The 70,325-nt window shown below is 40.1% G+C and overlaps 5 protein-coding genes across 14 annotated transcripts in view; 2 read left to right on the top strand and 3 right to left on the bottom strand.

The window, feature by feature from the left end:
* Positions 1-14,116: 14,116 nt before the first annotated feature.
* mmel1 (membrane metallo-endopeptidase-like 1) lies at positions 14,117-32,321 on the top strand. Of its 2 annotated transcripts, none has more exons than XM_034219231.1 (24): positions 14,117-14,294; positions 17,770-17,946; positions 18,365-18,406; positions 18,724-18,777; positions 18,927-19,088; positions 19,183-19,263; positions 19,714-19,809; positions 20,287-20,405; positions 20,784-20,849; positions 21,466-21,600; positions 21,852-21,941; positions 22,540-22,676; positions 22,775-22,868; positions 22,952-23,080; positions 23,649-23,747; positions 23,837-23,920; positions 24,000-24,103; positions 24,499-24,557; positions 24,667-24,786; positions 24,964-25,097; positions 25,239-25,304; positions 25,418-25,513; positions 26,045-26,121; positions 28,279-32,321. In XM_034219231.1, exons 2-24 carry the CDS (start codon positions 17,790-17,792, stop codon positions 28,376-28,378), a joined length of 2,301 nt encoding a protein of 766 aa, XP_034075122.1. In that variant the 5' UTR covers positions 14,117-14,294; positions 17,770-17,789; the 3' UTR covers positions 28,379-32,321. The 2 variants fall into 2 exon arrangements, with proteins under 2 accessions (XP_034075122.1, XP_034075123.1); XM_034219232.1 differs by lacking the exon at positions 14,117-14,294 and adding an exon at positions 17,451-17,508.
* A 947-nt stretch (positions 32,322-33,268) lies between these two features.
* Positions 33,269-39,188, bottom strand: prxl2b (peroxiredoxin like 2B). The gene is made up of 7 exons (XM_034218968.1): positions 39,011-39,188; positions 37,639-37,843; positions 36,735-36,786; positions 36,292-36,355; positions 36,105-36,180; positions 35,168-35,286; positions 33,269-33,585 (listed from the first exon to the last, which is right to left on the bottom strand). The coding sequence occupies exons 1-7, from the start codon at positions 39,071-39,073 to the stop codon at positions 33,559-33,561; spliced, it is 606 nt and encodes a 201-aa protein (XP_034074859.1). The 5' UTR covers positions 39,074-39,188; the 3' UTR covers positions 33,269-33,558.
* Positions 39,189-40,640: 1,452 nt separating this feature from the next.
* slc45a1 (solute carrier family 45 member 1) lies at positions 40,641-47,278 on the top strand. Of its 2 annotated transcripts, XM_034219179.1 has the most exons (10): positions 40,641-40,857; positions 41,452-41,892; positions 42,024-42,116; positions 42,669-42,893; positions 43,043-43,905; positions 43,997-44,150; positions 44,248-44,424; positions 44,540-44,745; positions 45,576-45,802; positions 47,001-47,138. In XM_034219179.1, the coding sequence occupies exons 2-9, from the start codon at positions 41,472-41,474 to the stop codon at positions 45,798-45,800; spliced, it is 2,364 nt and encodes a 787-aa protein (XP_034075070.1). In that variant the 5' UTR covers positions 40,641-40,857; positions 41,452-41,471; the 3' UTR covers positions 45,801-45,802; positions 47,001-47,138. The 2 variants fall into 2 exon arrangements, with proteins under 2 accessions (XP_034075070.1, XP_034075069.1); XM_034219178.1 differs by having other exon boundaries at positions 45,576-47,278.
* A 782-nt stretch (positions 47,279-48,060) lies between these two features.
* si:ch211-222l21.1 (prothymosin alpha-A) lies at positions 48,061-51,028 on the bottom strand. Of its 3 annotated transcripts, none has more exons than XM_034219180.1 (5): positions 50,556-51,028; positions 49,869-49,955; positions 49,368-49,455; positions 49,045-49,133; positions 48,061-48,938 (listed from the first exon to the last, which is right to left on the bottom strand). In XM_034219180.1, the coding sequence occupies exons 1-5, from the start codon at positions 50,604-50,606 to the stop codon at positions 48,867-48,869; spliced, it is 387 nt and encodes a 128-aa protein (XP_034075071.1). In that variant the 5' UTR covers positions 50,607-51,028; the 3' UTR covers positions 48,061-48,866. The 3 variants fall into 3 exon arrangements, with proteins under 3 accessions (XP_034075071.1, XP_034075072.1, XP_034075073.1); XM_034219181.1 differs by having other exon boundaries at positions 49,048-49,133; positions 50,556-50,870; XM_034219182.1 differs by having other exon boundaries at positions 49,051-49,133; positions 50,556-50,860.
* An 8,908-nt stretch (positions 51,029-59,936) lies between these two features.
* Positions 59,937-70,325, bottom strand: part of ccdc114 (coiled-coil domain containing 114) — a 14,273-nt gene continuing 3,884 nt past the window's right edge. Inside the window, exons 1-15 of one of the 6 annotated variants that reach the window (XM_034219254.1) lie at positions 68,278-68,348; positions 67,383-67,461; positions 67,166-67,265; positions 66,878-67,067; positions 65,730-65,855; positions 65,507-65,620; positions 65,353-65,420; positions 65,069-65,256; positions 63,071-63,205; positions 62,744-62,826; positions 62,382-62,550; positions 61,193-61,356; positions 60,994-61,097; positions 60,805-60,895; positions 59,937-60,712 (exon numbers count right to left, since the gene is read on the bottom strand). In XM_034219254.1, the coding sequence (XP_034075145.1) occupies positions 60,608-60,712; positions 60,805-60,895; positions 60,994-61,097; positions 61,193-61,356; positions 62,382-62,550; positions 62,744-62,826; positions 63,071-63,205; positions 65,069-65,256; positions 65,353-65,420; positions 65,507-65,620; positions 65,730-65,855; positions 66,878-67,067; positions 67,166-67,265; positions 67,383-67,449 (1,704 nt within the window). In that variant the 5' untranslated portion in view covers positions 67,450-67,461; positions 68,278-68,348 and the 3' untranslated portion in view covers positions 59,937-60,607. Of the gene's footprint in view, positions 60,713-60,804; positions 60,896-60,993; positions 61,098-61,192; positions 61,357-62,381; positions 62,551-62,743; positions 62,827-63,070; positions 63,206-65,068; positions 65,257-65,352; positions 65,421-65,506; positions 65,621-65,729; positions 65,856-66,877; positions 67,068-67,165; positions 67,266-67,382; positions 67,462-68,277; positions 68,349-70,325 lie in introns of those variants that run through there. The other 5 variants (XM_034219257.1, XM_034219259.1, XM_034219260.1 and 2 more) reach the window with 5 other exon arrangements.

Below are 70,325 nucleotides of genomic sequence, written 5' to 3'. Positions count from 1 at the left end.
CTGACAGGGAGGAAGAGCAGGCATTTAAGGCATTTAGCATGTGCAGCGATTGGCTGCTGAGGGGTGACGCCCTCGTATTTAATGAGGGGGGAAGGGAGCCATAGAGTGACGTGTGAGTGACTCGAGTTAGGTCTTCCTTATTGAACTTGCGCTAAAGCTTTCATTTCAAACCGGAGAGACGTGATGTAAGAATTACATATTTATTGTTTACACGTCATATGAATGAAATGATTGCCATGATAATACAACAGGAGAATGTAATGGTGTTTGGCGATTAGGCCCCGGTTTGCAGGATAATCATTCAGGAGGGAAAGCACCACTCCGATGAAATCCCCAAAACCAGTGAAGTATGAATACTGAGATGAACTGAGTTGCTTACCTTGTGGGGTGACTGGTGATCTGGGAAGGAGAGATAATAGATTAACACGTATATGAGCGACACTGTGCCGGAATCACTGCCGGAGCTTACTGGTCATGCTGAGACTCTGACTGCCGAAATCAGTGCCGGTCTTACCTGAAAACGACCTGCGGGTCGCATGCCTGGCCAGCAGGGCTTGACTACGCCGAGGAGCGAGCGGTTTCGTTTTGTAACGGTGGCCCAACGTCCACGACACCGAAGTGTACGGTAGCCTTCCGCTACGACACCGAAGTGTACGGTAGCCTTCCGCCACGCCTGACTTCGCAGGCTATATATATATATCTTTTTCTTTACTCTTCATTTCTTTTTCCCTTTGTTTTGTAACTGGCACCGAAGTGTACGGTGGCCTTCCGCCACGCCTGACTTCGCAGGCTATATATATATATATATATATATATATATATATATTTTTTTCTTTCTCTTTCCTTTGTTTTGTAACTGACACCGAAGTGTACGGTGGCCTTCCGCCACGCCTGACTTCGCAGGCTATATATATATATATATATATATATATATATATATATATATCTTTTTCTTTACTCTTTCTTTATTTCCTTTGTTTTGTAACTGACACCGGAGTGTACGGTGGCCCGAGTCCACGCGGACTGCAGGAAATACATTTTACACTGATACGTTTGAGCAAGGCCTGGGAATGAAATACCTGTGTGCCGGAGATGAAGCCCGTTACATGTGGTTGCAGCGTGAGACGAGACATTTTTCCCTGTGGGCGGGGCACGCGGAATTAGGACAGGAATGCAGTTTTGAATATCGGGAACCTTAGTGAGACATGTATACTTGTGAATGTGTTTGAGCCACCACCAGTTATATTTATAACTACCATAGTTAGGGTCTGAGAGATCTTTGGGAAGCCTGTACGGCGCTGATGTCCGGACGAATGAAGGTTGTGACGGCGGAGGAGGACCACCGTCCTAGTTGTTGTAGGGATGAGGTAGAGAGACCTTGATTAGCAGCAGAGGTGGCTGCACCTATCCTGAAGGAATGCCCCGGCTATGATATGGGTGATAGGCTGGATTTAGTGAGAACTTGCTTGAGGTAGAAATTGACGGGGCCATGACCCTGCGAACCACTCTCCCTGGAAGAAACCCCCCCAAAACCCATGGATGGGCGGCATCCGTGAAGACCTCATTGAGTCAGAGGAACGCACGAGGCCATCGTAAAATAAAGTAATTCCGTTCCAGTGGGCGAGCAGGAGGGACCAGAACCGAAGGTCTGAGCGGCAGCCTTCGTCTAAGAAAACGCAGTCATGGAGGTTGTCGACCGCTGAGGCTGCATCCAGGAGGCGGGAGATGAACGAGCGCCCCTGGGGGATGACGTGCATGGCGAAGTTGAGGTGTACGAGAAGGGAGAGCGACTGTTGTTTTGTGATAACTTGTTGCTCGCAGTATGACTTGGTGATGTCCTGGATGCGCTGCGATTTGTCTGAGGGGAGAGATGCCTTCATGTCTATGGAGTCGAGGATGATGCCTAAGAACTCTAAGCGTGTGACGGGACCTAACGTTTTCTCTTTGGAGAGAGGGACACCTCACTCCTGAAGCAGTGTTTAAGCTTGGCCAGTGAGATCCCTGAGCTGTCCTGTGCGGGTTTATGGGGAGGAAGTCGTCCGGTAGGTGAAGGACGGAGGGGATTCTGACGATGTTCAGCAGGATCCAATAGAGCGCTTCCGAGAAGGAATTGAAGATGCAGGGGCTGCTTCTGCACCCGAAGGTCAGGCGAACGCGAAGATAGAGTTTGGACTCCCACTTAATACCGAACAAGTTCCACTGAGACGGATGAATGGGGATGATTTGAAGGCATCGGTAATGTCCGCTTTGGAGAGCCGAGCTCCGTGCCCTGTGAACTTGATCATCTTTATTGCATTATCCACTGAGGCATGGTGAAGGGAGAACTGATCTGGAGGGATGATGCTATTGACGCTGCAGAATGGGCCGGAGCAGGGAGCGGACAGATCGAAAATCAGCCTTTTATTTACGTGTGGCTATTCCGATGGGATTTGAACGGAACACTGAGAAGGGGGAGGAGCTAAAAGGACCGATTATATATCCTTTGAGAAGTTCTTTGTCGATGAGCTGGGAAACTATGTTGGGTTCTTTAGCGGCTGACTGTAAGTTTCTTGCTACGAAAGTCACTGTGGGAGATGGGAGGACCCCTACCCTGAAGCCTTGGGAGAGCCCTGACGGGAGATAGTCAACAAACACGGAATCTGTAGATAGCGCAGCTGCTAGCTGAGGGATGTTAATGGGAGTGGAGGGGTGATATTCCAGAATGTTTTTTTTTATTTTTATTTTTTTAAGTTATTTGTTGATGTTTCTGGCGCAGAGCCACTGTGACGGCCCGTCCACACGGTGGCGTGCGTTACAGCTTCCAGACGCTTCTGCCCATTCACTTTGAATGGGGTGACGTCACTTTTAGTAGAACTGTATTTTGGGAAGCGACGTGGAGCGTTTGCTGGCGTTGCTCGCTTCAAAAAGTTGAGCAATGTTCAACTTTTGGCACCTCGGCAGAAGCGTCAGCCAATGAAATCCCGTTTATGCAAATCTGCCGGTACAAGCGCTAGCCAATCAGACCGCGTGTATGTTGGGAGAGACTATGCAGGTAATTCCTCATATTCCAAAAATGTGAGGGAAAATTCATTATGGCGGTAGTGAATCACCCGGTGCTGTATGATCAGTCTCTGTTCATCTACCGGGATACAAACCAGAGGAGCGAGGCATGGAGGGAGGAGGCAGAGACAGTGGGTGAAACTGGTAGGTTTTCGCCTGTTGGGGATTTTTTTTTTTTTTTTTTTTTCCCCAGTTTACTTAGTTTTTAACATTGCTATTGCTTTGTGTGTCGGGGGCAAGAGATTCATGTGATTGGTTGTTGCTGCTGTGCGGACCAGTAGCGTAGGCAGAAATTTACTTTAGGGTGGGCCTGTAAAAATATAGGGTGGGCCAGATTTTTCTTCTGCGCATCGGAAACTAACCACGATCCCGCCGGTACCGGTGGCAGATTACTTTTAGAATACTTCCTTTCCTCTTCTTCCTCCCTCCTCTTCTTTTTATCTTTTCTTTTCTCCTTTTCCTCTTCTTTCTATCTTTTCCTCTTCTTTTTTCTTTCTCTTTAGAATACTTTCTTTTCCATAACAGATGGGTATGTTTTGGTGAACGGGAGACACGTATTTTACTGTTTTAATGGCTTATGAAGAGCACGAACACAACATTTTAGTGTCATTCTTGACAGCTCTCTCATCTGCACCGCACATAAAAAGAAAAACTCACCCAGACTACATTCTTTGTACTGTCTTAAAACCTTTCCTTGGAAAAGTTTATGCATTGTAAGGTGTCCTTGGGTGCTTTGAAAGGCGCCCCTAAATAGAATACATTATCATTATTATTTATTATCTGAAACGATGTAATCACTTTTAAAACTTTTCCCAGTTACTTGCCCCATGCATTCGGCAGCAGCAGGCCATTCAGTTAGATTTGATCCCGTTATGAATGTCATCATTTCGACAATAAATGCTACATAAACGTTATCTTCCACGTTGTATCTAAACATCTCCGTTTCTACCTTCCAATATGTTTTGAAAGAGAACTCTCTCTCTCTCTCATCTGCGTGCGGGGCGGGGCCTCACGGGCACGCTGCATCTCTCGCTCGCAGATACGCTGCAGCGCTGTGCACACGGTTCTGCCGGTAATGAATATTACATTGTGAGGAAACTTTCCACCAATAATTCCAATAAGTATTCACTTCAGGTTTACGAAAGTAACTGCACTCAGTTTACTCGTTTTTCAAATGTAACGCCAGCTGAATATACTGATTTTTTTTCTTTTTTTCTTTCTTTTTCTTCCGATTACGTAACACCGTTACATGTATTCCGTTACAACCCGACCCTGTGTAAGGGTCGAGTGCAAACGTTTTCGTTAAAACTAGTACCTGAGTGCAACGGAAGTTGAAGCTCCTGTGGCGGAGTCTTCCAGAGCCTGGAGGCGAGCATCGATAGCTATCATGGAGCTAGCCAGGGATTGCAGGGAGCCGGCCGCGCTACTCTCCATAGGGGTGTGTGACGCTCCCGGACTGGCGAGCCTGAGAAGGGGTGGATTTTTTGGAGGGGGACGGGATCCTGGAGGGCTCGACTTCCTGCCCTTTTTTACCTCCGCGGCTGCGGCCTCGCCCTGCTCTCTGGGAAGCTGGCTGGAGCTGCTGCCCCGGACTGGGGAGCTACGCTGGAGACCTGGTCCGAGAGCTATCGCCGCTGAGAGAGAGTGAGGCCTGGGGCTGTGGGAAAGCCCTGCTGCAGGAGCCGGGCGATGAGGAAGTCTTCCTCTGTTGATAAGCCGCTGTGGGGAGCCGAACCGGGATCCGAGACTTCCAGAGAAGGTTCGTGTTCCGAATTGTCCGAGTTTGACATCTTGAGCTAGTTGTTTCTTACGGTTTTTCTCACGAGAAGCAGTATTGTATTGCAACTACCATTGCGTGTGATCATCTGCAATGACAACTGACAGGGAGGAAGAGCAGGCATTTAAGGCATTTAGCATGTGCAGCGATTGGCTGCTGAGGGGTGACGCCCTCGTATTTAATGAGGGGGGAAGGGAGCCATAGAGTGACGTGTGAGTGACTCGAGTTAGGTCTTCCTTATTGAACTTGCGCTAAAGCTTTCATGACTATGATGGTACGTTTTTAGACTTTAAAGCATAAACAAATGTTTAAGTAGAAAACCCATAATCATCCTTTTTACAACGATAACACCTTTAAGATTTTCCCTAAAGCTGGCACATGCATAAGTAGATTACTCTTTATTTTAAATGCCCTGTTTTTACTTCTTGTTATAAAGATATATGCTCGTCCATGCTCAGGTTTGGCGTGATTGAGAGTAAGGAGTGATATAGACCACATTGACTGCAGCCATCATGCTTTGGTCGCCAGTATTCGAACACACAGCACCTGGAAACGGTGATTTAATGGATGCTGATTTATGAGACAAGGACAGAGACCATGAGGTTTGCTTCAGGTCCGGTTCCTCTGAGTTAGTCAGCAGAGGGAACTCGCATCGGGGGTTTTTATTTCCCGGTTGTGCTTAATGACCTGAGCGTTTCTCTGAGGCCTATTAAACACATGCAGTAAATCAACAGAGGAGGAACAAACCAGTTAATCACCAACTTTGTTTTCAGGGGTGAGGGACGACAATTAATCTAACAGAAGGCAACCGAGCTGCCAGAGAGTGTGTTAGGACGACTCACACCGTCATGTCAGACCGACAGACATCTCAGCAGCCTGGGTCAAACAACAATCAATGCCTCTATTTCATCCAGAAAAACACCATTATATAACCAACTCAAGCATTGTTAGTGTTTTCAAGATAGGAAAAATGTAGGATAGAATCACCTCGTCACAGTAAATAAGCTTTTACCTCGAAAAACGCGATTGATTTAAAGCATTGCAATTAAAAACTCAAATATTCTGGGCTGGTTAATCTCATGCTTACTGCTAATCCGACAGCATTTAACACGAGACATTATTAACAGGGAGAAGAGAATGTAAAGCAGTGATTACTACTATTGTCTGGCCGCAAGCATTTCAAATTGTAATTTCAGGCAAAAACAGTAGAAATAAAAAAAATTAAAATGCTTATTTATTAATCTGGCTATAAATGAGAACATGATGTTTTCATATCTAGGTCTTCTGTGTGAGCCACAGAACAATTTGGTCCATGTTGCGATTTATGAGTTGATATCATTTTTAGTTACGAGATGTTTTTTTGAAAGAAAAGTAATAATAATAATAATAATAATACATTTGATTTATATAGCACACTTATAATCTGTTATCCAACAATAACATCCTTCCCTGCAGTTTCCAAGCAGACATTAAATATTTTTGTCACAGGCTTTTAGCAAAGTTGAGTCGCCTTCTCCATCAAATAAATACAGTAGCATTCACCAACAATAGCCTAATTAAAAAGCTTTCAAGCTTGTTTTTTCCAGATCCACTAATCACTGAGACAGAGCAGTATTTGTTTGCAGCCTGTGTGAGAACAAACATACACTGCCTTACATCAAATAAATCTCAGATAATCAAGTTTGTAGTTCCCTACTTAAACAGGATTAGATTAATTCTTGCAAAAACCAACTGTTTGCACTTGAGTATATAACATGCAATTTACAGACTATAAACTGCAGCTGAGTAAAGACTTTAATGTTTGCCAGCAGCTTGCTTAAAGCAAGGTAATGATCATGAAAAAAATGAGAAAAAAGCAACACATTAGCTGACAAATTCTGCAACACAGAGCAGAAAGCCCAAACACAGCCAGCAGAAAGCAAAAGGTTGTTACTCCTGGAAATGGGAGGAAACCTTACCAGCACAGCATCGTCCTGAAAGGGAAGAGGGATAGAAAGAGCCCCAAAGCGTCCAACCCTTTAAAAGCACTGATGGTCATTTACTTTGAATAAAATCAGTGGAAACGCATTAGTCAGAACACATGCTTTCCTGGGAACTGGAGAAAAGCTGCTTATCTTTCAGAGGTATAATTCTATATTTTCAATTTAAATTCAATGGCACTTTACAGCAGTCACATGGACAGATGTACGAGTCTCCTGTTTACCTGCATTGTGGATGACTTCATAGTTCAGAGGGACAAAAAGTGGACACTGTTATATTCGATTACATGCTCTCTTCTGACCTTTTCAAATTCCTCTGAGTACATCTCTGTATTTCCCTGCAGGATTAACATGTAGACTAGGGCCGTGCTCACATGTGAAACAATATGCACTAAGAGATTACGCTCTTATCTTTCTTACAGTGCAGACGCTTTTCTGCTTGCTCTTGCCTCTGCTTACTTTTTATGCTGATTTTCCTATTCTTATTCTCTGAAAACTTTGAGCAGCGGCTCCTGGACATTAACTTATCACTGGGACAGTTCATCTTCGTAAATAGACGGAGGGTTTCAGCCATATTTCAACATGTTTACGACGACCTCAGTCTTACAGTAGCGTGGCCTAGCAACAGCTAAAGCCTGGTAGGCTACTGCATGCTATTTAGCTTAAGCTAGTTGGTAGCAAAATGCCTCCGTTCTCTACAGATGACTTCCACAAACTTATACAGAAGATGGCTGTGTTGGAAATGAAAATGCAACGGTTGGAAGTTAACGTGGAAGTGAATGGACTATGTCGTGGGAACGACACCACTTTACCAGTGTTGCAAAATAATGGAAAAGGGTATGCTAACTCACAGCTAGTTAGCAGCTACAAGGATTCCAAGGAACAGGAGGGCTGTGTACTGGGTAAGAAATCTACAAGTGGTAGTCCTCTCTGGAACTCTCTGGGTGCAAAGCCTAAGAGTAAATCATTTCCATGGGATTTGGGAGGACGGATAACAGGCAGAGCCCAGCGCTCTGAAATCTGTGATGCGACCGGCTGGCCTCCATTGTTATCACCCAGGAAGAGTGCCTCTTCAACCCCTATTCATACTAGGAAACAGCCGTGGACAGCTGCTAAAGGGAGAATTACAAACAATCCTCCTAAACCACCAAGTGTGCCAATCCAGAACAGATACGCTCCGCTGACCGAGAGCCGGAAATCTCTTTCTGATGACCTGGATAACCTGTCCTCTTCACACAGCAGGGTAAGGACCAATAGCTACTCCAAAAGTAAAAGGCTAGAGGGAAAGCTAACGACTGGGCCTGAAACTCTGATTGTGGGTGACTCTGCTGTAAGAGATGTAAAAGGTCTGTGTAATAAGAACAACACCAAAGTACTCTGTTTTCCCAAGGATGTGGTCTCGACTTGGCTGAGAAGATCCTGCATATTGGGGCTGAACATCCGACTGTGAAGAATGTGGTACTACATATTGGAACAAATGATGTTGTGAAACAACAGTCAGAAGTGCTGAAAGAAGACTTTAAATGTTTGTTGGAAACTGTCAGCTCTCTAAATGCAGAGGTGTTCATCAGTGGCCCTCTACCGCCAGTCAGAAGAGGAGTGGAGAGATTCAGCAGATTGTTTGCACTGAACACCTGGCTTTCAACGGCCTGTACTGACCATTCTGTTCATTTTATTGACAATTTTAACTTTTTCTGGGATTGCAGACATCTTTTCAAGGCAAATGGAGTTTGCCTGAACAAGTCAGGAGTGAAATTGTTTATCTCTAACATATTCAACTGCCTGCGTCATCAATCTGTTCCCTCTGCCAAGGACAAGTGGCAAGAGGAATCAAAACAGGAGAAAGACACAACACATCGCGCAGAAAACCCTGAAGAAGTATCACTGCACCCGCCTGAGGAATGTTCTGAATATGGGAGACCTATGACACAAATGGAGGAGTCTCCACTGCCCGTCACCCTCTCTGTCAACGCCTTTGAGGATACTCTTCATTCATCCCCCAGCTCTCTCTACTCTCCGCTCACCCTTTCACCCTCGCCCACCCCCCTGGAGTTCGATGACCGCATGAAGGCGACACGCAGGGTTGGTAGCATGTCCTTTACCCCCGCCCCTCAACGACGCCCACCAAAATCACCGAAGCAGAGATGCGCAACATCTCACCCGGCTTCATCACCATGCCTACCACAATCATCCAAACCAAAACAATACAAGGAAGATGGAAGCAGATTTCCAAACCCCCCTTTCTACAGTGTAGCCCTCACCCTGCCCTCCTATGATGAGAGGAGCAGGGTGGTGGGTCCTCCCTCCCCTTCAAAGCCTGATAGGGATGTGTGTGTACAAAACGCTGCAAACTGATATCTGTTGGGTCCAGGCTCAAGGGCGTATGGCACTCTCAACTCTTTCCAGGACATGCCGGGGCCCTGCCTGCCTGTAGCTTTGCTGATATCTGTGTTGATAGGTAATAGATTAAGAGCGGTGAATCATCTTAGATACAGGGAGCGCTCAAACGTTTGTGTGAGTTTATCTAATTTAGCAGTGATTCCATGTCAGCCACAGCTTGTTACAAAAAACCTGACTGATAGTGTGTTTAACGAACTTAAACTAGCTTTATTAAATGTCAGGTCTTTGGCAGGAAAAACATTTTTAATCAATGATTTTATCACTGAGCACGATCTCGATTTTATGTTTTTAACAGAAACTTGGATTGAACAAAATAACAGTGCAGCTGTTCTTATCGAATCAACACCTCCCAACTTTAGTTTTATGAGTCAGGAAGAATGCATAAGAAAGGGGGTGGAGTTGCTATTCTGTTCAATGATTCCCTTCAATGCAGGAAGACATCTTATGGAACTTTGATTCTTTTGAATATGTGGCCCTTCAGCTGAAATGCTCCTCTCGAGCTCTGTTCCTAAATATCTATAGACCACCCAAATACTGTGCAAGCTTTTTTGATGATTTTACCGAACTGCTGTCTATAGTGTGTATTGACTTTGACTGTCTAGTCATTGTTGGTGATTTTAACATCCATGTTGACAACCCCCAGGACAGAGGGGCAAAATAACTGTTTTGTATTCTTGATAGCTATACTGACTCAGCATGTGACGGAGCCCACGCACAATAAGGGGCATACTCTGGACTTAATTATCTCAAAGGGTCTGAATATCTCTAAGGTTGTGGTGACTGATGTTGCACTCTGACCATTCCTGTGTTTTCTTTGAGAGCTCTATTTCTGTTCACAAAAATGTTCAAAAAGAGGTAACCACAAAGCGATATTTAACTGAAAATACTAGGGAAATGTTTACTCAGAATTGTTCTTCCACACTTGCCCCTGCTAACATCTCAGTAAATTAGCTAGTAGATCATTTTAATTCAAAAATTAAAAATGTTATAGATGCCATTGCTCCAACTAAGGTAAAGGAAGTGTCTGGCAAGAAAATATCTCCATGGAGAAAGGCCATGACCGTGAAAACAGAAAAAAGAGAATGTCGAAAAGCTGAACGCAGGTGGCGAAAAACAAATCTCCAGGTTCACTTTGAAATCTATAAAGAGAGACTTGGCCTTTATAATTTGGAATTGAAAAATGCACGACAATCGTTCTTCTCTGACATCATTACCAAAAACAAAAACAACGCACGTGCCTTGTTTGCTACCGTCGACAGACTAACAGTGTCAGTAGCCTCTCAATTTCTATCCACCAGGGCGTGCAATGATTTTGCCTCCTTCTTCACTGACAACATTCAGAAAATCAGACAAGCAGTCAGTGCCTCTGCATCAGGAACAGCAAATGTGTTGTCTCTGTGTCCACCTAAAATCAATTCAAACACCATGACACAATTCCATCAGATTAATGATAAAAACCTAGAGGACATTATACAACTTCTTCAATTCAATTCAATTCAAAACCTTTATTTATACAGATAAAACCCATTGAGATCATAGACCTCTTTTACAATGGTGACCTGCTTCAATTAGTTCCAAACATTAATACAAACATGACAGAAAACAAAGGATATTATATGATACTACAGTTTGTATACTAGTAGCATTTACAGACACCAATATGTTCTGATTGTATAGCGTCTATCCTAGCTTTAAAAACATGAAATGGAATCAAACTGCTTAGCTTCCATTCCTTTTGTAGACTGTTCCATGCTAGCGGCGCTGCGCATCTAAAAGCTGTATTTCCTAATACAGTCCTAGCAGTTGGCACATTTAATACAACCACAGCTTTAGATCTCAGGCAGTAGCCATTTACAATACGCTGTGAGATCAGGGAACAGATGTAAGATGGAAGTTTCCCTAACATTGCTTTATAAATAAAAAAGATACCAGTGATTTAGCCGCCTGAAGTCCTCCTCCTGCTGCCTTGATATTATTCCAACAGGATTTTTCAAAGATGTTTTGCCTAGCATGGCCTCAGATCTACTTCATATAGTAAACAAATCTCTTCACTCAGGTATTTTTCCACAGGCCCTGAAAACTGCAGTCATTAATCCGCTCTTAAAAAGAATAATCTAGATGCTTCAGTAATGAACAATTACAGGCCCATATCAAACCTCCCATTTCTAGGTAAAATCATTGAAAAAGTTGTTTTTCAACAGTTGAGTAATTTCTTGCATTTAAATAACTGTTTCGATGTGTTCCAGTCAGGCTTTCGTCCAAACCACAGCACTGAGACTGCTCTTGTAAAGGTATTCAATGACATCCACTTAAACACAGACAGTGGCAGAACTTCAGTGTTAGTATTATTAGATCTCAGTGCTGCGTTTGACACTGTTGACCACAGCATATTACTAGACTAGACTTTCGGAAACAGTTCTAAATTGGTTTGAATCCTACTTAAAGGACAGAAACAACTTTGTTTCTATAGGTAAATACACATCTGAGTTGACAAATATGACATGTGGGGTACCTCAAGGCTCCATCTTGGGGCCTCTTCTCTTTAACGTCTACATGCTACCACTGGCTCAGATAATGAAGAACAACAAAATAAGTTACCATAGCTATGCAGATGACACACACATTTACGTAACAATTTCACCAGGAGACTATGCTCCAATTCAAACACTGAGTAAGTGCATTGAACAAATCAATGACTGGATGTGTCAGAACTTTCTCCAATTAAACAAAGATAAAACTGAGGTAATGGTTTTTGGAGCCAAGGCAGAACGTATAAAAGTTAGCGCTGAGCTTCAGTCTGCAATGTTCAAAACAACAGATAAAGCCAGAAATCTAGGTGTAGTCATGGACTCTGAGCTGAGTTTCAACAGTCACATTAAAACAGTTACTAAATCAGCCTACTATCACCTAAATAATATATCTAGGATAAGACTAATGTCACAGCAGGATTTGGAAAAACTTGTCCATGCTTTTATCTTCAGTAGACTCGACTACTGCAATGGTGTCTTCACAGGTCTCACTAAAAAATCTATTAGAAAGCTGCAGCTGATTCAGAACGCCACTGCTCGAGTCCTCACTAACACTAAGAAAGTGGATCACATCACTCCTGTTCTGAAGTCTTTACACTGGCTTCCTGTGTGTCAAATAATAGATTTCAAAATACTGCTGCTGGTTTATAAAGCACTGAATGGTTTAGACCCAAAATACATTTCTGACCTCCTGCTAAATTATGAACCATCCAGATCTCTCAGGTCTTCAGGGACTGGTCAGCTTTCTGTCCCCAGAGTCAGAACTAAATATATGGAACAAACTCCCAGAAACCTGCAGGTCCGCTGCAACTCTTACTACTTTTAAATCCAGGCTGAAGACTTTTCTTTTTGTCGCTGCTTTTAATTGAACTATTCACATCTTAAACTGCACTGTAACTTTTATCCATGTATTTTTTCTTTTAATGTTTATTTTATTAGCTTTTCTTTTTAATGACTGATTTTAAATGTCATTTTCTTAATGTCTTTCATTTTTTGTAAAGCACTTTGAATTGCCTTGTGTTGAAAAGTGCTATATAAATAAACTTGCCTTGCCTTGCCTTACATCAGATGATGACTTAATCCATCTCATGGGGGATGAGGAATGTCATGTCATGAGTATTTACATTTATTAAAAAGCCTTTTGTTAGAAGATAAAATATTAAATTGTTTATCCTTTTGAGACAACAAAGGGCCATCCAAAGTTTGCCAATGTGTCAAAAGTGTTCTTTTTTTATTGAATTTGTTCTAGGTAAGATATGACTGAAATCCAAAAGCAAACATTTTTGCACATTTTAATTTCAGTATTATACCTTACACCATATGTACTCAAATGATAAATCTTAAAGAAGGACAATGACATTTTTTAATGTCTGTGAGGCCAAATATCATTTTCAATATTAAGGATATCAAATCAATCAATTATATTGCACTTCACACAATGTCTATATGAGAGAAAACATCCTCTGCTAAATAAATCCTATGAATAAATGAGTATCTCAGTTGCGAGACCTCGCCTCCCCTCCATCAGTCATGTTGTTGTTGAATGACTGCAAGGTCCCTCACTTATAGCCATTTCTGTGACATTAATCTTCAACATATTTAAATAATGCACATCAAAAAAGGATCTTTAACTTATCGAATGCATGTTCTTTTTTTGGGTTCGATCCACTCAATTTTGTTTACTCTCAGCCACCTGAGCAACTGCTGTGTGCATGAGCTACACACTCTCCTTTTATTATCAGCTAATTAGTGTGGCTAATCAGGCCGATAATGAGCTGGGCACCATGCCATTTCAATCTGTCACCAGGCCAGGGTTCAGATCCCAACGAGAAACACGTTTGGCATCTGAGATCTCCATGAGGACAAGTCTTCCTGGACATGAGATGAGCGAGGGATGACAAGAACAACAGTGGTGTCTCTTTTTAAAGTGATTACAAGGGGGGCATAAATCAATTTTTTTTATGGCTACGGGGATATAAGAACAGCTTGAAGAGGTTTAGAAACTCAGTTGCAAGATTATCTGTCTGCAGAGAGCTTTACAAACACGTTTGTGTTATCTCCCTGCAAGCTTTCCAGATTTTCCTGCCCTTTCCTTTCCAGCTGGAGACACACCACAGGGAGAACAAGGGGAAATGTATGCTCACTGTAACACATCCTGTTGACCCTTCAGGTACACACATATCGTAACCATCCTCATCCCCTCATAACAAACAGATATCCAACATCTTATCATAGGACCGAAAACAATGCTCTATCACCTCCCATCTGCTCTCTCTCTCTCTCTCTCTCTCTCTCTCTCTCTCTCTCTCTCTCTCTCTCTCTCTCTCTCTCTCTCTCTCTCTCCATCTGTGTCTTGCTCTCCCTCCCTCCATCTGTGTCTTGCTCTCCCTCTCCCTTTGCTGCCTCACTCATTCCCTGAGCAGCACACTGAGCTGGATAACGTCTCCTTCAACCCGCAGCACGGACTCATTTCTCACACCAGCTCTGAGTGGATGCTCAGCAGGGGTGTTTGAGATATTAGCACGCTGTGGGGGGAAACGGCACAGGGATTTCTACCATCCACATACAAAGGTAAGCCTCTGGATCCTCCAGATTTGATTCCTGTTTGCTGAGAAGCACCAAAGCCAAGTTAGCCACCTGAAACGGCAGCCTTTAGGAATCACTCCCGCCAGATCCTCGGCTGTCCCAGGACAGATTTTTGAGAAATGTTTTAAGATTTTGAGTTGTATTTATAGACTTTGAGGTGTACTATACGATAAGTAGCAAAGCAAATTATACTGAACCAGAGAACGTGTGTTGGCAGTCTGACCTGCGAGTTAATCCTTGTTTTGCAGTACGTTTAGAGAAGAACTGTACCAGTCACTGAACGTAATCTTAATTAATGTGCTTAAAACAAGCAGACCTGAAAACATTCAGCACTGATTGGTCTCACCTTCAGAGAAAGGCTTAATTTAAATCTCTGACCTGTAAGTTTACACCATGCCACTGCTTTGTGAACATTTATTTCATGCATATAAAATGCACATCTACCTACTTCATGTTGGTAGAAAATTGTTCTTTAAGGTTAGTCTCAGTAAATGAACGACCACATGTTTACCAATCGGTCCTCAATTAGGGTTGAATCATCAGTGTCTTTATATAAATCTGTCTTAACCTGTGTGCATACATGTGTAGAAAATAAAAGCTTTATATCTATTGTTTTCATGATGTAGAAGGTGTACTGGGAACTTGAAACGGTCAGAGATTTTAGTAAATGTAAAGGATCTGGAAGGTGGTACTATTGGTCAATGTGTTTGCTTTAAATGTGTGTGTTTTTGCTTGACTTTAGATCATTTTGGAAATGCAAACCAGTAATGAATCTTAATATTGTTGCTTAGTCTGTCAAAAAATTTTTTTTATTGTAACTATTCCCTCTTTGACACATAATCTGCAGAAGCCTCACTGTGGTTCACGAGCATGAAGCTGGACGATGTTGTGTAGTGCTGCAGCTGGAGGAAGAGAAGCAGATCTTCTCTGTCAATGCAGACTTTTATTTTGTTCCTGGCTTCTTTCTGTTGTTCTTTTTGTTGCAAATGCACCGCTTATTACCTTGCACTCATTGCAAAAGGCAGCCGTAAAATTGTGGCCCTGGGATTTGTCTGTCAGGCTAAACAAATACTAGGACAGTCTGCAATCACAATAAAAAGTACAATTCCAGCCATAAAAAAAAAAAAATTATATATATAAAATAATGATTTATTTATTTTAAGCTAGGAAGAAAGTAAAAATGTGTCATATTATACTTGATTTTAACAGCATGTTTCAAAAATAATAAAGAATACAGTATATAATCATCAGATAAAACACTACATTTATATATGTCTACATTACATTTTTTCATATTTAAAATTGTTGGCTGACATAATGTTCTTTTGGATTTACCAAAGGCTTGTGAGTCAGATGTATTGCTCCAAGGAGAATTATCTTTTTGTAAAGCCATTTTGCCAATTCCTAAAATAGATATTATTTTAATTTGTTTACATGTCTTTTTTGTCATTTTGCTTTATTGAAATGGAAAGAAGCCACAGACTTATTATGCATTGGGTTATTCATAAATACAATATAAAATGCCTGAATTCCTCCCAAAAACAGGGAGAAATTAAACAGAAATGGAGCGCAGCTCAACATCTGAGGACATTCAAAGATGTAGATCTTGCATTGTGGACTGCACATTATAGCTAAGTGAGGCCTGTCTTGCTTCCTGATGCAGTATGGCTGGATTTTGCCTCAGAGTCGTTTGTGTGCACTGTGATACTGAGGGTGTCAGTGAGTGAAGCTCTAACAAGCCCCTGCCTGCTCTTCATCACTGTAGTGCCAGATATGTGCCCATGAGTATTCATCAGTTAGGGCTAATGGGGCACAGCATGTGTGGACCTCTGATTTACAGCCCGTCCCCTGTCAGGCCTAATGATAGGGCAATGGTGCTGGTTATGGAGAAACAGGTGCTGCAGAGTGAATAGATACAAAGCAATGCTGCTGAAAGCCACGGGTGATTGTGGTTTTGTCCTTTGCACAAATGTTCATTTGCAATATTGTGTTCACACATACATCATTATTGTGCAGAGAAATTAGCTCTCTTGAAGTATGGGCTTAGGCTATGTCTAGAGGCCTAATAGCATGCATGTGTGTGTGTTGGGCAAATATTTCATCTGTTTCTGTTCCCCAAATTGTTTCCAGAATTAATGTCTTATTAATTATACACAATGACTGGCTCTCCTATATTAACAACAGATGGAGCTCAATGATTAAGTGGAAAATAATGTCCCTCATGCACTAAACAAAATGTGGTCAAGTTATTAAAACAGGGGCACTGGTCCCTTGAGAACTATCATTATTAAAGTAAAAATAATCATTTCAACAGGCAAGACACTATGTGGCAGAAGGGCTGGGCTATATGGGGAAAGTAAATAATAATATTACTGAGAGAACTTAGTATGATTTCTGTTTCAAATTCAAAATGGAAAGAGAAGGTGTTGAATGATTGGTTTAACACAAATATTGTTAAGACAAATAACAATGTACATATAAAGACAGCTACCAAACTACCTTTACAAATTGGACAATAATAGCATTTACTCATACTGGCCTGTGGCACAAGTCATTAAAATAAAACTCGTGTTTATAGCTCAAACATTAGCGCTACTGGACCTATCAAGCTCCCATAACACATAAATGCATCACTTATGTTTGAGTTCCTTATTTCTGAGGATTCTTATATTTTTGGCTTGTGAGCAATTAAAACAAAGGTATTTCTACTTTTCACTGTCTTTGGTTGAAGTGTGGACTTTTTTTCTCAGCTCCTGTTTCCTTCCGAGGATTTTTTAAATATTGAGATAGTATCAGCTATTTCACATGACAAAGTCAACTCATTGTTTCCAGGTTGGAAACCAATGATGTCCCTTGCAGCAAACAAAAGCTAATATAGACAAAGCAGTCATTGTGTCAGTTCCTACTTAATCTCCCAGTCCATTATGAGTTGATCTCACATTAAGATAGCATTAATACATGTAAGGAGAATTTCATCCCGTTTAGTTTTTATTAAGACTATTATGAATTTTAAAGGCCATATTTTGTGTATTCAACATGCTCAAAAAATAGTTATGCAAAGGCTGCAGAAATAACCAGAATAGCAAGAATAACTTGTCTAGTGTCAAACTGTGTTTCTGCAACGAGACCAGAACAGTTTCACAACTCCTGTCAGTGAAGTTGTTGTAGGTGTTAAGCAGTTGAAGCTCACTCACTGCAGGTCGGCTGGCACAGTTTACTGATGGATCACTGCCCACACACACACACACACACACACACACACACACACACACACACACACACACACACACACACACACACACACACACACACACACACACACACACACACACACACACACACACACACACACACACACACACACACACACACACACACACACACACACACACACACACACACACACCTCTCTCTCTCTCTGCCTGGACCATCCCACACTCTAACAGTGTCTTTCCCACAGAGCCGGCAGTCAGGAGGAATATGGGCAAATCCGAAAGCCAAATGGATATCATGGAGAAATCAAGTAAACCTGGAAAGCGCCGTTGGACTGTTGCAGAAATCGGTCTGTCTGTGCTGCTGCTGTTGGTCAGCTGTGCCTTGGCTGGGTTGGCAGTCCTCTACACATCGGTTGTGAAAGGTAATGGATCACTGAGGAAAGATCCAGATATTACAGATGGAGGGTCTTCCTGCTTTGTATGTGTGACTGTGAGTTGGCATCGACACAGGAAATAATCCTGACCCTAGACGTGCTTTCAGATGCAATATTGATGCACACTTCATTGGCTAACCTTTTGAGAGATTTTTAAAGGTTAGTGTTACTCCAGCAAAATAAGGCTTTCACTTCAAAATACCATATATCAACTATACACACAGACAGGTTTAATGATAACAATTTTTAACTGCAGGCTCTTTATTTCAGGATTTTGTTGACTTGCAAACACAAATACAACTCTGCCTGGGACATAAATGTTTCCCCATGCTTAAATGATAATTGATCATTATAAGATGCCCTGACTGTGTATAATGTTTGTTCATGTTTCTTCCAACCAATGCAGAGCAATCCAACAGGACAACTTTGTCGAGGAGCACAAGTGAAGGTGAGCGTTGGTCGCTTTAAGCTTATAAACTCAACACAGGTCGCACCGTGGGATAAGTGGGTTTGCATGTGTCATATTGAAGCCTGCACCTCTGATAGTCACTGTAATTCCCTTTACTGCCTGATCAGCATTGCCACACAAAAGTGAAAGAACAAAGTCACTGCTGACACAGACACTGACCGTCACACACAGACCACACATACATCTATTTAGTTTGAGCTTTTTCACACAACAACATCCTCCTTGTCTCAGTCTGGGGGTAGTTTGTCCAATGGTGCTTATGCGTTCTCATGAATGTTGACACTGATTTGTTTCAGGCCAGCTGATTCGCTCCAACAGTGTGTGTACAACTGCAGACTGTGTTACTGCAGGTGAGAGGGACTGTTATCTTATTCGCTCTCTTGCTGTTCCGTTTTGTAAACAAAGTCAGCCCCCTTTCCTTTCAAAGTATGTTATATCCACATTACGATGTTCACTGTCCTGCCTCCCTCCCCTCTATTGTCTCTGTGATGCCTCAAAGCTGCTCGGCTGTTGCAGAACATGGATAAGTCTGTGGAGCCTTGTGATAACTTCTACCAGTACGCCTGCGGGGGTTGGCTGGAGAGACACGTGATCCCGGAGACGAGCTCCCGCCACAGCATCTTTGACATTCTGCGGGACAAGCTAGAGATTGTACTCAAAGGTCAGCTGGGTTTCAGTGGACTGCAGCATCCAGGGCCATGAGGGGGCTTCATTCAGAGATACAATGTCTGCATGCATGTGTTTTGTCGTTTCAGGTGTTCTCGAGACGGACAATGAAGAGGACAGAAATGCCATCAAGAAGGCCAAAGTCCTTTACAACTCCTGCATGAATGAGAGTAAGGCTCTCTTTCTGCTGTCTGAAAATGCGGGTTTTATTCTGAGAAACCATATAAATAACAGTTTCTGAAGTTGTTTATGTAGCAGGCTATCACACAGCCAGGATTCTGCAGAGGATCACCAAGTTAAACGTTTCAAAAATGTAATTTTAAAAATGTTGAATTTTAATAACCTTGAAGAATCTTTAGGACCTGCAGATACTAACCAGATGCAGCCTAGCAGGGTATCTTACAGAATGTATTAACCTTTTATTGATTTCTCATCCATGGTGGTGAAAAAGAAAAAGTATTTGTGAGTTGCAATTGGTTTTTTCACTTGATATTTCAAAGATAAAACTAAAAGTCTCAATTTTAATAATGTGGTTTTCCGACAGAATGAAGGGACTAAAGTGTGGTTGCATGTTTATAATATATATATATATCATTATATTATATATATTTTTGGTGCAGGCCTCATAGAACAGCGTGACTCTAGGCCCCTCCTGAGGCTCATCGAGAGTATCGGGGACTGGCCTGTGGCGACAGATGACTGGAACATCACTACCGGTACAAACACACCCTAATGTCCACAGCTTGTTCTGTACAAACATGCACATGTGCACCTGCAATACGTCCTACTCAGATACATTTGCTCACACATGTAGAATTGCTGTGTACGACTAGGCAATTCTACACAATTGTCAAGAGTCCGACCAAGGCTCTTCATCAGAGCGGTCATGTGTGGAGTTTGGGAGTGTGTTGAGTAGGTAGAAGCAGGTCCTCACTGAGGATTGTAAAGTGGGCTTTAAATAGTCTACACTGCTCTTCCCCAAGCTCCTGGCTCTTGCCTCGTTAATTAAATGTAATCATAGACAGATAAACATAAAACGCATCTGCACACATAGATTTACACAGATTGCCCAGTTAAATGTGCACCGGAAGAAGAGGGAGCCTCATTTTTGCATGATTCTAAATTAAATAGTTATTTACAAAAAGATTACCTTGCATTACATTAAATCCCCCCCCCCCCCCCTGTAATTGCAGAGGAAGCATGGAGCCTTGAGGACACTCTGGCCAAGCTTACCGCTCATTTCCACAAGAAGGTTCTGCTGGACATGTATGTGTGGACGGACGACCGGGACTCTCGGCGCCATATAATTTATGTAAGACCACAAAACAACACTTAACAGTCATGATGTCTTTATAGAGCCATTATGTGTTTGTGTGTCTCTTAAAGGAGTAGTTTCTAATTGTTTTAAGGGGATTGTATGTACTTTATTATTACATAGGTACATAGTCATAGCCATAAAAGCAGAGTGATTGTACTGCTGTGGATGGGAGCATCAGCAACGCATATTTTAGCCACCTTAAAAGGCCAACCAAATCAAATCAGTAATCTATGCCCTCTACTCAATACTCAATTGATAAAAACTGTAATTTAACCTTGAGGAACATGTAAATTGCTAGTCTATTACTGTTGGTTAGAATTCACCAAAGTCCAACAATAACATAAATAATGTTATTTTTGTAAATCTGTTTAGATTGACCAGCCGGGACTTGGAATGCCATCAAGAGACTATTACTTCAACGATGGAAACTACAAAAAAGTAAGTTCTCAAACATATTTTCTGACTACTGTATACTATCACCGATCATGGAGATCATTTTTGTTTTATTCGTAAAATATGGAGAAACCTTTCGCTCAGATTTCTTCCTCCATCATTTAAAATACAATTGGATGAAGGGATTTCCTTTTTTGGTGTTAACATCATTGACAGAATGATAATTAATACTTGTTACAGCTGCAATAAAACCTATTTTTACTAAAGAAACAGTCCACTGTCAGGTCCATATTATCTCTGATCTTAATTCTCGGTTCGGTATCATTGAAGAGAAGCCAGCAAGAGTGAGCTAAATATAAAAAAGTCCAAGTTAAAAACCCAGTGTCAACTCTTTTCTAATGAGAATCAGTACTAGCTCATAAAGTCTTTAAATCTAGCAAGAAAGTCGTCAAGTTGTCAACAGTGACAGCCCGTCCTAAATCACAATTCAAAGTTCTCATAGTCCCTGGATTATATATATATATATTTTTAAAAGTATCATTGTCATTTTCTTCTTATTTGAGTGCTACAAAATATTGTAATACAATTCACCTTCATTAATCTGACACAACTGTGATTTGTTTTGGAAAACAGCATTTTATAGCTTGTGATTGCACCGTAGGTTCGAGAGGCCTATCTACACTTCATGGTTTCTATTGCGAAGATAACTCGAGAGGACAGGAACTTGACTCAGGATGACGACCGAGTGTGGGAGGAAATGATGCAAGTGCTGGAGCTGGAGACAGACATCGCCAATGTGAGTGCCAGCCACAACAGGAAATGGAATTGTGCGGCAAAGGAAAAAGGAATAATGACAAGATGAAAAATGAAAACCTCCTCTCTGTTTCAGTTGAAAGATAGCAGCCAAGCTTTTAACCAGGTCTTTTTGTCAATGTCTGTCTAGAGCAGGACAAATGAGACTTTGCTGATGACAGGAGAGAAAATGTGAATATATATATAACCAAGATCAGTTTATGGAAAGCTTCTTCCTTCCTGTTTGTTGGACAGGCCACATCACCGGCAGAGGAGCGCCAAGATGTCACCGTTCTCTACAACAAGATGACACTTGGAGAGCTACAGAGCACTTTCAACTTTAATGTACGTGTTATTTCATTTGTTTTTTGTACTGAAAGTCACCTATTCAAACACATAAACAATTATGTTACCGCTTTATAAACAAGTACTTTGAGGTGCCTTTGAGCAGAGAAGTTGACAGCTTTTTTACTTGGTAATGATGAACCATCTGGCCATTCTTTAAATAAGGCACATTGTTTATATAGTTGAACTAAGACCTGGGTAAGAATATCTGTATATCACACATCAAATAAATGGCTCAACATTTTTTAAATACACCTTGAATTTGCCTTATTGCCAAGTAAGATAAAAAGAGTGACACCGCTTTAATTTCTGTAAATTAATATGAAGCTTACTCGTTAGCCTAGCACAAAAACAGGAAGCGGGGAAACAACAAACTTCTCTCTTAAGTAGGTTTGCAAAAACAATTATTTTTATATTGATCAATTAACATTTGGTCAAGACAATGTCAGAAAAAAGTGTCCAAGCTGTTGTCTTTAAATCTCTTGACTAGTTTGTCCTTAACCCAAACACATTCGATTAACATAAAACTGAGAACAGAAAGACATCTCTAAAAATGTATTTAATACGCGAAAACATCTCCTACCTCTTTGTTTTGCAGGGTTTTAACTGGACACGTTTTATCCAAGGTGTGCTGGCCAGCGTGTCTGTTGACATCCAGCTGGAGGAGGAGGTGGTGGTGTACAGCTCTCCGTACCTCGAGAAGATGAATGACGTTCTCCCCAAACACAGTGTCAGGTCAGGCCACGAGGGCTACGCAGAGTCCATGAAAAGATTACAGAATATTTACAATTCAGTAACACTTTAACAAGATATTGTATACTTTATAATTGCAGGACTATGCAGAACTACCTCACCTGGCAGCTCATTGTTGACAGGGTTAATAGCTTGAGCCGCCGTTTCAAAGACACCAGAGCCCGTTACAGAAAGGTGCGATGACGATGATAAGGCAGCACATAATAAAATGAGCATATTCAAAAACTGACCTACAATGTGTCTGCTGTCTGTGTCAGACTCTCTACGGGACCACTGTGGAGGATGCTTGGTGGCGGGAATGTGTCCGCTATGTCCAGAACAGCATGGAGAACGCAGTTGGAGCTCTGTATGTGCATGAGACTTTTGCTGGAGAAAGCAAACGAATGGTAAGGGCTTCACTTCTGTAACCCCCAGTTTGATGTTCAAAACACACATTATTGTTCTCATACATCATTATACCTAAAACGCTTAATTTTGAAGCATGCCTGAAATTGTATCAAAAACAAGTTTATTTTGTATCAAGCAGTAAAACCTATTTATTTCTGCTGTAAAGTTGAGCATTTTACCATGGGGGTTTATGGAGATTGACTTGCTTTTAGCGCCAGCCTGAAATGGCCATTCAAGGCTCGCTTTTGGCACTTTTGCGTTTATTTTGCAGCGCCAAAAACTGACTAGGTTGCCTTATTTCATTTAAATGTGTTGGTTGATAGGTATGTGCACAATCACTGAGTATTTCTCTTGGACTTAAAGTGCACTTTAATGCATTTTCTGCTTTTCACACACAATTGTTAGAGTAGTTGTTATTGTCATCGCCCCTTGCATTCTTTGAACATCATTTATTAAATATATGTTAAATGAACACAATGTACAGTATGTTATAGACAAAATATAATGTGTTATACAGGACCCCATAACTATGACAGCTTGTATGAGATTGTGTTACTTTGTTCACAGGTTAGTGACCTTATCGGTAAGATCCAGCAAGCGTATGTGGAAACACTGGAGGAGTTGAGCTGGATGGATACTCCTTCGAAGGAGAAGGCAAGAGAGAAGGTATCAGAGGAAGTCAAGCCAAAAATATAAGGGTTTATCTTCTTTAGATGTTCCATATAATCACACTAATCGTTCTGTATGTCACATAGGCCATGGCAATCAAGGAGCATATTGGCTATCCGGATCATATTCTGCAGAAAAGCAACCAGAAGCTTGACCAGGAGTACGCTCATGTAAGTAAGGACTGGGTCTGTTCCTAAGCCACGCTGGAAATACCTGACATGTCACTGATCTCTGATTGTCCGGTTTCAGCTGAATTTTAGTGAAGAAAACTACTTTGAGAACATCCTTGAAAACCTCAAGTCTGAAGCACAGAAGAGTCTGAAGAAGCTCAGAGAACCAGTCGACCCAGACTTGTAAGCTGCTGATAAATCTGAAAGAGCAAACTGTCCTTATGAACGAAAGCTCCTGTAATCTTTGTGTTTTTGTATGACTCTATGAGACATAAAACATCATCACAACAGAACGCCATTTAAGATGAGGTCGATAAATGTCGGTTTCATAGATAGTTAACGTGGTTGTTCTGAAAACATAACAAAACACTTTTCAAAAATGGAGAACTAAAGGTCCTACAAGTGAAGATTGCTCTGTGACATCATTAAGTAATCATTAAAGAGCATTGGTAGTGAAGATTTTAATGTTTTGTTTCATAAGCAAAATATGCGCTGTGCATGGATTTTCTAGCATGGTATATACCACTGAAAATTCAGTTTAATGCTCTTTTCTAAATTGTAAACCAATCACTCCTCAGGTGGATCATTGGTGCTGCTGTGGTGAACGCATTCTACTCACCCAACAGGAATCAGATAGGTAGGAGCTTTGCCTCTATGGAAAAATAAGAGATGTGTTTTTTTAATGGTTAGTCAGTGACTTCTTAGTGTATTTCAGTTGTATTGTTTAATTCCTAGTGTTTTCCCAGTCTTTCCAGCAGGAATCCTGCAGCCGCCTTTCTTCAGTAAACATCAGCACCAGGCCCTTAACTTCGGTGGAATAGGAATGGTTATCGGACATGAGATCACACACGGATTTGATGACAACGGTCAGACACAAGTTATTCCTCATGGATATTTTGGGAACCCCAAACTGATAGATACAGTTTAAAATTCCCTGTCATTTTAAAATAACTGTTTATTTTAAGTTGACTGCCACAGGTTACTGTTAGATGCATCATGTTTGGCAAACAGTATTTAACATAATGCATTGTGTTTCCTCACAGGGCGTAATTTTGACAAAGATGGTAATATGCTGAACTGGTGGAGTAATTTCTCTGCTGAGCATTTTAAAGATCAGTCACAGTGCATGGTGCAACAATATGGCAACTTCAACTGGAAGCTGGCAGGTGGACAAAACGTAAGCACCCAGTGGCATTTATTAAATGAGATGTTGTGTCTTGGCGTTAATCCCAGAGATTGTAAACTATGCATTAAGTAAAAACCAGAATGAGTGTTTTCATGCCTGTGTGTATTTTTGGTTTTGTCGGTGTGGCTGCAGGTCAGTGGAATCAGCACTTTGGGGGAGAACATTGCAGACAATGGAGGTGTTCGTCAAGCATTTAAGGTTGGATGTTAGCTGCATAAATACCCAACAATTTAAGGAACAATGACAAAGTCCAACATGTTAGTTATGAACTAACATATCCTAAATCTCTAACTGTATGTGTGTATTTACAGGCTTACCTAAAGTGGGTGGAGATGAACGGTGAGGATTCTCGTCTCCCTGGTCTAGACATGGACCACAAGCAACTGTTCTTTCTTAACTTTGCCCAAGTACGTAAGATTAACGAGGACAAGTTGATTCTGGATGTATTAATATTGCAGACAAAGGGACAGACAATCATTTCTCAATCTGGAGTCAAGAGCCAAAGCTCAGAGGGGGCATTTTTCAGCTGCTTTTTGGTGCTGACGAGTAAACACTTAGACAAACGGAGAGGGTTAGCTGGTGAAGCAATCTCAAAACACTCACATAGGGGATGGAGAGGAGCTGCCAAAGTAAAGAGCATCTGGGTGCCAGGAAATGTTATGCAGAAAAGTAGAAAACGGTCTTCAATAATTAAACAGATCAGGACTCCCCATTGAGATGGTGAGTTTCACAATTGGTCTGTTGGTCCATGAGCAAAATAACTTGCTAAACTTGCACTATAAGAGGTAGAATAATTATTAGATTCAAAGTAAAATGATGATATAAACATGAGTTAGGGAAACACTAACTCTAGTTTGTAAAAAGTGGTTTTAATACTAACAGCAGAAAGCTTCTTTCAATGGTTGCTTTTTAAGGTCGATTTTGCCTTTATTTTCTAGGTATGGTGTGGTGCTTATCGGCCCGAGTATGCCAGCCAGTCTATCAAGACTGACTCACACAGTCCTTTAGAGTACAGGTAAGGATCTTCAGTATGCTCAGATTTATAAACATTAATATCTTAATCGCTAGTTTGAATGACATAATTAAAACACCACTCTATTGTGATCGTAGTGATGCCAACTCTTCAGATCCTATCTGCTTGTTTTTGTGCACGGCAAGCAGCTGTTTGAAGCAAAACAAAGCTCCAAAAAAACATTATATACAACCTGCTCAGACACAGTGAAGCATTTAGCAGCTAAAGAACCAGATATATTTGTCATGAGTTGATAGAGACTAACAAATAAAACATACACGTAAAAAATAGTTTTTTAGTCAGCCATAAACAAATCAAATGCTAATGGTGCTCCGTCTGGATGTGAAAATAGACAACTGTTGGCTAACAAATGTGTTGTATTACCATAACATGTGACAGGATGTTAGTGTTGTGTTCACAGCGGTTTAACCCAAAGTGGCCAAAAATAAATCAGATATTTTAGGTTGAAATGTAACCAGATTCAACACTTTTATTTGTACGTCATGCTCACCTGATGTTCTGTGTGATGGACTAAGGAGCTCAGGTTTCAGGGCAGCTTGCCCATTCGCTGATCCAAATGTAAAAACTTGGAAGCTTGATTCCACCTTAGTGCTCCTCTAGCATTCATCACATGCAGGGTCGGCTCTAGAACAACTTGAATGGGGGGGCAATCATTTACCAAGGGGGGGCACACAATGCCGTCAACAACCAACACACAAACACCAACGCAACTTCAATTTAAAAAAACATGCTGTAAAGTCTATTGTCTTTCACACACATTGCAGGAGTGTAGTGCTATTGTATAGCGCACCTATGACTTGTGCATACATGCACGGTTGTGGCACGACCACCAAAACAGAAACATATAAGTACAGAGGGTGTCGTTTTCTCATACTGATATTCTGCACAAACTGTGCTGTTGTATTTGCTGTAAAGTGTCTTTACTGTAGGTTATTTTTGTATTATACTGTATATACAGCACTTTGGCTCGACCAAAAATCGTTGAAAAATGTGCTATATAAATAAAACTTGATTTGATTTGGATATAGGCCATCATATAACAAGTGTGCAAATGTATTTAGTATCCTATCCATGTGAACATGTTTTAGGTGGGGGTGGACCTAACCTCCTCTAGGAGGGTCTGGGGGCATGCTCCCCCGGGAAGATTATTTTTAAAATATTGAAGTTAAATGCATCAATCTGGTGCACTTTGAGAGCAAAGTGAAGAGATCTATGGATAGCCTACCTCTCTCAGCATCCATATGAAACAGAACTGTACACAGATTTACTTTTTCTTTATGGATATTTCACTAATCACTCCCCTTTTAAACTGTATTCTTGTGTTACTGTCCTATAGTATTTCATACCCGTTTTTCATTTATTCTCTCTTTAATAACTATAATGATCATATAAAGGTATTCCTCGAAAATACTTACATAAATGGTGACCAAACCGTTTGAGACCCACTGAGATAACTTACACTAAAGTGAACTATCTAAACACTGAGAGAGTCCTTACCTCACTGAGCTGACGTTATAAGATCCTCTCAGTCTGACAGGAGAGGACTCTCCTCCACCTTGGTGTAGAAACAGCCCTTTATATCCGTTAGCATAGCTAGCTAACCAGATGCTAACCACAACATTCCACGTTACCGCTCGCGCACTCACAAAATACGCTCGTGCCACACACACACAGAGCTTGAATGAAACACAGAGACCCATGTACTTGTACTGTACTGTATATCATATTATTTTTGATGGCTTTACTGTATAATCAGTGTAACAGATTAACAGATCGCCACTGGGCTTTCATCTAAACACTCAGCCACGTAATGATAACAAAACAAAGGTCGGGGGTCATTGGTCAAGCAACACACCAATCAGAGAGCAGCAGTGAGCACACCTCAGGCTGTGTTTTATATTTGTATTATTTATTTCTGATGTATTTCACACAAAAAACCTTTAGTGGAAACGTTTTCACTTAGCCTATATGATAAAAAAAAGAAAAAATCGGCAAAGTGACAAGGCTTGCCCACCCTGCGTTGGGGGGGCACAGTGACTCATTTGGGGGGGCATGGCCCGCGAATGACCCCCCATGACGCCGACCCTGATCACATGTTTCATCTCTTTTCATAATGTCTTGTTTTTCTTTTGCCTTTAGGGTGCTTGGATCTCTCCAGAATTTCGAAGCGTTCTCAGAAGCTTTCCAGTGCAAGAAGGGCAGTCTGATGAACCCCGAGCAGAAGTGTCGTGTCTGGTAGAAAGTTTTACTCTTGAGAAAAATGTATTTCTTGACTTGGGCAACTCAAATCATAAGAGCAAGTTGTCCACCTTAAACCCAAATAGACATCCCTGCTTATTTCCAATTTATTTTGGGCAGAGTAACGACACAGATTTTTGCATATACTGCAGACGGATAACATCCTGGACTACACCCTAGTTTCAAATCATGAAGCATGTACAGTATAGAAAGAAACTTGCTAGAGTATCTTCTCAAGTTTGACGCGGTGTCTCCGGGTGAAAAGGTCACTTGTTCTTTCTTTGCTCTGTCCCACGGCAGATGACGAGTGGGTACATGAATATAAAGGCTATATAGAATGGTTGAGGCTTAAATGGCCCGTTTGAAATGCTTTGCCAGCCTTTCTTGAACTACATCTTTAAAAAATCTCTTGATTTATCCATTATCGTTTGGCACTAAGCTGCCTTGGTATCTCTACTCTAATGTTTTGTTTTTAAGACATTGTGCCACTTCATAAGAAACAATAGTGAACAAATCTAACTCTGACTGAAGAGTGTGAAATAAATGAAAGCTCAGGGCTTAGCCGAAGTAAACTACAATATAATTAGTCACACTCTGAGAGTTTGTTCATTCATTGTTACATGAAACAAATTACCTAAAGACTTTAAGACTGTTAAATCTGTGCAGATTTAACCTTAAATTAACATTCTGAAAGAGCTGCGGCTTTCAACATTTGTACACTTACAGAGTGGATAAACATTTAAAATGCACAGAACTTTGTGAAGGATAATTTTTCTAAGTTTCTTTATCACTTCCTGCAAAAGATTGTTGCTCACTGCAGAATGTTTGTTTGTGTGTCTTTTCCTGTAAGTAACCATATTCCAGATGTTTTGAAAAGTACTAGTCGCCTGCTTGTTTTATAGATAGTGAGAGAACACCTGTGATATTGATAAAAAAACAAAACAATGTATATCAGGGTAGATACAGGTTTGGATATACAGTAGGTTGCTAATCACAGCTGTGTTGTGTGCTTGAAGCCCATTCCCTCTATCTCTCTGATCTATTCGCCCTGTTACGTCATTTTGAGAGGCTATCAAGCTATGTAAACACATAACAGGTGCCATTTGTTGTAGGACATTTATTCAAAGTTATATTGTCTGCTTGTATGCTATCTGTAATTTTAACTCAACATGGTGATTGATATGTAGAAGAACAGTCATTTACTTCGCGATGCCGTCCCCTGAGAGGAGAAGAACACACAGTGATTACACAACTTTGAACCTCTGGGCATACCCAATTACTTGCTGAGGGAAAGGGAGAAGACAAACCCATCTCTCTCTCTCTCTCTCACACACACACACACACACCACACACACACACACACACACACACCACACACACACACACACACACACACACACACACCACACACACACACACACACACACACACACACACACACACACACACACACACACACACACACGGGCAGGCAGCAGATGAAGTGGTGTGCCCTGTGATCTCACATTGATCAGTGCTGTGTAAGATGAAAGGATGAAGTGCAGAAGCGTGGTGACCGCTGTAGCCGAACAACCCGCCAGCAGGCACACACACACCGAAGAATGGGGCTTGTCATTAAAGAGATGGCCAGGGCCAGGACTGTTATTTTCTACCTTTATTATCAAGTAATGACAGGAGAATCAAAGCAGAGCAGAACTCATAAGAGAGGTACTGTCTGCAGGAGAGCTTTCAAACAGCAGAAACACAAACAAACAGGCGGGTTTTTTTAAGGTTTGCTTGTCACTGGACACATTCAGGATGCCTTGGTGAACTGAACACGACTTTTAGGTCTCAACAGAATTGAATGTGCATATTGAAGCTTTAGTCTGTCTTTACATATTGGCAAATACTGTTGTGTTAAGCAGAGGGAGAGGACACTGATACAAAAAAAATAGGACTGTTTACACTGATAGTGTGCTGCCATCACAAAGCAAAAAGTTTGTCATTTTGGGAGATGATTAACCTAGATAAGAAATTGTCTGTTAATTATAAGCAACAGTCAGATGGCCCAGTTAGCTTAGCGTAAAAAAAAGAAAAAAGGGAGAAACAGCTAGTCTAACGCAGTGTCCACACGGCAGCGTGCGTTGAAGCTTGCCGGTGGGCGTGTCTGAAGCTTGACCAACAACCAATCACATGAATATCCCGCCCCGGACACACAAGCACGCAGTTTGATTGGCTAGAGCTTGTACTGGCATATGATTTGATTGGCAGACACTTCCGTCATAGCTTGAAAAGTAGAACTTTTCTCAACTTTTGAAGCGAGCAACGGAGGCAAAGCGAAGCGACGGAACCACGATGCAGTTCGGCTTCCCATTCAAAGTGAATGGGAAGCAGCGTTGAAACTTCAACGCATGCCTACGTGTGGACGGGCCGTAAGGAGCAAAAACATTGCAAACAAAACCGGAACAGAAAAAGAAAACATCGGCACTTATAAACTTATATTTGACAGGCATTTGTGCTATAAACACTTGTTGCAGCGGACGTGAGTAAAAATTAAACACTAAATAGAAACGGTAAGGAAACCTTCACTGAAGATACTCATATTAACAAAAAATTAGGAACACAATAAGATATTAGATTGTAGTTATGGCGTCAAAATGACAAGTGTGGTATACTTTCCTGGAGGTTTGTTTTTTTCTAATTCTTGTGTTTTATTTTTGTTATTATAATTTATTTGGGACAATAAAACATTTAATTCAATGGCAACATGTAAAGTCACTGTCCGGACTCTAAAACATTCTGTCTCCATTCAATGGTAACAAAATCTACCTTCCAGTTCCTTTGAAATTGACAAGCTAATAATTAAGTGAAAAACAATATGCATTGTATGTAGTTCTCATCTCCCTACGGTCCCAGAAAAAGTTTACGAACAAATGCCATAAAGAGAGCCAATATAAGAACAATTTTTTTATGAATTCATGTGCAGCATAACAAAGTGTTTTTACGGTGAAGAACTTTGTTGTGCAAAAATATTATTTTTTAAGCAATAGCTGGGCAGAAATATTTCAATTTAAAATTAATTTTTCAAAACATTTATTGGATGGTATGACAAATTTGTTATAGTTCAGCTGTAAGCTTTCATTTTTCAGCTGCTCTTTTCGGCCATTTGGTCGTAACGTTTTCTGTGAAATTAGAGAGCCTACTCTGTATAAAAGATATCGTTTTAGATGAATGAAAAACTAGTGTAAAAAGATAAATTAATTATTAATTATCATCTCAACTAGACTATTCTCACAAATGTAAATACAGATTAAACAGTCTGTCTGCTAGGCTAAGCTAATCGACTGCTGTAGCCTTACATTTAACAGACAAAATACATGAGTATCAATCTTCTTATCTCACTCTTCTCCAGAAAGCAAAAGAGCGTATCTCCCAAAATGTCAAACTACTTATTTAAACAAGGCACATGTATCTTGTCTGGTTCAGAGAAATACTGAAGGATAAATCACGAGGTACGGATTTATCACGGGCTGCTGTTTGAAGGGCAACAGTTTGGACTGGACTGTTTCCTCAAAAAGCGTCAAACTGTTCAAAATAGTAAGCTGAACTCTAAAGGGTAAATATACAATGTGTTATTGTAGATACTTGATGTTCTATACTGCAGTATTTACATATTACAGTTTTTAATAAGGTAAGAAAAGAAGCGTACACCTCTTACCATTGTTTTAGCTTCACATTTACGTACATGGTGAAATTGTGTCGTTTTGAAATTACCAGCGAAGTACAAACACATTTTTGTTATATATGAAGATATGTATACCCATCAGAAGAGTTTATTTATCTATATGAATATTTATGAAACACCATTGTTGCTTTGCAAGATTTTAGACGTTAAAGATGTTTTCTGAATGTTCCTGCTGCTATGTAATTATCTAGATTGCCATTAAAGTGACTGTCTCAACTGGTCTGATCTCAAATCTCTACTTCAAATGTGTTATTTTAATTTAAAGGTCACCTATTATGCAAAATCCAAGACAATTTTCATGTCTTTTATACATAAACATGTGTCCCCTCTGTGTAAAGAGATTCGTAAAGTTTCAGGAAAAATTATTCGCTCACTTTTTGTCCTGAACCATTTATATAAAAACCTGTCTGAAAATGAGCTGATCAGATTTTGGCCACTTTATGATGTCATAACGATTTTTGGCTTGTGTAACCATTAGCCAATCACCAACCAAGGTAACCCCCCCCCCCCCCCTCCTTATCACCTGCATCTCCTCCTAGAGCACCATTGTGTTCTTTTTTACCAAATATCTCTCAGAGGGGAGGGGCTCCTTATTTTCATCTAAAGTAACAGACAGAGAAGCAGCACTTTTGAAACAGGGCTGAAACAGAGGGGATTATGGGATGCTGCAATGCACGATCTGTTTGGTATTTCAAGCCAAACACTTCAGAGACATGTTTTGTATATAACTGAGACCTATAATATATTGATGAAAAACACTATAATAGGGGACCTTTAATGTTGTTGAAAACATTTAGGATTCACTATCATCTTTGCAAAGGTAACACAAAATTGAAATGGATTAAAATATCTTTGGACTCTGCTTTTTATTTATTGCGAGCAATTGTGTGACTTTTTAAATATCTGATCTTAACTAATTGTTTAAGCATCTGGTAAACACATTGATAGAGAGTAAATACTGCAGTGGATATAAAGTGTGAAAGGGTTGTTGAAGGTGAGTAAAAGTAAACACTATAAAGGTAATGTGAAAACGTGTAATGGAGCCATTAGAGTTTTAAATGATGGATGTAGTGAAAGTTGGTCATGTCAACAAGTTAGATAACGCCTCAACTTGTATTAGAACTTTACTCGTGTCTGCATCAAAGACTTATTGACTGAAGCCAAGTGTGAATTTTAAAAGTTTATTATAATTATAAGCATATAAATAATTATTTATTTTACAAAATTTGTGTAATAAATGTAAATGAATAAAAGTTCACATTTTAGTTAGGTTAAAAACATGAATTACATTAAAAGTAATGATTATAAAATCAGTGTCACTGTTACTGTAGATAAACAGTAATATATTGTGCAACTGTAACAAATGAATTGCAAGGAATTATTAATACGTGTTCACTTTCTGAGGAATCTCCATTCGATTTGTAGATTATCATCTGGTATGACTGGCATCTCTGTCATCATCGTGTACAAACATCATCATTGCACTGCAAGAGAAGAGAAGTTATGTCAATATCATTTATATAGCCCAATTTGACAAATTGCCTACCATCTGTACATTTTATGACACACCTTGATAAGACATTTGAAAAAAAAAACAGGGGGGAAAAGAAACCTCAGGAAGAGCAAGTGAGATGATCCCTATCCCATGAAGGACAGATGTGGAATATATTGTGTGTGTGTGTATGGAAGACCTAACATTATAAAATGATAGTACAGATACAAATATGAACATATATAAAGAAAATGGTCTGCGAGGATATCAAAAAAGGTAGGTGAGGTTAGGGTTAGGATATGGATTATTGTGTAACTGCAGATTATTAGCTATATACACTGCCTGCTGCACTCAATCAAGCATTATTTCCACTGTTGAACACACTAAACAAACTAAAGTGGAAGAAATTATATTGAAAATGTGTTTTTACTGATGTTTCTAGCCAGAGACAAGGCCAATTGATGAAATAACATCAAACATTGTTTTAATTGGCTCGTTAGCAGAAAGCAAAATGCTCATGTTAAAGATAATGTTAGGCATGTTGCCTCCACACATGAGTAAGGCAGTCAGTAAACATGGAAGGAAATGAGAGGATGGTATGATCTGATGATGTTGTGGTTATTATGTGATGACTAATAGACAACCATGACGCCAAATGTGGCCCCCGGGCTTCAGAAAATGACATCTGTTTCTGGTCTTCAGACAGGTCATGAGGAAGGCTACTGTACGTGTTGCAAAAGCTCTGACATGGTGGGTTCTGGGGGAAGGAAACCAACAGAGCCGGGGGCCATGGGCGTTGAAGAGCATGTGCTGAAAGTGGTCATGCTGAAAGTCCCGACGGTCACAGTACAAAACGTCTGATGCTCAGGACACGAGATAGTATGTCCATGACCTCAGAGCAATTTAATTCTAAATGTGCTTTATAGTATAGAGCAGGGACTACATTTTAAATCCTACTTTCTCTTTTCTGTTTATTATATTACAATACCACCAAACCAGAATCTATGTGGCTCATACCTTCTTCTAAAAGTTTATACATTTAGATTCATGTTGGTTTAATATTGTATGTTTATTTTGCACCCTCTAATTGGTAATCATTTGTTACCATTGGCATGGCAATGCTGACCCTTCTCTGTTGGATTTTGTTAAGACTACTTTGTGGTATTGTTATAACCTGTGGGTTTGTGTTTGCAGAGGTCTTTTTAGGTACAATACAGACTGCGATCATCATTCAAGTTTAAAGGGTTTTATGACACGAACACTAACAGACCATGAAGATGGAGTAATAAGTGTGAAATTGCCTTTGAAAAGGCTACTCTGATGTGTTTGTTGCTACTGACGTAAAACAGAGTCTGCTGAGGAAGAAACTGACTGACATCAGTTCAGTACGGTTTAGTAAACACAATGATACCATTGTATTCAACCCTTTGGTTGGAGCTTTAAGTGTAATCATGGTCACAAATAGAAAATTAAAAGTTTAAGTGGGGAAGTATAGAAAAAAGAAGATGAATATAGTGTGTATCTAAAGAATATAATGTGTTTTTTCTTGTATGGTTGGTTATGAGATGTCTTACCACTGGCATCTGTCCTGCCTTTGCATTGGCTGAGATACCCAGAGCCTTGCAAATATCCTCAAGAGCTAGGTGGTCTCCTGGTGAGTCCTGGATGAAGTGCATTAGAACCTTTTCTCCACCTTGGAAGAGGCAAACTTATATTTAGGAGAAATGATCAAATAAACAGCTCGTCAAATGAATTTGCTTCTGTGAACTCTGACACATAAAAGCAGTTATAAAACACAGCACGGACTAAAATATTTAAACATATTTCAAATTGATTTGTTACTGGCAAATATGCACAACATAGTTTCTCTTCAAAGCTTTTTTAATCAATACCTTTGAGTAGAATTAAGTAAATTGTCTCTGAAACATTTGCATTTAGGCCTAACCTGCTTCAAGCAGCGAGTACTCAAACAGGATATAATGCTCGTGAGAAATGTCACCAAACAGGAATTTTGTTGAAGTCATGATTTTTGAATTGAGGTGTCAGACAGAATGATCTACTTTCCCTAGCTGCTTTTTCTCCATAACAATAAGCTGCCCGTACCACACCATAAAAACAGTATGAGCACACTTAGAGAGAGAGTTGGTATGATCGGGAACATTCAAAAACAACAAAAACAAATGTCTCTTCATTATGTAGACTCATTAACGAGAATTATTAATCCAATGGTGATACAATAAATAAAGAAGTGTGGAAAGTCAGCAGCCCTGGAGAGCACAGGCGTTTAGAGAGCTTCCTATAGACTTCCAGTAATGCAGCATTGCCCTCTAGAGGAGGATTTGAGAAATTGCATGTCTTTGACCTTTTATTTATCTTCAGTTTCCAGCCTTATCAATGCAATGCTAAAAGGTAATATACATGTTTACATTCCCCAGTTCAATAAGTGTATTTTTCCATTTACTCACAAAAGAGACCCTCACAAGCACCCCCTCTGCTGTAAACTGATCGTACCTTTGGCCACAATGAGCATGCCTCCACTCTGGAGCAGATCTCCTGAGAAGTTTCCCTGGATGCCTTCAGCACTGGCCTGAGAACAGCAGAGAAAACAGGCGGTCAGATGTCAGTGTGTCAATCAGCTTCTGTTTTTGTAGGATATATGAACCATGAAGTCATGATCTGATATGGAGTTACTTTATACCTTTGAGGCTGCATCTCGTACTTTCTTCCCCAAAGCAGCAGGAACCAAACTTAAGGCTGTGTATCTGAGTGTGAGGAAACACCATTTTTAAATTATAGATCATCACAAGTCATCTAATCTTTTCTAAGGAGAGAAGATTAGTGGCGAGCCCAGATCATCTTATCATTTCACACATCCTAAGGAGATATATCAAATGTTTAATTAATATAACATTTCAAAAACCAATGATATTCAGTTTACCATCAAATAAGACCAGAAAAGTCTGCTCTAAACAGTTAATTGATAATCAAAGTAGTCACAGATTAATTGTTCTTAAGTATGTAAATTGAGTTAAAATAATCTTTAACAAATAAAAGCATTTTACATCAGGGTCAAAGTAAACGTTCATATAAAACAAACTGTTTCTCTATTACTTTAAGATTACAAAAAATATTTTTACTCACCTTTTGAAGCCCAAATCTTTGTAGCTTTTCTTATGTTCATCAACATAAACGGCTAAAAGAAGAAGATATATATTTACTATCCCACAAAAGGACTGGCTGTTAAATGTATGTCTAAATCCTTGTGACACACCCAATGTTTTATGTTACATAACATTATTACATTGTGTAACATGAGTTACATATGATGTTATGAGGTTGTGCAAGGGTGAATCTTCTTGAAGTTATAATGAGGGTTATGTTTTTTTTTTTTTATCCCTGTACAGAAGCCAAGGAGTGCTTCAAAGTCTCATACATTGTGCAGAAAAATACGTACAGTACAAAAGTAGAAGTGCAGAAGGACTCCTTTCAAATTGCTATATTTTTATAACATCTTACATTAAACTGTTTTACAACTAACAAATACATGTAAGAGCATTTAATTGCTGTCGTTAGTCAATGACTGTAGAGTACATTTTAAATACTTTGTATACTACTGGGCCGAAAAGTAATAAGACTGCGTTATATCCTATATGCATTTCCCGTTTTTGTAATGGTAAGTAGAATTAAATATAACATATAATGAGAACATGTAATTTAATGAAGTACTTGAGAAACTCTATTTATTCGAAACCTTGTCTAATCCAAAAATGTAAGTATTGGGTAAATCTGTTTGACAAAAATAAATTAGGTGTTTTGTTGTTTCTTTATACAGTTGTAATATTTTACATCTTTCGTCACAGTGAATGAATAGACAAAACTGCCACTGACCAAATAGGGCTGAAGTGTAAGGGTAGTTAAAGTGGAGCAGATTAAAGCTGTGTTTAAATTCCATATTTGTTTTGGAGTGAACTGATGGATCAGTGCAACATAAATAAATAAAATACCATTGTTTTGTAATATATGAATGAGAATTGCCAATGCTTACGTCCTTTGAAAAACCCTCCTTCCTTGAACTCCTTCAGTCCAAACTCTTCTGGTCCGACCCCCACCAGCGCTACACCGTTGGCTCTCAAGTCCGGCTCCAGTTTACTGATCTCTGTTGCCATCCAGCGACACACCTGGCAGCCAAACCTGCGCAGGAAGAACAAAACCACGGGCTGGTCCTGCCAGAGAGACAGGAGCTCCACACTCTGCATCACACAGAGAGGGGAACACTCAGAACATGTGACACACATATATGGGAAATAGTGATCATAATAATTTGATCGTTTTAGTTTTTTATTATACATGAATGATAGACTCAAACAATAATGCAATATCTGTATTCCTTGGAAGCCCATTTCCTCCATTTAAAGAAAAAAATAAGATGAACATATTCTAAAAAATGATTACATAATATCTCAAATAATCAGAATAAGAACATGTAAAAGTATGTCATTTTTTTTTAGATACTAAGCATATAGTAGTTAGATCAAGTCTTTGTTTTGCAAGTCACAAGAAAGTCTCAAGTCTTTGCACTCCATAATCTTTGAGTATCAAGCTCTAAACCAGTACTACGGGATGTGCTTTTGACCAACTCTTGTCCCAAACCAGGATTGCATTTTTTGTTGACCACCACGTAGGTTTCATACGCAAACACAATTACCTTATTTGTGTCATTATTTCCAACTGGCAGCCAGTAATGTTTGTTAGTTCTTCATGGTTCTCTGGTGCAACTTTATTGGATGCTGCGTGATTGGTTTTAATGTGTGGGAATTAAGTGTTGTCAGCCTGCTGGGAATGAATATTGTTAATGTTATTTGCTTCAGGAAATGCATTGATTTATGGCACACCATCATAAATAGCATAGACTACTGTATACTTTTTGGTTTTGATGAGGGTATATTATTTTCAAGTCATAATCCTCAATTCCAAGTGAAGTCACAAGTCCTGGTTGTAAAGATCCAAGAGGATTGCAAGTCTCGATCAAATGTGCCTTAAGTCAAATCTCTATTACTAAGTCACCTATTTTAAGATATTACCAAGTCATTATTTTTGACAACCTCTTAGAGCAGGAAATGGGCTTCCATAATGACTCGTCCTCATGTGTTCCCTTCAGATGATCATTAGCGTGTGTCAACCTGGAGGCTTAATTTGACACCAATTACACTGCCATGCTGTGAGGTAATGACAGGTTTAATACGCCAGGTATCAGCAGGGAACAAACACAGGTCTCTACGGGGAAGTCAATCTAACAGAACGGCTGTATATTCATATAGAGAACACCTTCAAACACAAACCAATAAACCGTGTATACAGGAAATAGGAGGAAAGCTCATGGGAGTACGATTAGCTTTCTAACGAAGCAGATTTCTTACCTTTCCAGTTTCACCGCTCTTCAACAAGTTCTTTCCAACTTTAACAAGGTCAACCGTTGCCATTTTCTGCGATTGAGTAACACAGAGTGCACCGGCTTTTGAAACTTAACAGAAATGTGCAATTTCTATATTGTATAATCTAATAGTACCGCTGTTACAAAACATCTGCATCCTGATACGCCCACTGAGCACTAACATCTAATCAGATGCTGTTGGTGCTGAACAGTCAGCCAATTACAGCAGCTGATCTAGGAGCGGAGGCGGGGCTTCGTAAAGACATCTCCAGACTAAAATCAACAAAACAGTTTAAAACGCTTTTAGCATAATTTGTTTACTGATTTCTTAAAGTGTGCACAACAAGTGAAACCAGTTATAGCATGGACTCAAATTGGTGACTGAATATTTGAAAAAGTTCAGTTTTAAATGATACATGTTGCACAAGGTGTGGTGCAGGTGAGCTCAAAGGTAATGGGATTTATTACAGCCTTTGTTTGCTTTCTATAGCTGTTACTTTGTTCCCATCCGTCCGTTTTATCATAACCCCAGACCACCACAGCCATTTTGTTTTGCAGTGGTGGTGAAGGGTGACAAGTCATTTTACTGGTAGAAAACATGTGGAGAGTGCTATGTTTTAATGGTATTGAAAACTGCTTTCAACTTGAGTTAATTATTAATCTATCTGTCTAGTATTTATTGCATGTCATAGTGGGACTAGCATAACAAACCAACACTCAGTATGTTGGATATAGTTTCAAGGTATTGGCTAAAGCCTACTGGAGCACTTGATAAAACTGACAGTTCGTCAGTGGAATTTGTTTTAGCCTGTGCTTTTTCTTACAAGTCAAAATGCCTATTGAATCCTTCCTTTAACATATGTACACTCTATCACACATTGCCTAACTAACCTAATCATGCACATCTGTTTTCACTATCACTGATGAGCAAATAGCAGGTCAATTAACAGATTGGAGAATATGATAAATAATTGACGTGCTGACCAGTGACATACAGTAGCCTAAGTGAGAAATGCATGCATCATTTGCATCATTTATTAAACTTGGTTTTCTCTTTTTCCACTTAAGTAGGTTTTAGGTTGTAAAATATTTTTATTTTAAGCAATTTCAGAATTTTATATTTTGAGTTAATGGAGTTCAGAGCTCTATGATGTTTTGACACTGAAATATACACCCAAAATACGTTTTGATGAAAATACTGGTTTACAATTTTTCTTCACATTAATAATACATTTCTCAAAGTATACCATACAGCATGGCACATTTGGGATCTTTGCAAATGTAAGGCTTACGACTATATATTAAAATAAAGTTGTTTGAACAATTCAGCAGGAATTTATGACTAACCCAAAGGGGAAACTCTTATCTCTTTAGGCATTTCCAACAATATCTGTAAAATGTGTTTTAACGTTAAAAATAACATATCAAATAGTGTGCAATAGTGCTGAAAAGCATCAATGGTCCTTTGCACAACATTAATAGTCAGTACATTTACAAATTAGTCACTATTATTGAAATGCATTTCTGAAGTGTATGTGGCTCAGGTGATGGACAGATGTGCTTTTTGTGGCTGTTCCTGGTGCTGATAGCAGGGAGGGGCGTGACGTCACGACAGGGACCGGGCGGAGGAGGAGGCGAAGGTGGAGAGGAGAAGAGGGGGAAGGAGAAGGGACGGAGGAGAGAGCGGGGGGATGACTGCACGAAAAGGAAAAAACAAAAAAACAACAATCATGACTCCTCTAATTCATCCTAGATTTTTCTTTTATAAATCATAATGCTTTGTCTACTAGCCTACACAGTATGCTGCAATAAATGACGAGGCTCCCCGTTAAGGTAATTATCATCTTTCACGTTCCCATTTTGCACGCCTGCATCATCTTCTAACACATTCAAGTAGGCGACACTGCGTTATGTTCACCTTAAGAAGAAAGTGTAAATCGAGGATAAAATCAAGGGTCACTACAGGAAAAGACTACACAAAAGAGCAATCGATCGGCTACGTGGCTACCTAAATGATTGATCAGATGTTTAGATTACGTTGTTAGCGATAATGCATCCTCATGACTGTCATCATTATAACCGGCTCCATTGTGTCCGATTTGAGCTTCCTCCATGAAATATTAAAATGGAAACAGGCTCCATGAGAGCGGTGCCGCATACATCACTGCCGTAGTCAGCCACGCCGAGCACATGGGTTTTGCGCACATCCCTAGCATGCGCATTGGTTGCAGTGCATGCGTCGTACCCATCACTGCTGTCTTCCGATGAACGTAGTGTCCTCTCGTAGTAGTACTTCATAACCATTATCAGCACTAAGTTACTCACACCATGCTACATTGTGGTGATCTTGAATGACCTCTAATATGAAAAATCATCCCCAAAGAAGTTTTAACCTGTCAATGTGTGTCATCCTATTACATGCTGCAGTGTAAACTGGCTTGAGAGAGATGTCCTCTCCAGGCATGGGCACCCCCAGTGACCCCCTCCTCACCAGTCCAGGAGGGAGGTTATCTGCAGCTCAGGAAGGCCTCTGGAGGAGCTCACTCCCCAAAACGGCCAGCTTTCCAACATCCACCACTCGGCTCCTCAGTCACAGAGCCAACAACTTTCAAAGACATCCAAAGCGTCGGAAGCTGATAAGACCTTCACCGCCTCCACCGCCCAACACACCCTGTCCCCTAGACCAGCTGGACCTCAGTGAGCTTCCCCCAAGACGTACCTTCCAAGATCTGCTCTTCAATGGCTGTGTCCTGTTTGGTATTGAATTTAGTTATGCCATGGAGACGGCTTATGTGACTCCTGTGCTGCTACAGATGGGCTTGCCCGATCAATTCTACAGCTTGGTGTGGTTTATCAGCCCCATACTGGGTAAGTAAACAGTAGGCAAGATGAAACCATGGGGGGCTGGAATATGTGATACATCATCATGTGATTTTCAATAACAATCATTTTGTGCAGAACATAATGCTCTATCTCCCTCCTCTGTGTTTGGCTTGAAGGATTCCTTGTTCAGCCTCTCCTCGGAGCATGGAGTGATCGATGTAAATCCCGGTTTGGACGGAGGAGACCCTTTATTTTTGCCTTGGCTATAGGTAAGTTATTTATTTTTGTGCATTTAAGTCTACTTATGTATAGTTGGGGGAACCTATGAGATACATTTAATCATTAAAACTGATGCGACAGAGACTGAGATATCCTGATTTAAGATAAATAAGATAAGATAAGAAGTACTTTATTGATGCCAATTTGGAAAATATTTGCGTTGCAGCAGCATAAAAAGACAAGGCAATGTACACAAAATAAATCAAAAGAAATAAACAATCCAAAATATTTCTGAAATAGCACTAAAAAAGATTATACATGTGGAAATACAAATGTACAGTATGATGCAAAAATACTGGATTCTCCACATCCCATAATGCCAATTCACATTAATAAACATATTTTGTTACACTTTTGTAATGTGGATGATGCCCAAATCCACAGACGTTGTAAATGATTACTAATTACCAAGATACCTCGTGACCATGTCACATTACATACCTGGAAAGTGTTTATCGTGATCAATTACTTAATATTTGACCATACTTGACACTAAAACTGAATGTCAAGATTTGGTTGAACTGTACTTTTCTCCTTTGTAGGTGCTCTGCTAGGTCTAACCCTGGTACTGAACGGGCGGGACATTGGAAGTGCGCTGGCTGACACTGCATCAAATCACAAGTGGGGAATCATCCTGACGGTGTGCGGTGTGGTTCTGATGGACTTCAGCGCTGATTCAGCCGACAACCCGAGCCATGCCTACATGATGGACGTGTGCAGCCCAGAGGACCAGGATCGAGGGCTGAACATTCATGCACTACTTGCAGGTAGGAAAACACTGATCATTTTACATTAGAAGCTATAGCTTATATTCTTTAAGGTAGTTTTGGTGAAAATAGACCTATAAAGTAATGTTTTAAGACATAACCAGTGAATGCACAATTGTTATTTTTTGTTTCTTAAACTTGCTCTGCAGGACTCGGAGGTGGATTTGGCTACATCGTGGGCGGCATCAACTGGGACAAGACACAATTTGGAAGGTCGATGGGAGGTCAACTACGAGTCATATACATGTTCACAAGTATCACATTGGTGTGTGCCACAGCTATGACTCTGTTTAGTATCCCTGAGCGCCCGCTACCAAAGAACAAAAACTCCAGCAAAGCTCATCTAAAAAGCCCCAGCCTCCCTCTTCCTCCCTCTCCCCCTGTCCCTCCAGGATCAGCTCTGGGACTGGATGAGGAAGACGAAGATGCTCTTTACAGCTACCATTACTCAAAGTCTCACCCATATAACTCGGACCCCCTTGCACATTCTTGTAGTGCCAATGCACGCCTCTGTGCTGGTCTCACAAGCCCAATATCGCCCATGAGCCCCCTCACTCCAAAATATGGCAGCTTTATCAGCAGGGACACCTCGCTCACAGGCATAAATGACTTTGCCTCTTCATTAGGAAACTCCTATATAGACAGTGTGCTCATAAACTGCTACACAGGCCAGCAGACTCCACAGGCCCTAGCCCCCAACTCCACCTCGGAGGCCCTGCCTCCAGGGGACCCCCCTCACCCTGAGGACTTCACACAGGGAGCAGGAAGCCGTCCTACAGGACAGACCCAGGCTGATGTGGCGTCTCATCAGGATGCGGAAGCGCCACAGCCTGAGGGAGATGCACAAACTCAGGTCACAGCTGGGACTCAGCCTGGTGCTGGGTCACATCGGCGCTCTTCTGCTGGTATCCTGAAGCGACCCCAGAGTCTTGCACTAATTGAGGAGCCCATGTCAACACATTTTGCTGGGATGGAGAACGGACGCAGGAGAACGGTGACCTTCAGTCAGCAGGTCGGCACATATTTTAAAATTACAAAAGCAGTTTAGTCAGTTACCATCATAGCATTTTCAACACAGTGTCTGTCTTTTGTCTCTGATGAAGGTTGCAAACATTTTGCTGAATGGGGTGCACTATGAGAGTGATCTGACTGAGAATGCCGAGACAGGAGAATCACAGATGTCAATTAAGCTGCTGTGTATAGCCATCTACAGGATGCCTCCCTCTATGCGGAGTTTATGCACTAATCATTTCCTGGGTGAGCATTATAAATGTTGTTGCACTTAAAACACTGCAAAAACACATCTGTATTGTACTTAATTTTCCCTGAGCTGATTCTTGTTCGTTTTCTGTAGGCTGGCTGTCTTTTGAAGGCATGCTGCTCTTCTACACTGACTTCATGGGTGAGGTTGTGTTTGAAGGAGACCCCAAGGCACCCCACGACTCTGAGGCTTACCAACGGTACAATGCCGGAGTGAACATGGGCTGCTGGGGCATGTGCATCTATGCATTCAGTGCTGCTTTCTACTCAGGTAAGCTCCGCTCGCTCTCACATCTTTGCAGGAAAGAGTCATTTCACAAAGAATGTGTCTCCTTTTCCTTGGCAAGCCTAACATGTTTTCCCTCTGTTTTCTCTTTGGGTTAAAGCCATATTGGAGAAACTGGAGGAGCGTTTCTCTGTTCGCACTCTTTATTTTTTTGCCTATCTGGCGTTTGGTTTGGGCACGGGCCTGGCCACACTGTCCAACAACCTCTACGTGGTACTTTCTCTCTGCGTCACCTATGGGGTGCTCTTCTCTTCTCTATGCACGCTGCCTTACTCTCTGCTGTGTGAATACTACCAGGACCCTCAGGTCAGTGTCTAAATATGTAACTTGTAAATGCTTAGTGATATTTTACCATGATCAACTCAGGTGAGAAGATTTAAACTACTCTCATTTTGTTCAACAAATATAATCAGAATCAGAATCCCTTTATTAGTCCCACAAAGGGGAAATTCACATAGTTACAGCAGAGCCACAGACAGCTTAATGTTATCACCTCTGTTCTTATAATGAAGGTAAATTGAAAGCGTGTCACAGCTGATACTAATTAGCATCTATGCCCAGCCAATCACCATAAAAGGATTTGGGACTGAAAAAAACAATAATTGTCAAGGTACTCCAGCAACACCAAGCAAGCTTCATATTTAGCACGAGTAGTACATGTAAAATGTCACAAAAAAGAAACATGGGATACTTTTACTCATTAGGTGTTTATGAGTGTTTATTTATTTAAAATATACAATAATGCTTTGTAAAATAATGAGCACAAGAATAACATAACATTATAAATATATATCTTTTTGTATTGTAACTTAAATGTAATGTTATGCAACTGTTTTGTTGTATAGTTGATTTTAAGAAAACACAATAACCAATTATTTTACACAATAATGTAAGCACTCAAATGGGTGTAAGTGTGAGTAAATCCAAAATAAGATAAACATTGATGATTGTCAGAATATTCATGTTCTTTCTCATTTCTTAAGAACGGTTGGTGAAGGAGGCCTATTCCTCTCATTTAACTCTCAGCAAGACAGTGACGAAGCACATTTACCAAAAGATTGAACCGCTCCTTCAGTCAAGTAGTGTTTTGTGATGCACTTCATAGATTGATCTTATCTAAACGTTTTGTCCCTCAGTTCTGTGGCTCATCAGAGGAGGGGACCAAACGCGGGATGGGGGTGGACATCTCTCTGCTCAGCTGCCAGTACTTCCTGGCTCAGATCCTGGTCTCAGTAGCCATGGGACCTCTGACCTCACTGGTGGGTGGGGCCCAGGGAGTGATGTACTTTGCGAGCCTGATGTCATTCGTGGGCTGCCTGTACTCCTCTCTCTGCATGGTGTACCAGCTGCCCCCCCCCTGAGGGTGAGCCCCCCGATAGCGAGACCCAGCCACTATTGGTGCACATTTAGCACTTGATTTACTTTACTTCAAACACAGCCTTACACTCACACACACACACACACACACACACACACACACACACACATACTCAACTGGCACACGCTCCCACACTGTCGCTTGGTCTCTGAGTGAGTTGACCTTCACAGCACTGACACATTGCACATCCTGTACAGCACAGTTCCATAGTTTCACAGTATTCAGCACTGCTCTTCTCAGAGCTAGACAGACAGACAGACAGACAGACAGACAGACAGACAGACAGACAGACATTGGCCACTGCTCTTATTTGTGTTAACATGACCAGTATGTTCATACAGTGTGTGTGCCCATGCATCTTTTCCTTACTGTTGCTACTGAATGTGTGACCTTTTTGAATGAAGTGTGGGACAAATATGTGTGACAGAGTGTGAGTGAACTCTTTGAAGATAGCTTAGCCCCTTCTGTCTGATTATTTGCTGTAAAATCTTGCATCATCTTTTCTTGCTTGTTGGTGTTTAGTATATAAATGTTGATCACCACGTTCAGGCTAACCACAGCTTTCCCCCTCTTTTTCTTCCTTTTATCAGTTGCCTAACATCTGCATGAGCTGCAATGTAATCTCTCAATGCCTGTGTTAATGTTTTGTTTTACGGCCAAAGGAATGTCTACCTGCCTGTTTCTCTGAGTTAGCATATTAGCATCACGCCTTAGGCAGGATCATTCTGACTAAATGATTGTGTTGCCAGTGTTCACTGACATTCACCAATTGAGGCTCCTTCATTGAATCAAGAGCTTTTTTAATTTAGCAAACACATACTCACTTGAAGCTGAACACAATTAATCACAGTTACAGTCTTGAAGGGCTTCACATTTTTACAGCAAATAAAAACACCACTCTTTACACAAGCTATTCATAATGAAACTCACCAGTGTGTCATCCCTACATTTCACACTTTGGTGCTAGGCGACTAGCAAAATGATAATTAATGCTTAGTCAGCATAGAGCCATAGCTAATAGGATGACACACATACACGCACACAAACTTTCAAAGACACAGAGAAATGTCTGCTGGTGGCAAATTCTGTCTGGGCCCTCACTAAGCCATGGTACAGCCGTGAGCTGTCACCCTACTCCGGGCCATGTCATTGTAATAATGGCAGTGATTCTTGTCATTATCAGGAAGAGGAGAAGTTGAAACTGGGGTGTGAATCAGCATTCAGTCGGAAACCGAACAAAACAGAAGATCAGCAAACAGGGAGAAGACTCATATGGGTAACCCTGAAGGTGGACAACGTAAAAAAGGAAAAGACAATGGGGGTTCATAGAGCCAGCATCAAGTGCTTATTGTCATCATTAGGGCGCATGCTTAAGGTAGTAGGCTTCTGCTCCACCATGGCGGCCCATCAACTCAGTATTACCTACTTGTTAGCCCCTTCCTTAACAGGAAATCTCCAACTTTATTCCTTTGTCCATCCTTAAGAATCCATCTGCATAAACAAAATGGTACATAATAGTTGTGTGTTTTAAATCTGTCTGTGCCATGAGAAACGGCAGTATGCTTTTGTCTGTTCTGCCTCAACACAGGCACCACGACTGACTTCAGGACTTTAACAAAAGGTTAATTTGACTATAAAACCTTTTAAAGCCTACCATACTGATGGTTTCATTGACATCAGTTACATATACAGTTTAAGACTGGTGCAAGTCTTAATTGCTGCCAAAGCAAAATGTCGATTGCCTATTTTTTGGTCTCCTGGACTGACTGGATTCCCGCCATGCTAACGTTTCTGGATCATGCTGTTGCAGCTTGCTTGAGAAAAAACAAATACTGAGTTTTCGTGTTATATGGAACCACCTATTGCTCAATATTAGCAGTGTTACTGTAAAAGCTACTTTTATTCAGGTTTCAGTTCAAACTAAAAATCATAATTTTTGGCATCTTGGACTCCTGTGTCAATTATTGTTATTCACTGATGACCGTTGTGGCCCCTACAGTACCAGTTGTTAGAAATAATTATCCGCAAACTGTGGATACACCACAGGAGGGAGCCATGAGACAAGAAACTGCAATATTGAATCTTTGCACCCGTTTCCATTACCAAGTGGATAAGATGATTCCTGCATCTATGCCAGCCATTTTCCATGTTTAGAGAAATTGGGTCAAGTGACATCATCTGCTTAAAAAGCCATGTTATTAATAAGCACTAAGGATAAGGTAAAAAACACAAAATAGATATAATTAAGTAAAAAGACAATTCATTTTTTTAATCAGAATATACAAAGCAGTGGCTGAAGTAACCAAATGTCATTCTGGTTCTGAAAAGGCAGACTTCGACACAAAACTGGGCTACCCAGCCATAACATAAAACTGTAAGAAAAACAAAGTATAAATGGTACAAAGTTGCGTGGAATGCATACAGAACAAATGACCAAAGCTTTAAGATTTAAGAGGGGTTAATTAACATTGCAACGTTTTACCTCCATAAAACAAGGTCAAGCAATCTTATAATGGAGGTGCAAGACAGATCCCCTTTATTCATTTGCACCATCTGTTATGTTAACAGGGCAGCCAAGCCAAGGATTAAATAGCAGCCCAACACAAAAAAAGTATGCCTCAACTAATAATGCGAACAACTGTCCATTAGCCCCTGCTTAAAACTTATCTTTGGTCCTTTAAGTGAATCTGAGGTCAACATGAGAACTAGGAAGAAGTGAGCAGCTGCCTGAATTGTATGAATCATCTGGTCAGCACTGACATGAGAGATTGTGCTTCTAACATACTGATATAAAACCTCAAGAAATGAAAAAACTGATCTCATGGTGTGGCCCAATTTGTACAAGTAAAAAAAAAGCTAATTTTAAAGACCAATAAATAACATTTCATAAAAAAGGATGCAGGGCCACTAGGTTTCAGGACTCCAGTGCAATGTGATAACATGGGAGCAAATAAAAAGAAATATTTCTCAAAAAAAGGTACAGAAAGCACAAGCTCTACAACACGATGTTGACCAAGACAGTGCTGCAAACAGGTAGCAGGGCAGAGACCTAAGCCTTCACTTCTGCCTCTTTTGAAGCTCCATTTTCCTCTGTCTTCTGCTTTTTTGTCTCCACCTTTTCCTATTTAAAAAATAAGGAAAATATTTGATGCATTAGCAAAGACTGAACTTCACCAGATTACTAAACACACGTCAAAAAGGTATAATTCAGTCTGGTGACAACCCACCTCCTCCTCCTCCTCCTCCTCCTCTTCAGCTGCACGCTTCATGGGCGGTGCATCAGTCTCCTCAGCAGGGGGCGCCTTCTTTGCTTCTCCTGTAAGCAGTTAGTCACATCAGAAAATACATCCTTCACATGAGGAGTAATTAAGACAAGATTCATGGGAAGAAAATAAATACTATCTTGTCAAAGTGGAACTCAGGGCCACACACGTTGACAGTGTTAATGAGTCAAATCAGAAGCAACAAAGTTAGAGTTGTAAAGCCTCTTTTAAAATAGTTTCTTCTTAAAAGAATATTATTTTACCATAATACTGCTCTATGAACATACCATTTCCATTCTTGTGTTTTTCCTCTGCTTTGTCTTCTGCTTTGTTTTCTGCTTTGTCCTCTGCTTTGTCACTGTGGTCAGCACCATTCTGAATGAAAACAGGGAAAAGTGAGTTCAGTAACAGTAACACAGCATGATTTGGATTTTTAAATATAAGATACATGTTAAACAGATATATGTATTTACATTTAATCCCTAACATATATTTCCACTTATCCCCCCAGAGTCTTACATGTACACACTCCTCTGGGGACACTTAAAAAAGGCATGTGTGTGGAGCTCTCAATTACCCCCCCTGGGCATAAGCTACCAAGCTACCCTAGAGAGACACCAATGGAAAACGTCTAAGGACTTGCTAACTAACATCTGTCCCATTTCACAACCCAAACAAAGCACTGTGTGGAGGGAGAGCAGCTGAACAGGATGGGGGGGCGGGTGCAGCGACACCTGCATGATGAGGGGTGCAAAGACAAAAGGCCATGAGGCCGGTCCTCTACTCACTGTGCCATTGGCAGGTGCGTCCCCGGTGTCGGTCTTCTTCTCCTTCTCCACCTCCTTCGCTTCTACTTCTTTCTTCTCTTTCAGCTCCTACAAAATAAAAGCACGTCTCTTGATTAATAAAGCAACGAGTTTATTCTGAAGGGGGCAGACGCTCCTACTACGTCTGGTTTTAATTAAAGAAAACTAATTTGCCATATGTGGGATACATTATAATTAAAGGAAGACATTGTTTGACATAATTAGTTGCAATGGTGAACGTTTTTTCCAAACTAGTAGTGTAATGTAAGGCTGCTGAGGCTTCCCGCCCACAGCAGCAGCTAAAACCAGACGCACCGTATCTGCCGCTTTGTCTGCTCAACAAGACACTTTAGCTAACCTAACCACATCAAATACGTTTGCATTTTCACACACAATATTTAGCTGTCCACGCTGATAAATTGAAAATAAGTCACCTTGTGAAATGTTAAGATAAGTCATTAAGGTAATTTATTTCCCCCAAATTAACGTCATTGTTTAAACTTAACATGAAGTAAAATGAACGTGTAATTCCACCGACAACGGTTGTTTAACGGGAGTAGCTAAACCACATTATTAATATACGTACAGTTAATAAAACAACTTAAAACAAAAGTTCAAAAATCTTTTTAACACGACAGTTCAACCGAGAAAAAACGGAATTAAACGTACCTTGGCAGTAACCTCTGCAGTTATGGTCTTCTCTACAGCTGTGTCGGCCATGTTAAATGTTTGGGTATTAATTTAGACCGTTATAATCCTGTTCAGAGAAAGATGCTTTATTTCTTGATTCTTTGGCGTCGTGTGATAGTCCAAAGAAGCTGGGAGAGAAATGATGTCTGTCTGTCTCCGCTTTTCTCTGAGCTTGTTGAAAATCCTCTCTCGTTGGCTACAGCGGGTCGATCCCGCACATGATTGGACAATGTCACTGACTGGAGAGTTTGATTGGAGGGATATCAAGTCAATCAAACAGTCCGTCCCGCCTACGTTTGTGTCTCATCGCTGATTGGTCGTTATTTTTTTAAAGCGCTGCACTGAGGTACCAAACTTCTTTTTACTTGTTCTATCCATCAGTTTGGATTTGATTTTCGTTACAAAACTTTTATCATTGGATGTAATTGGTTAGTTTTTTAAGTAAAACTCACCAACGAAGGTCTATTGACGACTGGACATTGTATTAAAATGACAGAGTGTAAACGTTTCTAATCCTGTGCCCTCAAACGCCATCTATTGTCTTACCGCTCTTTCTCAGCAGATACATGGGGTGTCACATTTCAAGCAAATAGAAATAATGTGAGGATTTGAAAACCTTGAGGCCACTCCCTCTTTCTATATTTAACACTTGAAACGAAATGTGTTCCTGCTTATTAAGTGTGCTTACACTTTTACAAACCTAGCAAATGAATTCAAAAGAAACATTTGTGCAATTTATTATTTTTAACAAAACTTTAAGCTAAAGACGTAAGAAACATTTTGTTCAAACATTACATTTGGCAATGTGTAGCTCAATTGATAAATGTACATTGTACTTTAATTTGATTATTATATTTCCTTCTAAAGTGTTTGTAAAGCCATTGGAAACATACATTCAACAGTTTGAGGCGAAATATGTTAAGAAAAAGAGGTAACAAATCAATAAGCCACACACTGGCTGGTGATAGCAATACATGTATTGCTTTGTGATTTGTCTCCCAGACAGTGGGGTGTGGTGTGTGGTACAGTCATTTTATAATAAAGTGTGAAAGCCTGCAGCGTATACATCAGATTATAGTTTATTGCCGCAATACTACTAAAAGGGTTTTTCTTTCATCTGAGAAAGTGAGCTTGCTAAAAGCACTTTCACATGCACATGCAAATAATAAACAAGTATAACATGCATTATACTGTATTATGTGTAGGGGTATTTCATGAATCATGTTATTGTTTGATATTAATATTTCAAGTATTGTTGATGAAAACACAATTTTAACTTTCTATATCGTAGATTCCCAGTTATGTGTGCCTTTTCATGATTATAAAGAAACATAATGTCTTGTTTTTAGTGTTGCCTGATATCCCTGGCTGTTTCTTTTGCTCTTCCAGAAACTAGATGAATTGTCTTTGCTGTCACTGCACTTGCTCATCCAACTGTTAAACCAAAGGAAATGGCAACACACAACTTTTGCGTTTGGAACTCAGTAATTAGTTATACGGTTGAACATACAGTTAAAAGAAGGCAACACGTCTTGTATGCGCCACACTGGACCACAATGGAATTTTTACAAGTTTCAACAAAATGTTTTGACCCTGAAACACCTTATTTGCCACGCCTTACCTTGTTTTCCGCCCACACACAACTATCATCGAATTTCATAAAACATTTACCTGCAGTTATCAGATAGTTGTCAGGGCAACAGTGTATTTTTCACTCGCTTAACAATGGTCGACAAAACACCTGGAGTGTTCTCCAAATAATATGGATTACAATTATTGTCATTCTCACTAATGTTTGTGTCCTTAACTTGCCCCAATGCACACAAGAAGGATATCTACCACAAGTGCGTTTTTCTTTCTACAACGTTAGTGCTTTCCTTATCCTACTCCACCTCACTTATCTTCACCATGCCATGGCAGTTCTCAAGCCACTGATTTTAAAGACGCCTCCAGGCCCTGTATAGTCATTCATCTCACATTTGGCAAAAATATAATTATAAAGTCTTTAATTACATTCAGAGATCAAAGAGGTATGGGTTAGTGTGCCAGCTGGTTACTTTGAGATTTATCTTCTGTCGGATTGGAGGAGGTTTTCTCACTTGTGCTGGGTATTGTTCTAGTAAGGATATATTAAAATATTGCCAAAGCTTCTGATGTATCAAGTAAAATGTCATCAGGAACAATGATCAATAGAGAATCAGCATTGGTTTTATTTGAGAAATGAATAGAGTGTGGATACTGCACAGCATTGAAGCCGTTATCCATATAGTTTTCGGGACATCCACAAGAGGAACACAGCAAACTAAAAAGCACCAGAAGGAATTACTCACTGTGTGACTGGAAAATGGGAGCAATCAGAGAGAGAGAGTGAGGGGGTGTGTTTGTGAGATCATTTCCTGTCTTTTTTTCTTCTTATTTGCCTACCTCAACATGTTTCCATGCACCACCAATCTGTTACAAAGAAAAAAAAGTCCATCTATGGGCAGCCTGTTTCAGTATGCAGGTAAAGAGGTAACCAAACTGTTGCAGCAAGTAGGGCAATCAAGGACAAGTTGGAAAAGAGCTGCAATTTATGTGGTGATTTTTGCAAACCTCTTTTTTGCCAACAACTGTAATGTGTTTGCCACACTTTCCACAAGTAGGAACTGGAAAACTTTTTAAGGCCAGTGGGACCACAGAAAGTAAAACTGTATTAAATAAAGCTTCTTTGTTTTCAAAATAAATGACACTAGTTTGAAAGTAAATTAAATGTTTGGCATCAGGGCCCATAGCCTGTGGAAACATTGCATGTTAAACAGGTCAAAGGATATAGGATAGGAAGTAAAGCACCTTAATTTCACCTTAATTTCCTCAGGACAAAGAACTGACCTGACCTGTGGAATGTCATTGCTCAGGGCAGCAAAGTGGGGCCCATCCCAGAGCAGAGGTCAGGATTAGGCGGGGGAAGGGTCCCCATAATTGGGAGGATTGGTGGGGGCAAAATTAGCTCTTTTGTTTTGAACAGCAGTGTTCTGCCCGGTCTGGCTGGCTTTCTCTGGTTTTCAGGCAAGCCCTGCAGAGTACAGGGACAACATACAGTTGGCTTCTCAGTGGCAATGTTCAGTCGCATGCACTGTAAAGAAGAAAGTCATGGATCTATAATTAACACAATTAGGCCGAGCCATTTTTGACAATAATGAAAGTGCCGCCACAAGACCCCCCGAGGCTCATTCTGTATAACAATGATAACAGTAAAAAGACAGAAGAGGAAAAGAAGACAAAATACAACACAGCAATAATATAAAAACTATACACAAAGGAATAAATATGAACACAAATATGGATGGATATATGAAAATAAAGTAAATACGTTTACATGGCTGAATAAAGTTTCCACTTAAAAGTAGGATAAACCAACACATTTAACCTTTACTTTGCCAAGGAGAACCCATGAGACCGAGGTCTCATGTTTGATGGTTCCCTGGTTGCATATCATAAATACACGCATTGACATCACAAAACAATACAATTTCTAAAATAAAAAATTGTATTTGGGATGTTAATGTACCAGTCAATGGAATTTATTTCATAGAAATAAGACAATAAAGAGTATAAAAGTAGGCAACAAAAACAGTCTCGCTATGGGTGTGAATTTAACCTTTTAAAGCAGTATAAAAATTTAGAACACAAGTTAAGTAAATAAAACTAAAAAAATACATTTATTTGATGCATTAAATATGAAAAACTGTATCAGAGTAGAATCACAAAATAAACAAAAAACTCCGCAGAGGCACGCTGCCACGACATCCTGAAATCCTGCGGCTCTGGATTGTTGGGCTTTTGTGGTTGACATGCCCCTTCAATGTTGCATGGATGAGTCTGAAGGTGCTTTAAGAATTAGAAAAATACTAAATCTATTGTTTACCGTTGACAAAGACTTTTGGTCTTTACACTCAGATTTAAAGCACTGTTTGTCACAACCTCAAACTCATTCCAAATGGGTGTTATTTAAGGACGTGCGTTTCTTGCTTCCTGGCTTAAGATAATCATGGGCAGGATATTATGGTGCAGGTAAAGTCTGAAGAATGTTTTTCTATTTACATTGGGTTATGAACTCTGCTTTGTCTGGCTCCATTTTTGCTTCAATTGAGCCAAGTGGGCCTTTTCAATTTGTGGCTCGTGGCTCGAATACAGCCCTATTGCAACCTCAATCTGGCCCTTTGATAATCAACCTCTCAGAAAACGTTCACCACTTTCTGCAGATTGCCGTGTCCAAACACAAACCAAACATTTAGCTCTGTTAATCCTCGTGTTTCACTTCTCATACTGAAATGTTTTCGCGTGCTGGACCATGCTGAAGCTAGAGATTAAAATGAAGGCATCCTTCTTGGCTGTTTATCATTCAAATCTGACCCTCACAAGTGTTGGAAAGTTGTGAAGTACATGAAATTAACTAGTTTAACATTAATTTTAGCATATGTATTGGAGTAGTTACAATTGCAATTTCTCTGTGCTAAATCACTGGCACTACATCCATTGTTGGCCCTGACAGGAAAGCTTCTCTACTGTAATATACCCCCTTTGACAAATCACTCACCCTTTTTTATTCAATGGATTTGTTAGTGATCAAGTCAGTCTCAATGTCCTATGAGTGAATACATTTGTAGGGGTATATTTTATTGTATTTCATTTAATGCATGACCTGTGACCTGGGCCCTTTTTGAATGAACTCAATGAAGTGGCATTTCTTGCTGTTATGGTACCTATGATATATGTTTTATTATAATTGTGTATCACATGTATATTGTCAGATCGATAATCTTTTTACCAAAGTATTTTAAACTGCTGTGTTTAAGCTTTGTTTCACAAAACACAGTTTCTCCTTTTTTTCAAACTAGCTTTGCTGTAGTTCAGCTTTTTCCAGCTTACTTTTAAAGTGACTTCCTAAATACTGTCCCTTACCTATATTTGGAATTAAATGAAAAATAGGACCCAGAACAGACTCGGATCATTCTGACTACATCTCCCAGCTGGCATCGGAACGCTTGATGGAGGTGTTGGAAGAAACTGCTGGGAATAGGTCACCTGGTTAATACTGACTGTGTTGCCACAGCGACCTTGACTCAGAAGAGCTTCTAAAAAATGAATAAATGGATGAACAGATGGACAAAAGGATGACAAATATGAAGTGTAAATGCATCATGTACTCACATTACAGAAGCCAATATAGTGCACATGTTCTGTAAATTGTAAATGCAATATGTAGGCTGCAATGTCAAAGCATGTATCGTAGACTTACTTTAAGTTCATGATGATTGTTGACATTTTATCAAATGAGGCAGATGTATAGAGTGTGTGTATATATTTAATGTTATTCATAACAAATCATCTGTCAGTGCGCACTTTGCCCTTCCTAATGGAGAAATATTACATCATACATTGAAACCAATTCCACACATTCATAATACATTTCACTTTCAAAAATACAAACACGAAAAATAAATCCTTTTAAAACAATGTGCATCTATTTATACTGTCATGACCTTAAACTGAACTACTTTTTATTGCTGGTGCTAAATTATCATGGCATCAGGGATTTTTAAAGTTTTATCTTGTTTTTATCACCTTAAATTACAATGATTTGCATAGGTCTCGCATGCCTTGCTTGCACTCTTTTTCACGAGAACCAGAAAAATAGAGTAGCAGGTCTTCCCTTTGCGCTCCTCAGCAGTACTACCTTATTTACTTCACATTTTACAGCTCCACCCCTCTTCCCGAGAAGTGGAAATTTCCAGTAATTCCTTTTGCTGCTCCTCCTCCTTCTCCTTGTTTCCCGCCTTTTAGTCTACCTGCTCCTTCCTGCTGTAAACTGGCTTGAAGACCTCACTGCCCTCTACTTTGAAGGCCTGCTATGAGAAAACATATTCAAACAAAGATTAAACATAACATCATGTTTCTGGCATGGTTTATAATTGTATGTATATTGGCAAATACATGTGATCCTTGAGGATGGTAAAGATTGGAGTGTTACATCTCTATGTTTTCTGAATGACAGCTGCATTATTCATTAAAAAGATATGTTTTATTATATGTGTAATTTGCACTTATCTTTTGGAGAGAGCTTTCCTAACAGTTTTATTGTCTTCTATTTTGAATGTACATAGTATTTAGTCTTCCAGTGAATTACTATTAAGGGTTAAGCTATGTGTTAGTATTTTAGTATTACATTAGCTTTTGAATGATGAACAAGGTTTGGTTTGGGATCATAGAACAGATGGTAGATTTGCATTTCTATTTCTCTGGCTGATCTGATATTCTGTTGTGTGGTTGGTTCAGAAATGCTTCAAAGCTTGTCTTCAACTGACAAAGGCCTGTTTAGGAAATACAATTTTTAACAAGAAAGGACCTAGATGTAGTGCAGATTAGTGAAAACATGATGACACTGGTAACCGGTTTACAGCCTGAGAGGTCCTGGCTACCTCTATGCTACATCTGCGGTTTTATAACTTCCTCTTAATTTTAGACCACAATATAACCGTGAACCCTGTTGTTTTCTGGAGAATAATTTTAGATAAACAAAAATATAAAGCGACCAGACAGCTTGAGTGAAGAAGTTTGAGTGTGTTGATGGCATGAAGCACACTGACCTTAGACCCATTGTCAAGCACCAACAAAGAGCCATCTGCACAGCAACCAAAGCTCAGATGAGGGACTCACACACAGGGGGATCAAGGAGGGGGAGGGACACAGGGACCTGGAGAGTGTAAAAAAAGAAAAACTAATCAGACATAAAGAAACATCTTAATGTGACTTGATCAGCTGGATTATGTCTGAAACATCACAGCAGACGGCGCGTATCAAATAGATTTGTACACTGAGAAAACAGGAAGCTGCACAACATATCAGCACAGAGAGTAAATGGATCTCTCCTCTGCTGGTAAAGTGGATGAGAAGAGCCGTCGGCCTAATCACTCAAGAGCACATTTCCTGCCTCCTGCTTGATGAGCTGTAGTCAGCTGTAGTGGGTATTTCATTCATTCTGTCTGCACAGTCTTTGTCTCTGCAGTGATCTGAATTGTAATGATATATTTTGGAAGTGCAACAAAAATGTGTTTTCTTTTCAAATAGAGTCTATTTCAAAATGGTGAAAACAAAGACAAAATGGTGTCAGGGACATCTAGAAAAATCACAAATGTTTCACAGGTAAGGTATGGGAGTCCGGATTGCTTAGCAACAGCAGTAAGAAAAATCTTACAGCCAGTGTTGAAACAGAGAAACTGATCCTGCTGCCACCCAGTGGTGCACTGCTAGTATGCTGGGGATGAACTGACACTGAAAATAATCAAAGGCTCACTTCTCTCATTAAAGCGTGTATGTGCAGAAAGACGCCACCTGCAACCGATAATTGAAGAAGAAATGGATGAAGGAAAAAACATTAAAAAAGTGCTCTTCCTTCGTCAACCTCTGTTTGAAAATGTGTTCATTAATTTGATTGGCTGGAAAATGTACCAGCTCTAATGTTGCTAAGCAACATTTATGGCAGGGTGGGAGGGTGTGAGAGTTGAGAAGGGGAGGGGGGGGTGGGGCGTGCGTCTAGGGGAGGGAGCCTTGTGGGTGCAGGCAGACTGGCTGGGGAAATACCTGGCAAAGGTCCCAAATAAACAAACAGAGAGAGAGAGAAGGACAGAGCGGGATACAGAGGACAGGGTACTTTCTACGTCCAGATAACAGTCCTGTCTGAGATAAAAGGAACAATGCATTTAATATGTGCTACCACACTTAGTCCCAAAGCAGAACCAGACTGGGGACAGGAAGTGGAGAGTGTTCAACTAGAAACTTTGCCTATAGTGTGATAGTTGACAAAAAGATCTTGAGAAAAAATAAGTAAGTTAGAGCTTTAGTTTGATGAGAGGGTAACTGGAAGATTGCTGTGAGTAACAGGACAAGGAGTTGCAGTTGATAAGGTGTAACAGTTTGATGAGGAACAGACCACAAACAATCTCAGTTCTCATGTTAGTGTGGAGAAATGCTACTTGTACATGCATGTTTTTGTTTGTACAGTTGGGTGTGGAAGTGTCTGCGCGAACGTTTTGGCTTATTACTTTTTTGTAATAAGGACGAGTTGAATTAAAGGCAGAGATGTCAACAGCCTGCAGCGTATACAAACAAATGAAGACTTAAATGACATGGGATTACAGTGCAAAGCCAATGGTGCAATAAAAAAAATGGAAGAGAAAACTAAAGGAAGTGAAAATGTTGAAAATGTGCTTATATGGAGAGGGAAGGGTAAATGAGGCTGCTGCAGGAGGTGGGCCTTGGAAATGGCTGATGAAGGCGGTCTCTACAGGCCATGAGCACTCTTTGTCAGGAGTAGGAAATGAGGTTTCTGTTGTGATTAAAAGGAAGGTTTCTATGGCAATGCAGAGCCGTGTGCACAGTGAATTTGTTGGGAGTGGAGGGGGCTAAGTGAGAGTAGTATTTCAAAGGAGGCAGCCTCTTCCATCTCATCTCCCACCACCGCCGCCCCTCTGCTTTTCCACAGCGCCCTTTTATCTCTGATAATCTGTTTTCATAGCCACACAGTTCAGACTGCAAGGGGGATTATCCAGAGCAAACCAAGTCATCGGTCGATCAGTCATAAATGTTTACAGAGTAGCAGTCTTACTTCCCAAAATTGTTGACGTCTCACCCCCCCAGGAAAAAACACCATTAACAGAATAGCTAATTAAAACTACACGACTCAAGCTAGATAGTTAACATAATGATGACTCATATCTCTTTCTTGTTTATACAGGTATACTTCTGTTCTGTCTAATCACTTTCTCTTCTTTTAGTTTTTTCTAAGACTCCAATGAAACACAGTATACTTTTGGTTTCAATACTGACAAAGAACCGTTGGCCATTGTTAACATATTTGTTTCTGTAAATAAAAACCCAATACTTTATTCATAACATCTATATCATCCCTATAGCAAGGGATTAAAAGAGGTACGATGGCACGAGTATGACCTTTAAAACCTAAATATAGAAATCTCCTTTGTTAATTGTTTCACTGCAAGTCAAAATATCTTTCTTAAAATAAGTTCCCCACTCTGAAGTTCTCTTTTGTACAGAGGAAGTTGCTCTCTGCAGCAGTAACTGCCATATTCCCCCCAACACAGCCTCGTTATAGGATGTTTAGATACGATGACTTTTGAAACTTCTGAGGATCAAAGTGATTTTTTTAATCCTTGCCCATTACAAGCTGTTTAAGAACAAAAAGATACAGATGCTTCCGATCCATGAAAATGATATTGCATGCTTTAACCAAATGTTGTTTACTGAGTGAGCATGAAAAAAGACTGATGTTTACAACTGTGATGCATGTAAACAGATGACTCATTTTAAAAGAAAGTTCAGTTTATTCAAATGACACTGATTTTATCATCAAAATCTGAATACATGATTTGAATCCTCCAAACATAAATGAGAGAGAAACAATCATTATTATCATTATTCCACCCAATGTGTTCAAAATAAGTGTGTTCACTGTTCAATGAAGCACTAGAAGCTTCTCGCCTCCTTTGGAAACAGTCTCAGCATGCCAATTAGAATTACAAAAGGTTCTGCTGCCCCCAACCTTTTCGTTTGAGCATCGCAGCAGTTTCATGTAATGAAGCGCTGCTAGTGCAGGAGGGCTTTACTGAGACCAGATTGTATAGTGAAAGCCAGATGGCAAGTCACACGTCAAAAGGACAGCTGGTTACCAGAATCTGAAGAGACATCTTTATAGCTCCAAACCTAATTAGTACCAACTTAACAAATCCCAACAAGATACAGGCCATGAACAGGCCATGCCAATAATTCATCATACAAGGTGACATACACATAACATAATTAAGCTCTAAATGTTTACATCTGCAAGCTGCAACATGGCCAATCAGGCTTGTTCCATCAGCGGTCATTGCCTCCACTGATCTATCTTACATTAAACAATGAAAGCAGGCCTTAATGATTATAAGGATCTAATTTTTTTAAATGTGAATATTAACTACACTGATCAGTTCACTGTGTCAGATTAGTGGGTCTTCCAGCGAGCGTCGTCTGCCATCAAACTGCTGACTTATCTTTGAGGCTTTGGTTGCTGCCTGGCGGGCCGAACTCTCCTTCTGCAGGACCTGTGGGTTACATCAAGACAAATGAAGGAGGTCCTTTGAAAAAGTTAAATCTAAAGAATAAATAATCACTTAAGTGTAGAATTGACACTGACCCCTTTTATTATTTTTCTACGTAGTTCCCCCTGTGAAAGTGGTCGTTCTTCCTCATCAGTTACAGGAGACTCTTCGGCATCATACTCCACACTGAGTCCAACAAACACAGACAATCATCAGCCGAATGTTCAAAGTGTTTGAATTCATTACTCATTATAAACACAATGAATATTAGCACAAAGGCTGACCTGTTAAGTGCAGGTTTTATGCTAACACTCTGCTGAAGAAGTTCAGGATTTTGACCCAGAAGAAATTTGGCTAAGTCTTTTGGATTGTAGTCCTTTTCCAGATCCTTTAAGAGACACAAATACAGAGGCACATTATACTCCAGGGTAGAAAAACAACATGTAAGAAGAGGTAGAACAGAACCCCAGGCTGACACGTTACTTTAGAAGTGAGGTATGCTTGTATGGTGAGCCGCTCGTTAGTCTTCTGTTCCACAAGGCCCAGGTAAGACATGATGTTGTTCTCACTGATCCCTGTAGAGGAGCCCAGCATATCCTCTATCACTGAGCGATCGCACTCCATTTCAGAGAAGATGCCGTTCACCCCTGGGAGATGGGAGAAACCAGTTGTGTGATAAATATCCAGCTTAACATGCCGCATTTTGTGTAGTTCAGAAAAAACTGAATTTTACGAGTCTGTAATTTACTCATAATTTCCAGTTACTCTATTACACTATTTTTCTAAGACTCCAATGAAGCACAGTATACTTTTGGTTTCAATACTGACAAAGCACCGTTCAATAACATCTATTCTTCAAGGTTGTGTCTTCCTGGTCGAATGTACTTATTGTAAGTCGCTTTGGACAAAAGCGTCAGCTAAATGCAATGTAATGTAATGTAATTATCATCCCTACAGCAAGGGATTAAAAGAGGTACGATGGCACGAGTATGACCTTTAAAACCTAAATATAGAAATCCCCTTTGTTAATTGTTTCACTGCTAGTCAAAATATCTTTCTTAAAATAAGTTCCCCACTCTGAAGTTCTCTTTTGTACAGAGGAAGTTGCTCTCTGCAGCAGTAACTGCCATATTCCCCCCAACACAGCCTCGTTATAGGATGTTTAGATACGATGACATTTGAAACTTCTGAGGATCAAAGTGATTTTTTTAATCCTTGCCCATTACAAGCGGTTTAAGAACAAAAAGATACAGATGCTTCCGATCCATGAAAATGATATTGCATGCTTTAACCAAATGTTGTTTTACTGAGTGAGCATGAAAAAAGACTGATGTTTACAACTGTGTAAACAGTAATGTAAACAGATGACTCATTTTAAAAGAAAGTTCAGTTTATTCAAATGACACTGATTTTATCATCAAAATCTGGGACCCTGCCTGGAAAAATTATATAACGTCATACAGAATTTAGGGAAAATATGTTTTGCTTAAAATGACTGCACAAATAAAACCCATGAAAGAAACACATCACATTTGGACATGGTTTTTCGTATACGTTGAACTGTTTGCCTGCCTGCAGACACATTTTTGCATCCAGCTGACATTCTGCACCATACCTATTTATTGAAAGTAACTGAAATCATACAAACCTGTCAAATAAATGATTGCCAAACCTGTTTTTATCTGCTCCAGGATTTTGCTCATGATGCTGGCTTGGTTCTCATAGTCCTCAGCTTGAGACTCTGTTTCCTTTTGTTGCTCATCAATGTCTCTCAGCAGAGAGCGATGATCTTGCTCCTGTTGCAAACTTGCCACTCCAAACTTCTCTATCTCTTCTTGTGTCTGCAAATTCACACAGTAAGAGACAGACATTTAAATATACAGTAATGATATAAACCTACACAATGTATCCACACTGAATACTACAGGTTACTATTTCCCCTTTACGTATACATTTTAATAATTGAGAAAACTTGTCTTTGAAGTCCGTTTTTAAGGTAAACATGTAAGAAATTAGTAAATAGAGACAACCTACCTGGTTGATCCGATCCCTCAGTGCCTCAGCCTCATTGTTTTGCTCATTTACAAAGTTAAAGAGTGCAAAGTTCTGGTCTTCAACTACACAGCAAAACAGCAATTAAAAAATTAGATACTTTTACTTCTAAACTGAGACTGTTTTAGAAGAATTATCAGACAGAGCAATTATTTAGCTGTAATGTAATGTAATTCAAATATGATCATTATGGTTTTATTGTCTAGATAAGCAATAGGTTTTTGAGTAATAATGATTGGTTTCAGGGCCCACTGCTGTGTTTGTGTATACATCAGAGTGAAGTATTCAGGTTGTGTTGGTCAGACTTACCCTGGATGAACCTGGTAACCAGCATGTCCAGGTTGTCCTCCCCCGTCACTGTCTCTATTCTCTGGAACACCTCATCTAAAGCATCCAGCGACTCTTCCCCTGAGTCCACCCTTCTCTGCTCCTTCAGCTCTGACACTGGGACAAACATCAGCATTAGCACAATTTCGTGGGTAAACACCACTGTCAACAATACTATCATTATTATTAGGCGGTTCTATATGTCTGAATCTTTTAATAAGGGTTCCAAAAAAAAGCTTTCAATATCTGTTGTCATATTCTATGATGACGTCGGTCAAAGGAAAAAAAAGAAGATTATTTTTTCAAATGTTTTTAATGTAAAAATATACGGATCAAAAAAGAATATTTTGTTAGATGAGAACGTATAATCAAGTTTACTGTCACAGTAATGAATGAAGCTTGAAATCCTAAATTAAACCTTTCATTATTATCTTCTATTACTACTGTACTACTACTACTACTGTACTACTGTACTTATTTATGTATCTGTTCATCAAAGTCTTGTATCGTATTATTTTTTGTAGATTTTCTATTCGTATCATTACTGCCAATGGCTGAAAGTTCACAATCACTGTGAAAAGGATCATTTTGTTTCTATTACGTTGTGTACTGTTTCACGACATGTTGGTTTCCAAGCCAACAGGAAGTTTTCTCTCAAATATTTTTATAATCTTTTTCTGTTGTAATACAACACTAACTCTGGCATCCATCTAATTGCTTCGACAGTAAAATCCTAAATAATTGTTTGCTAGTGTGTCAATTATGTTGCATTATAGGGCAGTTGTGGTACTCTAAAGGAGTTTTGTTTATATATTTTCTCACTGAAAAATAATCATATAACCATCAAAACATATAATCAATGTTACTGATAGACATGAGGACAAATATTAGGTATCAAACCAAGTTTTTGTGAGAATAAACGGAAATTAAGTAATGCTATAGAGCCAGTACAAGGACTAAGACATTAATGGCGCGTTTCCACTGCAGGCCTCGCTCGGCCTCGCTCAGTTTGGTTAGGCCTTATTAGGCCCGGCTCACTTTAATGCTGCGCTTCCATTACAGTTTAGGAACTGGGGCAGTTACTATAGTAACGCAGTGTAGGCGGAGCCGTGACGTCATCTTCAATGAGAGCCCCAGAAAAACAACACAGCCGTTAGCTCTTAGCACTCAGAGCTCACAGCTCTTCATATCTGTTCAGAAACTAGACAACAGTTAAACAAGTACAAACCACAGACTGCCTGTGTCATGGCGAATACAGTCGCTGGTTTATTTATGTCTGTATAGGCCGTTGTTGTGAGTGTGGACGGTCGGAGCATATATAACATTAGCTTAGCCAAGCTCCATTTAGAAAACACGCATTTTAAAAGGGTTTTTCGCCTGCCGTCTGTCTGCAGACTTGTCAAAGCATTAATTCATGGTTTTTACTAACCGGTATCAGTATGTTGTTACTTCGGCATCATTTTGAAAAGTGTATCACAATTAAATCACGGTCAAATATGTTCATCTTGTTGTAGTTGTAGCCCCCTTGCCAGCGATTCTCTCTCTAGTTTAGCATACTCAGCCCGACTCAGCCTGGTTGTTCCTGGCCCTACAACGACGATTTAGTCGGGCCAGAAAAAAGGTGAAAAAGTAGCCCCGGGCCAAAACTAGGCCAAGTGGAAACGCAACGGGCCCCGCACGGCTCGTCACGCTTAAAGCGAGCTACCCGCTGCAGTGGAAACGCGCCATAAGTAGCCCCGGGCCAAACTAGGCCAAGTGGAAACGCAACCAAAAACGGGCCCCGCACGGCTCGGCACGCTTAAAGCGAGCTACCCGCTGCAGTGGAAACGCGCCATAACACTACCAGGCAGAAGATGATAATTGGTGATATTCTCTACTGAGTAAACATAATTGTATCACTTCCACCAGCATTTATTATCATTTACACTTTCCCATTATCATAATTATAAATCTTTGTCATAAACAGTGTCTGTTTCTCACGTTGTCTGTGTCCCAGCTCATGGCCCTCGTCCTGCCCGCTCCTCTCACTGCACTTGGTGGACATGAACTCTTTCAGGATGCACTCATGTGCAATGACCCTCTCCAGTTCCTTCATCTCAGCGTTGTACTGGGCCAGGTCCTTCACTGCCTTCTCCCTCATCATGGTCATCTTGGACTGAGCCTCTACCCTAAAGTGGAAAGGATTCCAAATGAGACATTCAACCACCAAGATCATGACGTGATATTTTGCTGATTTATGCACAATCAACTGTCTCAAATCTGACCTTGCATCGTAGGCAGCAGTGGACAGGTTGACAGTTTCCCCTATCTTCTTGCGGACATCGTAAAGTTCCTACAATACACAAGAATCAGTGCAGAGACGTGTTTAAAAACGGTAAGAAAACTTGTTTATGGATCATGTGTTATGTGACCTCTCACCTTGTCCAGCCTGTTGTGTAGTTGCTGGAAACGAATGCGCTCAATATGAAGAGTCTGCAGCTCCTCTCTCAGGTGGCAGTTTTTGGTCAGCTGCTCATTGAAGCGAGTCAAAGACTGGACAGGACGTAGAACATGGGTAAAAACAACATAACTTTTAAATTATACTATGCAGGAATCTATCTGTTTTCTAGGTATTTGGATTTAATGATTTTTCTTTACTCACTCTGTCCAGTTTGTATTCCAAAGTGCGTATGGCCTTCTGAGTCCGCCGTAGCTCAGACTTTTGTGTATCACCACCACTGACATCACTTTTTCTCAGCTCTGCCAGCTTTAACTCCATGTTTGCAACCTGCCCACATTACAGATGCACGATATAAACTGTGTTTGTTAAAGGTCCCCTATTATACTGTTTTTTATCAATATATTATAGCTCTCAGTTATATACAAAACATCTCTGAAGTGTTTGGCTCAAAATACCAAACAGATCATGCATTGTAGCATCCCATAATCCCCTCTGTTTCAGCCCTGTTTCAAAAGTGCTGATTCTCTGTCTGTTACTTTAGATGCAAATAAGGTTCCACTCCCCACGGCCCTCTGAGAGATATTTGGTTAAAAAGAACACAATAGGCACTTTCACACCGGAGTACTCTTCCCAGTATAGTTCCGATAATTTGCGTTCACACCAAAAAAATCCGGAACTAGAACTTAGTTCATGAGAACCTTTCCACCCCCTTTTCAGTCCCTGCTAGAAAGCAGGTACTTTCATGTGAGAAAAAGGTTCCCATTTCTGATTGGCTGGGCGGATTGCAAACCACGCCCCGTAAAACTCCCAAAAAGTTTTGTGAAGCCGCCATTTTATTTGCTCGCATTAGCATTAGCCGTCAGCGGCTTCATTTGCCTAATCCTCCCTCATATCAGGGACTTATTCCGGTGTGAACGTGATCTGCGATCTGATCTGCTCAGAACTAAAGAGTTCTGATGAACTAAGTTCTCATGAACTACGGCAAAGTACTTGGTGTGAAAGCGCCTATTGGTGCTCTAGGAGGAGATTCAGGTGATAAGGTGGGGCGGGTGTTACCTTGGTTGGTTATTGGCTAATGGTTACACAAGCCAAAAAATCGTTATGACATCATAAAATGGGCAAAATCTGATCAGCTCATTTTCAGACAGGTTTTTATATAAATGGATCAGGACAAAAGTGACCGAATCTTTTTTCCTGAAACTTTCAGAATGTCTTTACACAGAGGGGACACATGTTTATGTATAAAATATATGAAAAAGTGGATTTTGCATAATACAGTAGGTGACCTTTGACTAAAAATAACAGCAAACTTTAAATGTAAAATATCATATGACTTACACCTAATTCACCTCTTTCTCTACTTCTTTTTGACACTGCTTCTCTTTCAACAGCTCCTCCTCTAGCATGTCTCTCTGCTCCAGCAGAGCACGAATACTCTGGGTGTCCTCGCTGTCCTGCTGTTGGCGGGACAAGCTCTTACAAGCACCAAGGTTTCGATTCAGCTCCTCCTGCTCCTTCAGCAGGTTCTCCATCTCCTGCCTTCATCCACATCACATTAACAAGCAATCAGACAAATATAAGAAAAAACACCAGACATTCACTGTTAACAATGTGATGTATGTGTCGTGCTTATTCACTGTTGTTTGCGGATCTGCTCCCGGGCCTGAATGGTGTAGGCCTGCCGATCTCCTTCCATTATCCTGAACTGTCTCTGTAGTTTGGCTATCTCTGATTCTGCTTTAAAGAAAAATTAAATCATGCTTGTTACAACTGTGTCAACCATACTGACATACTAACATTACTTGGAGAGTATAAGCATCTACTAGTAAATGACAGCGATATAACCAACATTACCTGTACCATCAATATCCACATCACTGCCATCTGAGCGGGCACTTGTTGCCAATCTTCCTCGAGGCATGGTTACACTGGGCTTTTTGGATACAAATAAAAAGTGAATTGATGCTATTTACAGCAAACTGGAACTGTCATTGTCATCTGATCATTAACTTTGATCAATCTTAGTCTCATATAGCGCCTCAAATATGAGTTTAAATAAATACGTTTGAAATGTTTTCTGGATTGCCTGGAAGCAGCATTTGATTGATATTGTTTGCATAATAAATCTCTAGAGTAAGTCTTAATAGTAGGTAAAAATCAAATCAAGTTTGTCTGTCACATTGACTTTAAGTAGGTAGTTTATGTGAGAAATGTCTACAATTATTTATTTGTCTTTTTGTCTTTATTATCTACATGTAACATACATTTGAAATATGTTGTTTTGGTACTTGGTTGATACATATTTTGATTGTATTGCATCATCAAACAATAACATTGAACAATAGATATTTATGGCTTTAATGTTTCTGAGCTCATCCAGTTCATATCACAAGGAAACAAATGGTCTATTCCTCCACAATGTGTGTAATCAAATGTTCAATCTATGTTTCCCTGGATTAATTTGTTGAAATCACAGAACCTCAAATGCCAATTTTGCAATGCAGATGTCTTGACTGTTGACATTTTTTGTCTCCCACAGTGGCTCAACAGAACCATTGAAACTGCATTTCAGACATCCACCCCCCTTGGTTCTTCTTGCTTTGAAAATAGCCCTTGAACATAGGGATCCGATAGCTACACTAAACAACAACAAAGCTGCAAGACTTTATATATTTAGCTAGCTTAAAGTAAACTGATATATGAAAAGCATACAAAAACGTTCTGCTGGAAAAATTAAATGGAATCTTACCAGTTAAAGTAAGAGTGTCACATCCCAGGACACAAAACAGGCTCACAGCAGCCTGAGTTGTTAGCAACTGTTGCTAGGTGCCCTGGGAGCAGCAGTCCCTGAGGTTACAACCAGGTTGAGTGCTGGAGAACAAGTCTCTTCTCAACACCTTTTAAAATTCAGTAGTTTGGAAAGTGAAATGACCATCTTAACCACATTGGTTTTACTTAGAGACCAACAATAAATTACCGTTTGAGGGACACAAAACTAATGCTCAATACCTCTGTGCCATATAATTGAAAATGGCCTATTACCAGGGGCGGATCTAGACAAATATTCATGAGGTGGCAAGAGGGTGACAGGAGAATTTCAGGGGTGGCATCCCCTGGCAGAAGTATATGCTGATTTAATCGCAGTCATATCAACAATGTTAACTTGGAAAGCCACAATATTGATATTTTAACTCAATAACATAGGTGACATTATTGTGGCACATCAGTAAAGCCTTACATATAAATACATAAGGTGGCAGACATAATTTAATGCATTTTAACTGAACAATAACGGAATGAGTTTGTCTCACTCTTAGACCAGCAGGGGTACCACATATGCACTGCTGCAATAAGTACATTCATTAAATGTCTCATCGATGTTTGTCTGTATGAATATGATAATATTAACAATCATATCATTCCTATCAGCTGTCAATCACTGTTATGATTCACATATTCAGTGTTATTATTAAATAAACTATATTTTTTGGAGGAGTTAATGATGAATGTTCCTCAAGATGCTTCAAATTTGAAAGACAAGTAATTACTATCATATATCAAAAGAATCAAAAGAACAGTTCAGCGCCCCACGACTTCATTGCAAACAGTTACAACCTTGACTTTACATCAGAAAGAACAAATATTAAAGAAGTGACTAACTGCATCAATTAGGGTTAAAAAACGTGTATTCAGCTAAAGCATATACATTACATCGCTGCAGTTATTATCCAGTGGAAAGTCCTTACCTACTGGCCTAGTTACATCAAAGTTGTTACTTTTTTTTGGCTGGGCAGTGAAGTTTTACACACCGTCTTATTTGACTTTCTCAGGACTTGAAACAGTTTTTGGGGGCAGACCCCCACAAAGAAGAAAAATATTATACACACGTAAGGTCATCATTTTAACAGTTTGTTATGCTCATCGACTCATCCGTGAGCAGAGCATCAAGTTGGCATGCCTATAACAGCTGAATGTGGCGATTACCATCTTGTTCAGAAAAACGCCTCACAAACGATTTAAAGCTATGGTGCGTTTTGATTCAATGCTGAGTACAGCCAAACTTGACAGGCTCTTCTCTGTCATTGTAGACCGCAAACAGTGGCGGGGCCAGAATATTTGTGTTGGGTAATCTATGGTAGGGCTAACCCATACAGTGGTGGGGCTCAAGTCAGTATTTGCAATGTAATTACATGCACGCTCCCCTTGACAGTGAAACGCCACGCGTGAGGTTTAGATTATTTCCCTGTCTCAATCCAAATTGAACTGTATGAAATAAAAAGGCACATTTGTCTTGTAGTAAATAAAAAGGGCGACCTGGAGCCAATCCTGCAATTTCCCCACAGGTGAAAGAGTTGACATGCTGAAAACCCAACCCCTGCAGGGGGGTCTGGGGGGATTCTCCCCCAGGAGATTTTTTGAAATACTAACATAAAATACACATTCTGGTACTCTCTTGAGAAGAAAAATAAATACATCTATTACTACACGACATATTTAAAAAAAAAAAAAAATTAATGCCATTTTAGTTTTTTGTTACTTTGTTCTAAAAGCTGAACCTGCTGCTCCTCACAGAGAGAAGAGGAAGAGTGTGAAGCTGACCGTTGAGCGGCCCAGACCAAGCAAGGAGGCAGAGGCAGAACGTCCAAAAATATAACCCGACGTGGGCATTTATTAAAATCTTGAGCACAGGACACAGCCTCAATCTTGCTGTTCCTGTGCACACAGCCACCAGCCTCAAGGATCTCACACACCCTACCAGCCTCCCAAACAGACAGGGCAACAGACCCTAAATACACC

The sequence above is a fragment of the Gymnodraco acuticeps genome, unplaced genomic scaffold (assembly GCF_902827175.1).
Source record: "Gymnodraco acuticeps unplaced genomic scaffold, fGymAcu1.1, whole genome shotgun sequence".
In the NCBI taxonomy this organism is placed as follows: Eukaryota; Metazoa; Chordata; class Actinopteri; order Perciformes; family Bathydraconidae; genus Gymnodraco; species Gymnodraco acuticeps.
This window is presented reverse-complemented; position numbering and strand designations above follow the sequence as displayed.

Bases quoted from the DNA above. Each gene is read 5' to 3' on its own strand.
- mmel1 (XM_034219231.1), top strand. From the start codon at position 17,790: ATGGGCAAATCCGAAAGCCAAATGGATATCATGGAGAAATCAAGTAAA. The intron at 19,810-20,286 runs GTACAAACACAC...CTGTAATTGCAG, and splicing joins TGACTGGAACATCACTACCG to AGGAAGCATGGAGCCTTGAG. The intron at 25,514-26,044 runs GTACGTAAGATT...TTTATTTTCTAG, and splicing joins TCTTTCTTAACTTTGCCCAA to GTATGGTGTGGTGCTTATCG.
- prxl2b (XM_034218968.1), bottom strand. From the start codon at position 39,073: ATGGCAACGGTTGACCTTGTTAAAGTTGGAAAGAACTTGTTGAAGAGC. The intron at 36,356-36,734 runs GTGAGTAAAAAT...CCTCACACTCAG, and splicing joins AAAGATTTGGGCTTCAAAAG to ATACACAGCCTTAAGTTTGG. The intron at 35,287-36,104 runs GTACGATCAGTT...GCCTCTTCCAAG, and splicing joins CATGCTCATTGTGGCCAAAG to GTGGAGAAAAGGTTCTAATG.
- slc45a1 (XM_034219178.1), top strand. From the start codon at position 41,472: ATGTCCTCTCCAGGCATGGGCACCCCCAGTGACCCCCTCCTCACCAGT. The intron at 41,893-42,023 runs GTAAGTAAACAG...TTTGGCTTGAAG, and splicing joins GTTTATCAGCCCCATACTGG to GATTCCTTGTTCAGCCTCTC. The intron at 42,117-42,668 runs GTAAGTTATTTA...TCTCCTTTGTAG, and splicing joins TATTTTTGCCTTGGCTATAG to GTGCTCTGCTAGGTCTAACC.
- si:ch211-222l21.1 (XM_034219180.1), bottom strand. From the start codon at position 50,606: ATGGCCGACACAGCTGTAGAGAAGACCATAACTGCAGAGGTTACTGCC. The intron at 49,956-50,555 runs GTACGTTTAATT...TTTATTTTGTAG, and splicing joins CTGCAGAGGTTACTGCCAAG to GAGCTGAAAGAGAAGAAAGA. The intron at 49,134-49,367 runs GTATGTTCATAG...AACTGCTTACAG, and splicing joins AAAACACAAGAATGGAAATG to GAGAAGCAAAGAAGGCGCCC.